This window comes from Calonectris borealis, chromosome 17 (assembly GCF_964195595.1).
Source record: "Calonectris borealis chromosome 17, bCalBor7.hap1.2, whole genome shotgun sequence".
Lineage (NCBI taxonomy): Eukaryota > Metazoa > Chordata > Aves > Procellariiformes > Procellariidae > Calonectris > Calonectris borealis.
The window spans coordinates 11,133,043-11,205,131 of record NC_134328.1 but is presented as its reverse complement, the minus strand read 5'-3'; the positions used below and the strand labels follow the sequence as shown (position 1 = coordinate 11,205,131).

Below are 72,089 nucleotides of genomic sequence, written 5' to 3'. Positions count from 1 at the left end.
GTTTGCACAAAAGACAGCAACATGTTAGGCCTCATTTTCAAAGGGTGTAAGGGGATTTCTCTGCTCAGCATTGGAAAACCTATGTGATCTGAAATTTTGCAATATATTTTGCAATAACATATAATAAGTTGCTCCCCCTCAGCTGTTGGTTCCTGTTTCATTTCCAGAGATGCAGTTAGCGATTGTGTCCGTTGCAGTGCAAAATAGACAGGTTGCTCTAACATTCACCGCAGTGTTGCAGTGGATTTGCGTCCTGGCAATTGCTGCATTACCTCTGAGGAGTGGCAGCTTATTAAAACATACTAAAATGACAGTAGACATTCATATCCTCAATTTCCTAGATAGTGAAGTCCACTTGTCTTGGGTAGGGGAGCACAGCCATGGCAATTGTTGCAACCCAGGGGATATAAAATGAAATAATACTTGGTTTAGGTCCTCCCTCCACTAAAACCTGGTGAAAAGAAGATTGGAAAGTTAGAGATATGAGACTGTGTGTACTTACCAAATTTTGGCTTGTGCATAGCTGTTCCCATCTCTTATACCCAAGGCCTCAAGGGAAAACTTTAAACTGCTGCCTGGGATTCAGGACTGTTGTTCAGAGGAGATCCAGGGTGGAATTCATGCGGGTTGAATGGGACCAGTCAAGGTTTTGGATCTTTGGGCTTTGCTGGGTCATGGTGAGCCAGTAAGCTCACAGTACATCTGAATGTTTCATTGCAACTCTGTTAATACACAGAAAGTGTTATCACCTATTTTAAATCAGTGAGTAAAATACCCTTCTCACCTCTTGTCTTGGGCTCTGCAGTCCATGATTAATGTTACATTTCATAGCCTTGTCTCCAGGTGTTGTGAGAGCATGTTTATTTGACACCCAGGGAGCAGTGTTGTCTTTCTGCTGTGTTCTTATTTATTCCCTGGACTACAAAAACCAAACTCACTGTTGAAATTATTGACATTGTTTTTTAATCTTCTGGTGTGCTGAACAAGAGAAGTCCTTGGTTTCTGTCCCTGTAGTTGCTATGCAACTGTCACCTACTCCCTATGTAGTTCATGATGCCATGTTTAAGTCAGACAGCACCTGGGGCCATAGATCAGAGGAGAATAGGTGCACGGGAAGGGAAAGCATCTCTTGTAGCATTAAGTTCAGTCCCCTGCTGTATCAGTTATCATTGACAATTATATTGCCTCCTTCTCATATTTTATTCTTTCAACTTCCAGCCCCAAATCCCCAAACTGTATTGTTCCTTGTAAATGGAGAGGAATCTGTGTATTTCACCAATTTGGCATGACTTTGATTCAGTTAGACTATCATATTTGTAATGATCAGCTAGGTGGTAAGAAATCTCTGTGGTTTTGGCCTCTAGAATTACCCTTCTCCTTTTCTGATTTTTTTGTTAATATTTCTTATGATGTCTTCACACACCCAGAAGTTTATAGAGGCAAGGGGTGATTTTTATGCTTGTTTTACTATGAGGACTTAACCGCCTATGCTCTGATTTTGAATACAGCAGTGCTCTTCAGCCTCCAGAGTGATTTACTGAAGGTGAATGGTGGAGATGGTCTTCAGGTCTTGCTTAGCTAAGCAATAGAAATCTTTCAAAATGTACCTAGGGTTCAAATCTTGTATTGGTTCTGTATACAAATACCAGCACTTGGGTAGACTGCTACAGTTAAAACCAATTCCTTAAACAAGTGTGACTTAAGTAGGACAATTTTTACTGAGGGAAACACCCTTCTGTGCTTCTATAAACAATAATTTAAAAACCCATAAAAATGAAAAGTTTTAGCAGCTTGAAGGCCAGATTGCAAAAATGAACACTGAATTTCATTATGAAAATACCTCTCTAACCGTGGAGGCATTTGAACTCAATCAGCACCAGCATTTTGACCCTGAAGGCTTCTAGATACTAAAGATTTCTGCGCCTCAGCCTGTGCATGTCTCAGGTTTGGCTGATAGAGCTCCTTGTGCCTAAGCCTGACCGGGATCGGTAAGCCAGCTGGACAGACACCTGCAGGTAGTCTCTCCTCATTACACTCTATACCTGTGACCAGATTTGACAATATTTAGCAGTGGCCACCTCCTCCTTTTAGAATGGGTTCAGAGGAAAATGCATCTTTGCTGTTTTGCATTCTGGGCTACTGATTAGAGCTTTTGCCCGGGATGTGCAAGACCTAACTTCCATTCCTTTCTTTGCCTGAAAAGATGAGACAGTTTAAGTTCATGTTTTCACATATCACCAGCATAAGCCTTGATTTGTCAGGATTTTGCCCTGTATTTTCAGGGCAGCATAGAGCTCAGTGAACTAGCAGACCATTTCTTTAACAGTATCCTCTAATACACACTTGCCATAATCTTTGCTTATCTGCCAGTACCAGGGCTTTCCTTCAGTATCTGAGGCTTCCAAACTTAAAATTATTACCTAGTCCATGAATCTGTAATGTTGGCAGTGAATATTATGTATGCTTCATTTCAAACAGATGGATCCTTAGAAGGATCATGAGTAGCCCTTCTAAAATGTGAGGGCAACCTACCCCAAGCCCACAAAGATGAAATGAGTAAAATGTGGAGATTAGATCTATCAGGATGTCTCTTACCAAGGAGGCTTTCATTCGTGTCCTTTATCTCATCATTTGACCCTAAAATAACTCCCTTTCCAAGAAAAAAGACTGTAAATAAGATAACAGCACAATTAATGAAATACTGGCTGTGTTGAAGTCAAAGAAAAACGTTTAGCTGTTTTAACTACCAGCAGAAACGCACCACTTTCTTTGGTAAAAACCTCAGTCATGTTTTACAAAGCAGTTAATATTGTAAGGTTGTTTTTTTTGTATGTTGTTATTACTCAGTTGTTTCTTCACTAGTTAAACTAATCTTCAGGGAAAGGTAGAGAGAAAGTAACATCTACTGCTAAGTGTGGATAATGGAGTTTTCTAGAGAGAATTCCCTTGTGAGGTTGTGAATGAAAAACCTTGCTTAACACTTGTAAGATTCAGGCTGATAATGGCTGATAAATGCATATAATTTTGCTCTATTTTCAGTCTTTCTTTTTCAACAATAGTTTGTGCCAGACGAAATTGGAAATTTTAAAGGAAGTTAGAGCATAATAAACAGATGGTTGTTCCCATGCAGCAGGTAATTACTACTCTCCTGTGGTTCCAAGTAGCCAAAATAGTGAAATACTCTTGAAAAACCTCTCCTCAGTTTTATTCTTTTTAGGAAAGGACTTAGCAGATAAAATATTTTATCTTAGCAAAGCAAAAGCACAGTACACTGTTTTTGATTTCTGTGCACATTTATTGAGTGCCCATTACTTTTAAGGTATTGATTTGGAAATATCTGTAAACATGTGCTTGAATTCATCACCTGGGCACTTAATGATGGTTACTCAGCTCTCTACTGACATATGGAATTATTCGATGCTGATGAGGTGCCTTAGTAAAGTTTTAGTTTTTGATAATAGAATACTTGACAAATGCAATAAATTAAACTTCTGATCTTATTCACTCACCTCTTGAGTATTAACTTAGTTCAAGAAAAAAGCTGTTTAGTATTTTTATCTGAAATCATGAAGATATCACTAGTTGTATTAAATAGTGGAAATGTGTTTTGGGCTGTTTTTTTACCTGGAGATTGTCAAACACCAACAAAACTGGAAGTAGGAGCCTCACAAGAATCTGGTAAAGAGGACATACAATGACACCGTTTTAAACACTCAGATGATTAAGTGCTGCTTACTAACATGCTGTTTTTCTTGAATGCCTTAGGGTAACAGCTTTCTAAGAGCATTTTTAATACTATCAGATTCACAAACTGCAGAATCACTTGCAATATTAGATATCAGATGCATATTGGAAAGACTTCAATTGTGTTCTTTCAAGAAGTTGTAGTTCATACACTTCAGTCATATCCATAGCTAATAATGTTATTTTATAGTCTGAGGCTCACTATGATCTGAGGCAAGAATGAATCTGGCATCAGCTGAGGTCAGAGGAAGTTGCATATGTGTGTACCAGATTAATGGAAGAGATTTTCAAACTGGAAGAGTAGATCCTCACCTGATACAACCAGTTGAAACCCTGCTGAAGCAGACCACTAGCAGTTTGCATCATTTAAGATCTGACCCACTGAATTTTCTTTCAACCCTGCCTGGAGCAAAAAGCACCAGTACTGCAAATGAAGAGGCGGCCTGCCAACCTTTGTGATTAATGAGGAAAAGGAACATGTAATAGTGATTGCGAAGAGGTGGCTTTCGGATGAGTGTTTCTATAATTTCAGCCAGTTAATAGGTTAATTTAAACAGACGCAACTTTTGGACACTAGATACAATTTTCCTTCTCATCCAAGGGTAAAAGGAGACAAAGCAGACCTGATTGCAAAACACTTACCAGCACCTGCAGGTGCTTTGTCATATTCAAGGGATTTTAAGTGCTTTAGAATAATAATACTCAGTATCAGTTTTGTCCTCTCATTTACAGAGTGAAAGACAAGTAGACGTGATTGAGCCAGCTGCATTCTGCTATTCAGCTTCATCAGTGCCAAGAATCCCTGGAATATCTTCCTCATCTCCCTGGAAGCCCTTGTCTTCATAAATCTCGTTGCCCTGTGGTGCTGGGGCTGAGCAGTGGGTGTATTTGGCCTTTTAAAGCCTAATAACTTAATGCTGCTGACTGACCTCATTCCTGGCACTATAGATAACTGTAAGACTTTGGAGACCTGCAAGCTTTAAAGATGATTTTACTGAGCTGTCAGATGCTGTGGGTGGATGGATTTTGGGAGTGATTTTTCTGCTGATGCTTAGAGCACCTCAATTTGTTGCTGTACTTGGAGTCCAGTGTTCCTTCCTTGCAGACAAAATACTCATACAAGGGCAGAAAAAAGCCCCCACAACCAGAAAATGGAAGCTTTTTTCCCTGATGCTGCACTCCTTACATGCTAGAGAGGGACGGTATGCTGTGCCTGTCACCAGCCACTCCTAGACCTGCAGAAGTACCAGTTTCAGGCTGTTTAAAATGATGTCTACTTGCCTATCTGCTCATTTGTGTGTGGCCCCATGTGAAGACTGCAAAAGAAACATCCTTGGCTGACTAAGCCATCTTGCAAAAAAAAAAAAAAAAGGACGAGGAAAAAGAAAGTGGGGAAAAAAGTCCCACAAGTGTTTACTTGGTTGTCAGTTCACATTTCAGTGAATGGGATTTTCCTGAAACCAGTGGGAAAGGCCATGGGATGGGTGGTTTCCTCTTTCTAGCCCCAGAATAGCGCTCCTGTAAGACTGCTTCTCTCTCAAAGACTGTGATAAGAGCTATCAAAACCTATCCTTTAATTTTAATTACCAGTTAGACCTAACTTTTGCCTTGTTAATTTGGTCCAAGGATTTCCTGTTCTATTCTTTTCGTGTCTGGAAGATACTGTCCTATGGTTGTAAAAAAAATTCAGCTTCAGTGTTTTTATCTGCATTGCTTTTTGCAAATAACTTCTAGAACAGAGTGAAGCAATCTTTACTTACTTCTTATTGTTTAGGGATAACTAGGGATAGCAAAGGCCTGTGTCCATCTATTAAACCAACTGTACATGCACAATCATACTACTGCCCTCGGAGATGTTGCCCTTCAACAGTAAAATGGGGCTTAAATGCTCTTCAGGGTTAGAGAGATTCCCTTTCCTAGATTCTGAAATTTGCAATATGACCAGTGTTTTTGAGTGATGTCTAACTACAGAGTGTGAATATGGAATATTTTCTGTTAGAAACAGAATTGTCTTCATTTGGAAAGCAAAATGTCTTTGGAAAGCAAATATGGTTCATGAAACCTTGTATCCATTTATTATGGAAAACAGAAGTGACAACTCATACAATTTCTTGTTCCTTCTTTTTTTTTTCAGTTCAAGTCCACAAGGTTATTTACACATCTTTCTTTGTATTTAATAATAATGTATAGTTAGGTGTTTCTGAATCCCATTTAACACAAGAAAACAAGCTGATGTTTAAGTTTTTGTTTGTATTGAATATTGTCTTGATGAGAAAAGTGTCGTCATGAAAAGGTTACATCTATCGCTCATCTTACACAACTTCTGATGGCAGAAATAATTAAATTTCAGCTGAATTCACCAAGGACACTTTTGTTGACTGTTTAGAAACGTCTCAAAACGTTTTGTAACTTTGCTTTTCTAGGCCAGTGCCTCAAAGGATGCAGGTGCCAGGACCCTAAACCAATGAACCCTGACCTCAGGAGCTCCCTCATTCATAGTTATCTGAAGGGTATTGTGTCACTGCCCAACAAACTTTTGCAGAGGGGCAGAGTGAACCTTCAAACCCCTCCTGCTTTCCCTGACTCCAGTCACTTTGAATCTGTGCTCTATTATTCCCTTTGTCTTCTGGACTGGTTGTTATTAATTTATATATATATTTATGTATATACACATAAAATATGTGTACAATATATTAGCGATATATAGGCATAATGTTACTAAGATTTTTTGTTGTGAGCCAATGCTGCCTTTCCTCCTCCAAGCAATGCCAACTTGAAAGGCTTGTGTGGACTGTCTGGAGAGACCATGTGCTAGCAGGGTGTCCAGAGATCTGTCACTGCTATAAATACACACCCCTGCCTAGTGGGTTATTGCTCCTGCACTGACTAATTAAATTTCAGAGCAGGAAGGGGAATAAAATACTGCTTTTACTATTTTGCAGTGGTGATATGAGATTCAAAGCCAGGGTACCTCATTCCTGTACCTTAACCACAAGATACTTTTTGCAGATGTAGTTCTCCTTTCCCACCCCATGAGAAGCAGAGAAGCAAGCTCATTCAGTCTGTGAGCCTGAGCTTTCATGTTTTCTCCTCTGTAGCTGGGCAGGTATTTTTCTTGAAATATCTTCCTTCTTTTTCCATATTAAGTGAGAAGCAATGACTGAATATGGCCAAGCATTGCAGACTTCCCCTTGCTCTTTCCATTGCCCGGCAAATAGCCTGATGATGAACAACTCAGTGACACTGAGGTTGGAATTTCAAAAAGCTCTTAGTAATAACCTGCCACTGGCAAACATTGGTGGCTAAGGTTTCTAAATAACAGCTATGGCTAAAAATACAGAAGAGAGTGCAGCTGAGTGCTCCCTGCGTTGTAAAATAGAGGATAATGATGAATGCTTCCTGGAGGGAAAATTGGCAGGGCAGGGTCTCGATTTAGCCCATTTCAGTTTTCTGTTGCTGCTGGCGCCCAGGACTGTGCCCGCAGGCCTGTTTTCTTAGGGATGCTCTTTCAGATTCTGTGCCAAAAGAGGCTGCCCAAAGGCAAGTTTTATTTCAATGTAATTCCCCATTTGAACATCAATTTTGTCTATAATTTTTAAAGCCATCATCTAGGAATCTGCCTTGTGTTTGCTGAGTTTAGTGATGTGTAATAGCCCCCTCTTCAGAAAAGCTGGGCTTGCAACTGTGCTTGCTAAAGTTTTGGTGATTCACTGCCTTGCTTGAGCTTAAAATGTGATTCACTGCCTTGCTTGAGCTTAAAATTATACCACTGCGTGTGTAAAGAAGAGTGAGGATTTTGGTGAACACTTGGTCATTATGTTTGCAACGCTTCTCTCTAAAGCCTGCAATGGGATTAACTGTGTGTACAGTACTGCATGTGTAGCTTCAGCCAACAGTATCACTTACCCGAGACATAGTGGTTGTGTGTGGAAGCCTTTTGCTGTATTCTTACCCTGCCATTTGCTGACCGAGACTGAAAACAGAGGAGGTGACTGTATTAGAGCCGTCCTGGTACATGGTGCAGTGGCCAGAATGAAATGGGGGGAAAGTGGGGAGGCAACTGCAATCTCCTGTTGTCTTTCTTTAATATTTGCTTTTGCCAAAACCAAAATATCTGTTTTGATTGATGAAAGGACTGAAGTTTCAAAAGGAGGTTGCAGGAGAAGAGGCATCCTTTTGTCACAGAGCCAGAGCTCTTTCCAGGATGAAAAGGCCACCCTGGAGTATGGAGGACCCTGACTCTTCTACCCCTCTGCACCTCATTAAAGGGGTGGTGCAGCCAGCTGTTTCACAGCTTTCAGAAGAGTGATCTGACTCTTGCCCTCGGCGGCTTTCAAGAGCCAGGTTTGCTTTAGCTCTCTCTTTGATTCCACAGCCAATTTTTTGCTATTTCAAACCCTTTGGTGTTTACAGCTTGCCCCTACTGTGCCCCAGCCATTCCCACAGGCTGGTGGACGTCCTGGACACAATCACTGGAGAGTCCATCATATTCTGACTCATCTCATTTCAACCTGTATATATGGCTCTTCAATTTTAAACTGCTTTGATGGTCCACTTTTTTGATAGACCGAAATTAAGGTAGTGTCTGGTGCCATCTTGTGTCATAGAGGAGTAAATATATAGTGGTGTCACTTATTTTTTAACTTGGTTTCAGGGTGCATCACTGGATGCAGCATCAGTATTAACAAGGCAAGATCACGGGTGACATTCAGAAGTCTAGAATTTTGCATGAAATGTCTTGTAGGCAGTTGAAAAATGAATTAAAATATGAATCGGTGTACTGTCACCAACGTCAGCAAAGTTTTCTTGACTCTAAAGTGCAAGCTGTGGGGCAAGCAGGTGTGAGCAGTGCTGGCTAAAGGCCATCAAGCTTCAACTTCAGAGGAACTTTTCACAGCAAGCACTGCTTGGTTTTATGTTACTTCATCACAATTTTACAAAGTTGTCCTTGTCAGGGTTAGCTCACCCCTTTCAGGCAAGTGATTTTGCCTCCGTCCCCCCATGGCCCCTCGGGGCTGTGGGAGGCAGAGGGGACGGCGGATGCAGTGGCTGCTGATGGGACAGGGGCAGCTGTGGCTCTCTCTTCTCCTCGGGTGCGGGGTTTGGGGTCGATGTCATCGTCCCATGGAGCTGAGCAGCCAGCTGGGATGGCAGGTCCCCTCTTCCCCATCAAGCAGAGCCTCCAGAAGGACCCGGGCACCCGGTGCAGAGCACTGCTCTGACATTTCCTTTATCAATGTTTGTTGCACGCAGTGGGAAGCTCAAATGAAATTGCTTAAGTAGATTAAGAACTGTTATTTTTAGAAACACGTGGGTTGTTTTTTTTTTCTTGATGGTGACAATGAACCACTATCAAAGGCAGAAGACTGCTGGAAACATTTTGTTGTTCAAAATTCAGCAGCTAAGTAGTTTGTGCATTACCAATTCACAAAGGAACAACTAATAGCTCCGTTGCTAATTACTGATTTGCTTTATTTATGTATCAAACTGCCACTATGCTTTGCAGGATGTATTGTACAAAAAAATGAAGAATGAGAAAAGAATATTTGCTTTTATAAAAGAAGCCAAAAAATGACACCTCCATCAATTAGGCACCATGTACCTACTTCTTCATTTTAATGAATAGATGTATTATCTCTATCTTCTAGTTCCTAGCTTTTTTTCTTTCTTTTCTGGATTCTCCCACTACTCATTGAAAATGTGCACACTGAATTAACTACAAAATTAACCCAAATTACATGAAAAAATTAAAACCCCGCATTTCACAGGAAAATATTTCTTTTACGGTATTCTGGTGAAACATATGGAAAATGTTTAAATTCGCCACATGTCCAGCCAGTGTGGCTGGCATGGGCTTCCACTGCACAACGCCGGTGCCTCCTTGCAGTCTGATGGTCCCTGGGCATCTGAGTGCTGGGTTGGATGATAGTCCTGTCCCAGCCACCTCATCCCTCCCAGCTCTCTTCTCTCTCCTTTAGGCTTTATTTCAAAATCACAGCTAAGAACTAAACAATAAAAATAAGATGGAATTGATACATTCTGGCTCTCTCAGATCTGGAGCGTGCTCTCTTGACGCTAACAGGAAAGGCTGGACCAGGTTTTGGATATGAGAGTCTGATTTCAACAGGAATAGTTGAAACATAAACTGTTCATTTTTCATATTGAAAGATATTATTTCTGCTTACAGTTTAAGAAGAAATTTACAGAGCCATAAAAGAAGCTAAGATGTATGAAGCTGTGTACGTTGGGAAGGATTTATGGGTGAGAATACTGCAAAAACCGGCAGAATTTGTGTGCTTGTTGTGTACTGAGCATCGCTAGATGTCACTCTCGACCTGAATTTAGTTTCACAGACTCAACTGCTTGTCAGAAGTTCTAATTTTAAATTATTCATCTTCTACTTACGCTCTCCTCCCTCCCTCCCCCCCCCGCTTTTTTCCTTGCATTTAATGCACAGGGGATCTTCCAGTTCAGTGTAGCATAATCTGTTGTGCATAAATATTTTTCTTGCTTAAAAACAGAATAAAAATTAGGTCAAACAGAAATACCTAAAATTTGCAATACCATCAATTTCTGTGCTAGAAATTCACTGGGGAAATAGAAAAGGCAAAACCCCTGAAACAGGGTTTTCTTGTAACATGTTTTGTTGGTTTTCCAGTTTTATTCAGAACTTGTTGGCACAGTCACACGATGCATCATGTGAAATGAAGAGGAGGGTGTCCGTTTTAGCCCAAAAGATCTCCTTTGCTTCAAAATACTGGATTTTTGCTTATGTTAAAAGGCAGAGGTGATATTTAGGTGATTTATGTGATTTAATTTAATAATGTTCTCTTTTGAATTGCTAAGGGTTTCTATTTTGATACTTCTTGGCTTCTTCATTGAGCCATATTTCTTCAATGAATTCAAAGAATGTTGAGGGAAATGCTGATTTCAGCTTGTTTTGTTCACCTGTGCCTATGGAGGCAGAATGACTTGGAAAAAAAAATCCCCTCCCTGCACTTCCTCTATTTCTTGCAAGTTCTTGTTTGCCTTTTGGTAAATACCTTTATTTCCTTGTATCCAGTCCAATCCAGTGCTCCTACGTGACTGACCACTTCTGTTTGTATCCCTGCTATGCCTTCGAGGTGCAGCCCCAGAGCCAGGCTGTGGTGCAGAGAGGGGCTCCCGCTGCAGAGCTCCCCGTGCAGGGGGACACATGAATCCTGGCAGCTCTTGTAGTGACTTTTACTTGGCTTTTTACAGAGTCAACTATGATTTCCCAGTCATATCCTGCCTCTTTTGCTTCTCTAACATATCAATCCTGCTCCCTGCAGCGCAGTCCCACTGCAAGCATCTGTAAGGGCAGGAGCAAGTGGTTACCAAACAGGCTCTGAGTCCAGACTGACTCCTTTTCGGTGCTGGCAGAGACAGAAAAAAGTGACCTGCGCCTCCTGGCAGGGAAGCAGCTTCTCTCTGGAGCAGGGCTGAAGCTCACCAATGCAGGCAGCTGGGAACTGGGATACCTGGCTCAGTATTAGGGCTTTCCATACTGTCTTGCTGGGACTTTGAAAGTAAAGGGAGGAAGAATGAGCCATTCATAAATGCAAGGCATAAGGAGCCCTTCATGACTTTCTCTTTTGAGCTGTAAAGATGTGTATGATGTCTATAGGACCTTACACCTTGAAATATTCACGAGTTGCCTTCTGCTGTTCTCAGCAATCATTTGGGGGAGAGGGAAACAAGGGGCTCTATTCATCCTGAAAATCTAAATAATCCCTGCAATATAGCCCCAAATGTTCTCTGTCCCTTTAAAAACAAGGGTGCATGTAAGACAATTATCACTTTCAGGTGTGAGAAGGACCAGGCTGACCACTCCTCCCTTATCCCCTGTCCCATCAGCGATTCCCAGCTCTGCTTGTTGCTATCACTGACTTCAAAGGAGGCACAGAGGATCTGGCTGAGGCTGTCTCAGCCATGAGCTGGAGCACCCTGGCAGGATAGCTCACATAGTAAATGGAAGGTGTCAGTCTTCCTGGGTTGCCAAGCTGGTAGCTTTAAAATAGCAACTAAAATAAAATTATTGAAAGCCCCCAAACCATGAAATTTCCATGGCAGGAGGAGCGAGCAAGTGAGTGCATGGGAGGAAGGATGGCTGGATGGATGGACAGACAGATGGCCGAATGGCCAAATGCCAGCGCTCAGCCAGCTAATGACTGCAAACTTTTAAAGTAAAGCACAAGCCCAGCATCCTACAGGTTAGTTATTTTTCTGTTGGTCTCCTTTGCACCTAGGAGTGTCTCTCAACCTGCCATCTCTTCTCCAGGCTGTGCTGAAGGTATGGTTTTCTCTTTTCTGTTTGCAGTTCAAGGGACAGTCTCTCCTTTGGTCACTGAGCAGTACATGTAAGCCCTTTATTGTGCCAACCCTTAATGTTAGGATTTTTTTAATCCAGTATCTCAGTTAGTTCCTTGATGTACCCATTAACCTAGTCTAATAAATGACACTTACAATTGCAATATGCTTCTTTTGGAGTAGATACTCTACCTCTTCTGGTCCTTTCAGCCTTTTCTTCTTTTCTTCCTCTTTCTACTAGAAAAATGAACTGTTCTCTCTTCAGTTAATCACCTTTTTTCCCCCAATTCTTTTTTCTTGGTTTACCTTCCACGTGTTTCCCCACATCACTTTCTGCTGATTAACACCCTTGATATGCTCGCTGTCATACTAGGACACACATTGCAGGACGGAGTCATTAGGAGCTCTGGCTTCCTCTCTTTTTCAGCACTGTTCCACAGAAAAAAGAAAGACCCTGTTTATAAAACAGGTCTAGGCAGCAATTTTGAAGTGAAACAAGTTTCCAGTGAAAAGCTTTGTTTTTCAACTCTAAAATATTTTGTGAGAGCACTCCAGCTCTGCTGAAACATTCATGGTTGAATGAGAGGCAAAAATGTTTCTATGAAGTTAATGCTTTTTTTTTTTAAAAAAAAAAAAAGAATTATTTAGTTCAAACTCTCATTTTTTAACCTGAAATGACTTATTTAATGATGTCCTTTTCTTGGGTGTGAAAATTTTTAAGAAAATTCTTTAATGAAATGAAAACTGGACATACAAACATTTTTTTTACTTTTGCCTATAAGCAAATATTTCAGGTTGATTAAAAACATACTTGTCACAGGATTTTTTTTTCTTTAACTTCCACAAAAAGCACAAAATCATGAGTTCACACAGGGTTATCCATGATATGCTATTGGAAAACTCCTGGGGATTTAGCATTTTAAAAAGCAGGTAGGGAAATCTCTGATTTCTGGCATGTGAAGTCACTCCCAGGGCTGTGAGGGCCCTGGTGAACAAGAGAAGCGAGATAACGCAAACGAGGAGGCTGACAAGGAGGTTCACACCTTGTGGTTGGATATAGAAGCAAAGGAAGTTTGGAAAAAGCTGTTCAGAATCTCTGTTAGTAAATCTGAGACATCTGAATTGTCTTTTTAGCCTAAAAAGCATAAGGAAAGCATGGCAGATGCACACTGGTGGGAGTGGGACCAGCCTCAGGGATCGTGGCTGGCAAGTGAGATAGGCAGCAGCACTTTCAGAGAGGTCGTGGCAAGGCAGGGCACAGTGCTTCTCCAGGCAAAAGACGCCCCTGCTTGGCAGCAAACACACCTAGTGCAAGTACTAAGGAAGAGGGAAAAGTGGTTACAAAGTCATCTTTGACACTGGCTTTTTTCCCTATTGCCAGAGTTGTTCGTGTTATTCTGAAGTAAAGTATACATTGGTGGTACCACGTTTACCTTGTGCATCAGTCAGACAATGCACAAAGTGTTCTTGTCCTTCCATGTTGGTTCAGAACCCTTTTCCCCATTCCTTTTGTTCTCACTGGAGAGTAGTTTGTTTAAGTACCAAATTTTCCCACGTGTTTGCTGCTGCACATGATTCTGGCATATGTTTGAATCGATTAACTGAGAAGAAAAAAAGAAAATTACACCAGAGCCTTTATTAAGAGAAGGTGTAATTAACGACTTCAGATTAATTGAAAATGTTTGCTCTAAAAGCAGCAAATGAGCTCCATTCTGATTAACTGCTTTCTCACAGGCTTTGTAACTTTGTAGAACGTGCTGTTCAGCGGGTAGTGGAGGGGACCACTAATATCTAATATCTCTGCAGAACCTTTATAAAAGAAACCTGTCATTTTCCCATTCTAAAATGTTCTGTGGTGCTATAATCACATTATAAAAAGAAGTTCCTTGGGATTCTTTAATTTAAAAAGAAAATCATAATTCCTCAAGGGCTGAGGAGTCTAAGGGGGAATAGGCCGATACTAGAGCTTTGATTCTGAGTGAATTAGTTGCTATTTTATTTTAACCGAATGACTTAAGATAACTGTGAAAGAAACATGTTTCCCATAATTTCGTTTTCCAGTTTAGTGAAAAATTTCCATCCTGTCATGCTGGACATAGAATAGTCTGAATTGAGAGCATTGAAAGAAAGACAAACTTTTATTAAATATTTCTTTAGAACACCTGGACTTAGTCAGGCCCTGTTACATTATTGGCCTTCGTTAAGCTAACATTCTTTCAAAGAATAGGACTTATCTTTTAATCAGTTCAAATGATTAAAAACTGTTTATATTAGCATATATTGACCTTCCTTTTCATTCATATTGCCTTAAGTAATTTTGTGAGTATTCATTCCTAATCCTTTCCCTCCCACACTTTTGCTATTATGATCTTTCTTGGGTCCATCCACTGTGTTTAGCAAGTGTGAGCTTAAAGGCTCTTGACTGTGAAGCCGGTGAATCCTGTATGGCTGTCAGAGCCTGCTCTTAGGCACAAGTTTCAGATCTGTTTCTGGCATGTTGAAGACCTGCCTACAAGGTGAATGGGTTGGCCAACTCTGCACCATGTCGCTCTCCACAGCTTGTCTCTGGCTTCCAGGCCAAATTCAGGCTGCCTGCACTTGCCTCTTACTTTTGCAGAGCCGTCTTTTGGCTGAGCTTTGGCAGATAAATCAGCTGAGCTGCTCAGCAAAAGGTCCATAACTACGTCAGCTGGAAGAGCAGATGGGATTTATACATGTGGGTACGTGGGGCTGGGCCAGGGAGCCCTGCCCTTGTGCCCAGAGTGGTCCATTGACACCTTTTCTGCACTGAACTTCTCAACTTCCTCTCCCTGCGTCGCTTCTGTTAAAAAATTACTTCTAGGCTAGTAGAGGAAGGACACCCATCATCAAAACAAAATGTTTCAATTCCTGTCACTTTTTTAAACATTTACTTTGCGGGAGATACTTAATGGCTTTTGATTTTCCCATTTGCCTCTATTTGGAGGAGAAGAAATTTCAAAATATGAAGAGTCCACCTTCCAGCCATGTCTATTCAGAACTTTTAATCTCTGAATTAATTTCAATATGTTTTTGTGTCATAATAGAAGTCACCATATATAGGTGGGGAAACTGAGGTATATTTCCTCTGTAGCAGCTGAACAATTTTTGTCAGGGCTGGGGTTAGATTTCAGGAATACCTTACTGTTAATTCCATCTTCTAATCACTAGACTATCTCCTCCAATACAGATAGCAAAGGTGAAGTTTAAAATGCTGTTTATCTTTACGGGAATCTTGTACATTAACCTGCAGGTACCTTTCTGCTTTCATCCAATATGCATATATTCATGCTGGAGTTTGAAGACATATGTTAAAGATTGCTGCTGTGCATAAAAATATTGCTGTGAAAATTGAGCATTGTATTTGTAATTCCTCAGGCAAAGTTTGTTACATTTAGTATGAAATTTCTTTTGGTAACTAGCATGTTGGGTGTTCAGACAGATCCAATGTACAGTAATAGATCATAATTTCAGCATTCATGGCTCAATGATTTTAGGAAGTCACTAGAACATAAATATCAGTTCAGGAAAAGCAAACAAACAACTTCTACTTTTTTTTGTCTTTTCACAGAGCTGCCATAAGGAAGCAAAGCATCATTATTGTTTCTTTCAGTTCTCAGCATAAAAGGAAGTAACACTTAATAAAAACCATTGGCTGCAAGATTTCATAAGAGAGAGAGAAGCAGAGAGAAAGAAAGAGAGCTGTGCTGTGGAAAAGCAGGTGTGATTCATGAATAAACTGTAGTTTGCAACCCTATGGGATACTGATGAAAATAGAATTTTCACAGACATGGATAATACAAGAACACAAGACACTTTTTCACAGGTAAAGGCAGAAATTGTTATGGCTTGCGTGAAAGTGCTATTTGTTGTGCGTAACTGAAGAGATGGCATATCAGAAACTGAAAATGACTTTGTATTTTATTGGCAAGGAATTTGCAGTAGATTGTTTAATGTAATTTATTATTATGTGGTATGACTTCAGACTGGTCTCATATATCAGAAAGTGTTTGCAGAAGGTGTGTATGAAACAATATTTTTCTGTGCTTTATTCTTAAGAAAGTTAAAATGTGTGAGTTTTTCCTGATACAAAGAAAGGGACAAAGAGAGAAAAATCAGTCTTTCTATTGCCATGTTAGAAAGGATTTATTAATACTATATATTATCTGCACTAAAAATTTCCATAAGGTAATTGGAGTGGAAAAAAAGTGGTTTATATTATAGGCAGATACAGTCTTTTGATAATCATACTGGAATTTGAAGTGATTGATATGCCAGAATTAAATATACATCAGCTTGCAGCACTATTGAATTTGTCTGAGAGTGCCTGCCAGATATATAGTCGTAGCATTCTGCTTGCTTCAATACTTGCATGTTTGGAAGTCTGTTGTCTGGAGAATTAAGCAGTGGAAAACTCCCCTCTAACTAGGATAGCTGATAGCATGTATTGGCGGAGATTCCCTGGTGTGTGACCTGGAGTAAAGAGCAATTAGGAGAAAGAATGATTGTGTTACAAGAAGGTGTGGTGGAGTGGTCTGAGTCAGTCCTGGGCAGCTACCGAGGGTGACTTGGCTAGCAATTAGTGCGTGCTTTGAGCAGAATGTGAGAGCTGGGCAGAATCCAGCCCTGTTTGCATGATTCCCCTTTTTCACCGAGAAGTACGAGATGTTTGTTGAAAAGATTTTTCTAGGCAAGGCTCTAGACAAACCCAGAGCAATTTCATAAATCAGGGTGAAACCTTCTTATTGCTCTTTGGTTTGTCAAAGAGGAAAAAGGGCACTGGACAAATTGCTGCCTTTGGTTACCTCCATACAACATCAACCTCCTCGGCCTTTGCAGATTTTGTGGAGGGCAGTGTAACAGGTGATCCAAAGACAGAGTCATTTAGCTTGACAGATAGTAATAGCTTCACCTGAAGTAATAGCACCTGAAGTGTAATAAAATTGCAGGTCCCGTCTGCCACTATTCAGTATAATGACATGCTGAGGTGCTGGGATCTATTTGGAGAAGCTGTGGATGACAGTGGTGTTGAAAAGGCACAAATCCAGTCTGGAAGCGTTTTCCCTTTTCTTGCTGTCTACAGCCCATGTGTTTTTTGCTTGGCATAAATGCACAGGTCTGAGTTGCAGCTTATGAATCATTGCTCTTATTTCTTACTTCAGGTACCACTGGGGAGGTCAGGGGCAGCACAGATGTGGAAATAACCAAAAGTTTGTTACCAGAAAGGGCTTACATGAAGGAGAATCAGAAAACAGGAAACCATAACCAGATGGTGCCACTTTTCCCTTTCTTTCAATCCCCAAGGCCTGCAATAAAGCATATGCACAAAGCTCAGGTTTTACGATCACCAAAATATTTGCAAAGCTAAACTGCACCTGAGAAAAATGTGCGTCTTAAACTTTTTGTGAACTCCTTTTAAAACTTGACTATATGTTTTCCTGAGGCTTTTCATCTAAGTCTTCTGAGAGCTGATAAGATCACAGTGCAAGGTGGAACCGTTGTAAGCTCTTTTGCTTTTTCACCCTCCTTTACTTTAATCAACGACTTTAAAGTACTTTATCCCCATGGCTTTCCTATACAATTTTCATTAGACTTTTTGTTAAAGGCCACCTCTCTTAGGTGATTGATTTTTTTATTTTTTTTTCTTTCCCCCCTGCCCCATCTTTTCCAAGGTAGCTTAAAGCAGATTTTCACTGTATATTTACCAAGGGATCAAGTCCATTTAAATAAGGCCAAATGATTCCATATCTTCTGATATGTACATTCATGAACATGAATATCAGGAGCAGCTCTGGTAGCCTCTGAGATGGGCTATTTTTTGTTAGACTACAAATCAGAAATCTGATGTTCTGCTGGTCTATCGGGGCTTCTAACGACTTGACTATACATATTGGGTGGTCAGTACAGCACAGATGTGGATTCAGAAGAATCCGGTCCTTGCGGTTAACATCAAAGGTCAACGAGAGCAGAGGACTTGCGAGACGGTTCAGCTTTCTTGGTCTAGCTGGTGTTTTGAACCTGAATGTTTGTAGGTTCTGCAGAACTGCTGGATGAGATATGCTGTATAAGCGCATATTACTTTGAGACTGCACCTATACTTAAAGCCAGAATCACTTGTAGGCAGACTAAAGCATCAATATGGAAACAATGTGGGAATCAGAGTTCACCTTCCCTCGATCCATCTAAAAAACACCTCAAAGCTTGGGAATGTATAAGACAAGATCAAAAGACCCAGGGAGGCTGCACTGAACATTCATGTGTTTGTTACTTAGCGGGAAGTAGCCCATTAAACAAAGAGTATTAGAAATGCCCATAGGACAGGAATGAAGTACATCCTGAGGTATGTCTTCCTCATCACCCATACAAATGTGAAATCCCTCAGTTAAATTTCCTGCTACTGAGCCATTTGGAGCTCCATCTGCCTTGTTTCATTCTCATATTGTCCAAGTTCCTGACACTGGGAGCACAATGAATATTGCCAAGCCTCTTTTTGAAGGGAAATTATTTCCTGAGTTTAAGAAAGGACTTAAAGACCCAGCATAAATAGATGTCCAGCTAACCAGTCCTGAGGAAGTTGACCTTGCTTGGAAAATGTAGTGTACTTTTGTAGGGAAGTATTACGAACATAGCAAAAACATTTATACAGACAAAGATTATATTCTGCTAAATCTGTCAGAGTTTAGGAGGAGAGTGGCAAGGAGAAATAGCCCCTTTTCACCTAAATATTTTGCTAGGATGATTTATTAACAAACCAGAATCCTGGGGGAAAAAAGAAGTTAGGTCAGAAATGATACATCAGCAGATGGACGCTCGTTGGGCTTTTTTCTTAAGCTCTCAGACCTTGTTTTGATTAGAACATAATGAAGAGTTTGTTCATTAAATGTTCCAGCTAATTAATGTAAAATTCATGGAGACCCTAGATTCTCAGTTAAATGTGCATGAAATCAGTGTTGCGTTCTCTGTATTGCGCTTCGCATTTTTTGCTTAGCAGGTGTTAACTAATATGATCTAATAAACCTCAAGTATAATGAAATGAGTCTTGTTCAGCATTTAATAATTTTAGCAGCCCAATTCTTGCTTGAACAAGCAAGACGTTAGGGCACAAGATGAGATTGTAAGCCTGTGAACAGACAGATGCATGCTTTTCTCCAAAATAATTAGATGTCACTGTTAAATAGTCTGGTAATCTTTGTTTCTTTGCAAGATTAATTGGACTATCATGTTAATAAGCAAATATGATAATCCTCAATGGTTCTAATCACTGTGGATTATTTTAATTACTGTAACTAAAGGCATAGAACATTATTATTTTAGTAACAAGCTGAAATACTTCTATATGAACCACCTTCTTTATTCTATTTCAGTCCATTTTGTGGTATAGCATTAAGTTATACCTCAATACACCAAGAAATTACTAGGTAAATTCACACTTAAGTATTGTTTTGAAATCAGGTATCATTTCGTATATTCAGGACACGTACTGCATATTTCTGTGGTGGCAGGGCACTGAAATCAATGGGAGTTTTACTCTTGTACTGAATGTGCTTAGTGTAAAACTCTCCCTGATTGCTTTTGAAAATCTCATAATAGCTACTTCAAAAGCAAACTGCCTTTATTTAGGTAATTCAGATTGCACCCACTTAATTAATTTCAACTGACAACAGTGTTCAGCAAGAAATAAGTCTCTTATCACATAAAAATCTTAATTTTTTAAAAAAAGGATTCACTTTATTTACATTTTTAATGTAGTTTGTCTTTGTGTGGAGGCCAATGTTTGGAGGAAAACAAAGTGACAGTGGAAGAGGATGTAAACCTCATTTAATAATGACACACAAAAAAAGAAAACTGAACGTGTTGGCCGTTCATTACACAAACCATTAGTACAAGCTGGAAACTAGTTCATACTGGGAACTCCTGCATTTTTGTTGTGGTGCCTGCCTCCAGCCTTTGTAATACCAATTGTAATGTAAAGCGTTCCATATATGTTCTCCCTGCCCATTCACTCTAGCATTCTGATCGGGTGTACTTCTAGCATGAATGGGGCAGTTGGCATTTTAATCAATGCAATCTATAGGAGAAATGGAAAGGTTTCATTGTTCATTGTATGGTGCGTACACTGAGGTCTCTCTCTGTAGATACATACATACATATACAGGAATATCTCATGGTGTGTCAGTGTATGACTGTAGCCACACCAGCACTTCAGTCGTGCACTTTTCAGGCATAGACAACTTACTATCATACCTAAAAATTCTGCAATCTCAATTTCTGTTTGGAGTACTACCTGCAAAGATATTTTGGTAGGTATGTGAAGAAAATCACTAGCAGGTAATTGAACCAAAATACCATGTTAAGATTACTTGATTTAATATTGCACCTGCTTAACATGAAGTAAGCGAAGCAGCAAAATCACACAATCCATGAATTTCAGTAATACATCATGCTTTTAAATAGCTGAAGGTTCTCCCCTATATTTGTAAGCAACTGGACTGAGATATAAAGGAAATGTGAGCGGAAAACTCATAAAAATACTATTCTGAGACGGCTGTGAATTTTTATTTGAAGATGTAGAAGTGTACAACAGTGTCTTTATACTCCAAGATTGCCCCTTGGAAACATCCACCTTAACTTTAGTTGTCAGTATACTACATAAACTCAGTAGACAATTAGCACCTAACAGGTGTGGAGTGGAAATCAGAATGATGATTAATGTGCTGATCATATTTGATCTCCATTGGTATTGAAGAACCGAAGCACCATAGGCTTGGCTCTGCACAGCTGAGGACATCCCCTTTTCTGCCTCAGATTGCCCAGGCCCTTGGTACAAGCCAGGCTGAAACAGGACCTAGGATGTGTGAAGTAGAATTTGGAAAGTGTTGTTGTATTGCTTATGCAATGAGGCTTGCTGCAAAAGGTTTCTCTGTAGGTCTTGCTCTTTGGTACTTCATCACGATGGTAATGCTGAGGCTGTGTAGTACCCAACCAAGCACTGTCAGTTCTGGTAAAGTCGCACATGGTCTCCTGAAAGGAGGGGTTTTCAGGGAGCATCTCTGCATTGGGAATAAATTCTCATAGGCTGGATGAAGCTTTCTAAAATGTTTTACATCTCTGACTGCCACTTTCAGGGAAAGTGATGCTTTGAAAAGCAATGAAACCATCTGTTCTTTGCACTCCGGCTTGGACTTAATTAAAATGCAAAACAAATGTGCAAACTATGGGTCAAATAAGGAGGAGGTTAGGTATGGCCCAAACCTAGTAAGGCATCTATCAAACTACCATCCAAGGCTTTTGCATCCCACAGTGTCCATAAAGCTTTTTGTTTAATTCTTCTTAAAGATGCTCAGTAATGGGAGATTCCATAATCTTTCCTAGACAGCTCAGTGGTTACTGTTATCCTTACTGGTTTCCAAACATCTAAGCTGAACCTCTTTTGTTGTAATGTAAATCGTATTTCTTTTTATCCTACCACACAGGCAGCAACCTGCACCTTTCCTTTTTGCAGCAGCTATTTATATACTTGAAGACTTCTCTAGGCTGTGAAATCCCAGTCCTTCCTCTCTTTCCTTGTAAGTTGTGTTTTTCCAAAGCTCTGATTATTCTCATTCTCCTGTTCTGGACTCCTCCAACATGTCCAACACTTTTCTGGAGACATGGAAAGCTTCACACACTATTCCAGCAGAAGCCTTTATCAGTGCTGAGTTCTGGAAAGATTACTTGTGTTTTGCAGACTGTGCTGCTGTCTATAACCTCCCAGTGGGATGTTCGCTTTTATTGCAACAGCATGACGTTGTTCACTTGTGTCAGTTTGTAAGCTGCTACAACTTCTGGGTCTTTTTCTGAAGAAAATATGTTCCTCAGCCAGTCCTTGTGAAGCTAGTAATTCCTGCTGAACTTTTTCAAGATTTTTCTTCCATTTGTTGAATTGTGTATTATTGCTTCTCTCATTTGTCAAGCTTGTTTTGAATTTGAATCCCCTTTGCAACTCGCTTGCAGCTCTTTCCACCTTCGTGTCAAAGTCTGCAAATTGAATAAACAAAATCTCTAGTCCATCATCAGATCATTAATGAAAACACTGAATAGTACAAAAGAAAGTCAGTCTCCTGTGCAACACTACTCCATTTATCCTTTGAGTTTTCACTGTGAAACTCCGGTAATTACTTTCCGAGTGTCGTTTCCTGACAAGTTCCAAGTGCTGTTAGAGAGGAGGGTCCTGCTGAGAACATGCCGGTCTGTTAAGTGGTGATCGAGGGAAACTAAAGAAATTGGTTCATGTGAGACCTATAAATCATCAGTTTTTCCAGGGAACTTCAAGAAATGTTTAGGCATGGAGATTCCTTAATATGGTGATATTTTCAAAACTGAAAGTAGGTAGACTAGTTTGTATTGTATGCTGTACTATATACATGACACTAGGCACCAGTTTATATTTTAGGTTCCTAAATATTTTTGAGACTAGCTCTTTGAGATTTTTTGTTGTTGTTGTACTTAATCACTGTTTACCTTTATACCAATAAAAAAAAAATTATAATAAAATCTCTTTGGGCTCCTCCAGCTCGTATTGAAAGGGGCAGAATTTCCAGTGTTTTCAAGGAAATCAAGCTACTGTTTGATGAATACCTTCTTCTTTGAATAAATGTTGACAGATATTATTCAGCCAGATATAGATCTGAACAAATAATGCAAAACATTATTACAGATGGATAATTTATTTGATGAATAGCAATTCTGTTTGACAAATAATATTAGTCTATCTCTATGACTGGCTACAAAAGATGGTATTGCCACATAAAAATATCACATCAGTCATCTGTATTGATAGTTCATGTAAATTACAAGTGAAGGCTTTTCAGATACCCCAATCATAGAAGACAGCCACTCCCCTGTAAATATATGGGAGCACTCAGTACACTTTGGGCCAAGTTCAAACCTGGTAAAAGCGAATACATTAGGAGATGAAAGTTGATAACACCAGACTGGAACTTTTAAGGCAACCAGATTGTGTTTGTTGTCTTTAAAATCACTTAAATGGCATGTTCAACATGCAGGCAGAGTGCAGTTCAGCATAATATTGTGAGGAAGACAAATATCCATAGTAAACTAAGCCAGTGCCTTTGATTTAAAGAAAGAGGGGGGAATTAAAAAAAAAAATAAGTGTTTTCTTTAAAAGCACAGCTTGGAAAAGGAAGTTGCTACTTGAAATTTCATCACAGGTCAATCACCGCATTATATCCTGGCACTTATTTTTAAGCTTCTGCACTGTACTTACTTTGCAGAAAGTGTTGTGCACTGTAGCTGGAAGGCACTGAGTCAACAGAAAATCCCCAGAAGACTTTACCTCAAAGTCCTTTTATCCCGCTGTTCTGGATAGAAAACAAAATCTTCTATTATTAAAAGCTGTATTTAAAAAATGGGACTCCAAAATGAATGAAAATATGACCCTATGCTGGATAAAAAAAATGTCAGGCATGTATGTTAAAACGGTGTATTTCTTTTTGTGTGGACAACAATAGCATTCAGTCAGATTTATGCCCAGAAATTAATGAGATCTCTGTAAAGCAGTATGTAGCCACTACTTGGCTCTTTCCTCTTGGATTGAGCCCCCTTGTCCCTTGGAGCATCGATCCTAGCAGTGCTAAAAGGGAGATGCTACTGTGGAGTGTAGAGGATGACGAAGAAGCCCTCTTGCTCCAGCCTTCCCTTCTGGGTCCCACAGCAGCCAGGAGCTGGTTTGTCTCTTACTCCTTGCAGCAAGCAGATGAGAATGTTTAACACTGTTAATGTTTAATAAGGACAAGTGTAAGGAATGCTTAACAGTGAAAAGCTTGACTAGGCTTGAATAAAAATTTCTCCTCGTTTGTACGGGGAGCAGGATTTCTGCATGACTTGGTTTTGTTGTCACAGGAAATGATAGAGCTCGGTGCATATTAGCTATGATCTTCGCCTAAGTAAACCTGAAATAATGTCTCACTGAATCGTGCCAGTATTTGTAATAATTGAGATCATATGTATAGCTGACTGACAGCCAGATTTCTTGCTCTACGTCTCCATGGGTGTACATGCACACATTCCAGGAGTCTTTTTGAATTAGATTGCTGTCATATTATTATGATTCAGGTAGGATGGTCCACAGAATAAGAATAAGCTGAGCAAAAGCCACATAGCTCTAATTCCTCTGTAGGTAATGGAGAGAAAGGGTTGTTAGATAATGAGACAGGTCTTACATGAGGTGAATTGCCCAGGTATCTCCACTGACTGCATAGGAGTCACAGCAATCCTGTGGTCGATTGGGGAATGTTGAACCAGTGTGTATTAGAGGAGGAGAGTCAGAAAGAAGAGACGCAGGAAGACATTAGCCTGTCTTATCCTTGAACGGTTACCCGTGTTCTGCATGCCTTTTGCTGCTTTGCTCAATCAACTGTAAATGACTCTGATGACGTGGCTTTAACCCCTCTTTCTTGGTTGATGCTCAGAAGGTCTGGGGACCTTTCTGGAGTCATCAGAGTAATATTTCCACAGCACGGAGACTACATGCAAAACCTTCCACACCTCTTAGGGCCTCTTGTGAGACTCTGCTGGGTAAACGGAGAGTGGCAGGAAGCTCTGGAAAGGGTCATGTAGAGTACTGCGTTGGCAGCTGCCCAAGAATAAGCCAGAAATCTTGCACCTCACCACTAAATGCATTTTATACCATGTCTAGGCCAAAAATATAAAAACCTCACCCTGCAGAGTAATGGATATAAGGAGAATGCCTGGAGCCCCACGCTCTTCCTTCAATTGTGAGCGTTGATTTTTCTTTCAAATCACTTGCGTGGCTATACTGAATTTTGGGTGGAGGACGAAAATTTAATCTGTATTAAACAAGCTTCTTTAACCTGGCAGGTAAATGAATGCATTATTAATGCAATCTCATGTATTTCCTTAATGTGCATGCTTTATAATAGAAACATTTAATTTTTTTTCTAAGTTTTGTTATTGAACCTTGTATAAAAACATTCTGTTTGGTTGCACCAGTCACATTCTATTAGGCAATTTAACACGATCTGACTTAGTGACATTTCAGTGGATAATATGACAAAAATTGTTTCTTTTTAAGAAAAAAATGTAACCAAAACAAACACAAGAATGAGTATTACAAAAATTGTGACGTGCTGAGAGAAAAGCCCCACAGATACAAAATGATAAAGGTCAAGACATGTTACTCAAGTCTTGTTTGCAAGTAAAAATAACATGCTAACATGTGGCTGTCAAAAACCTAAGCGAGCCAGACAGACTTCTGACAAATAATTTTGACAGTTCTCATAAGCTGAAAAGTGCCTTTTTTGCCTCTCTTGTCTTTTGAAATGTTTCCCTCCTGCTTACAGATGTGCAGAGAGAGAGAGAGTTAACAGAGATACTAAAACAACAGGGTGCTGTTAAAAATAACCTGTACCAAGCACTGTCTTTTGTGTGCTCTCTGGGGAATGCATTAACTGTCAGTAGTCTAACTTACTAACTAACCTTCCTGAATTTGCAATATACAAAATGATTTGTTTCTCTTTTACAAACATTTTTCTTCATATATTATTAAGCAAATTAAGAGATGTTCCCTGCTGTTTTAATGTCTTGGGCAGAATTTCATTCTAGTCTAAAGGAGACTTGGGTGAAGGTAAGCGGAATGAAGAGTTGAATACTTCACAGAGCCAAAAATGCATTCCCTTCTGCAATTTTTTTTTTTTTTTTTAAAAAAAAAAGCAAAAGAAAAACACAGAAAATGTCTTGGTTTTGGTAGAGATCTTGTGGCAAGGTTTCTTAGTCCTAGATAGAATATTTGGCCAGAAAGATAGACCTTAAAATACCCAGTGCTTGGGGCGCTGCAGATTATGGAGCCTGCTTGCATGAGAACAGGGATGGTGACCCAAATCACCTATATTGTAGAAAAAAAAAATTCAAAGCCTCATATTTTTCAAGTTGAGATTTTCATTTTCTTGGCCACTCTTAGGAAGCATCACTGCAGATGTGCACGATGTAATGTGTAGCTGGACAATACCATGAGATTCAAATGAGAACTGAGCTCGTTCATTGAATTACTTGTGTACTGAAATGAAGGAAATAAACACTTCTCTTGTTTATGTTAATGAGACTGGGCCTTTGACATAAGGCTATGATGTTATCTTTACGTTCTCATTGTCATCCTGCAGCAAAATCTTTGAACCCTTCTCCATACAAAAGGGCCTAACAGTTGCAAAAATACTATCCAGCTTCCTATTAAGAATTGCTGTCTTGTATAAATAGGATCTTGCACTTTAAAGCTGGCAGAGCTTAGCCTTAAGGAAACTATATTTTTCAATTCAAATATATCCATATTCTTGTTTGCTTACATAGAGTCTGTTCAGTGGGGAATTATCTTGTTAAGATCTAATCGTATACAGTGTATGTGTGGTGTAAATATATGGCCGTTTAAAATTCAAATACAGAATGTGGAGGTCATTGTAGGAACCTTCTGTGCCTCAGCAAGTGTGAATGAATTATCAGACTGCTTTCATTCTTTCCTCACTGTTCACATTACTATTTGCAGCTGGGAGCTATGCCATAAGTTACCTTTACATTAGCATTGAAAATTCCAAGGCTTTAAAACCAAAATATTTCTTCTTCTTTTACTCTGAGTTTTATTTGTAGGCTGTAAAAACATACAATGTGTCCGTTGATCAGAAACTGGTTGAGATGTTAGAAATTTGGTAAGCTAAAGTGCGTTTGGTGTAGTGTGGCTCAGAAAATGAGAGAACCTGTGGATTTACTGGTCCCTGACCTCTGTGGTGTGACTGGTTATTTTTATGTTGCCCATCAAACTTGTGCCAGCTGACTGTGGTGCTTGGATGGGTGGAGAGGACCTTGTTCTGCTGCAAGGCTGTGTTGCTGGGGTTTTTAGCAGAGAAGCTGCTATATCTGTGGAGAGCTGTAGGCGTAGGTAAAGCAGGCGGTGGTTAGGACAGGAAGGTGCTGGGGGTGGCAAAGAAGCTGCAGCCCTGCTGCCTGCGCTGCCTGCGCTGCCTGCCTCAGAGGTCTGGGAAGCAGCTTGGTGGCTGCTGCTGGGGGTAGCAATCACGAGTCTCAGGCGGCAAAACTGGCAGCTCTCGGGAGTCCCAATTTCTACCCACCCTTGCCCTCCTGGGCAGCAGACCTGGCTCTCTGGGGATACCTGTCTTTTTCCTATGGCAGGAACAGCAAAACCCTCTCCAGGTTTTGGTGCCCTGTCCTTGGGGTAGCCAAATTCAGGATTGCTTGCAATGCTGAGATGCTTTGAGCTGTCTTGCTCTGAACATGTTAGTCCCCACAGCGGCTCCGGCAGTAGGGGTGCAGGGGAGGCCCCCTTCCCGATCCCCGAGACATCTCTCCTGCCCCTTCCCCTTGCTCCTGCACAGCCGGGGCAACACTCCTGGGGAGGGCTCTTCACCTGGATGTCCACGAGGAAGAGTTTTAAAACTCCTTCAAAAGATTTGAAAGAAAGACTTTATTGTAGTAACTTATCTCTTGGTGGTGAGGTCATTCTCCAGGGGGGTAGGAAACATTGCATACTGTAGCTAACTGAATATTGTAGCTAAGCTACTGGATAAAAAAATCATGAGTTCCTCAGTTCTGGTGGTAAAATCCACACACTCCTTCCAAATTCCCAATTCTGCTACTGTTGAGGAATGGATGTCACAGAAGGGAACTTACTGGTCTGTCTCAAAGGCAGGTTGTTTATTCCTTCTACAAAGTCTGTGAAAGGCACTTACCAACAGTGTAAGCGGCTGTAGTTCTGCGTCTCTGGTTACTCCACTTGCCTTTTCTCTTTGCTTGATTCCTGTTGGCATTGTAATCCCCACCCGGTTCACTTAAGAGTGACGTAAATTTGTGTGTAAGTTTATTGACAGTGCAACCTCCTTTTTTGCTAAAAGTGTAATGCTGGCTTTTTAATGTGTTTAGATGAGTTCATGTGACAGCTGTACCTACTGGTACCAACATCAATTTTTCCCCCCTTCACCCTGAAAATTTTGAATGGTCCTGATTTTGGCTTTCATGTTGTATGCAGTACTTCAGACTAAGGGTAAGACACAGGCAAGCATGCAAAATTGATGTTTTCACTTCTTGCCAGATTTTCTAACTAGAAAAGATTTCCTCCTGGCAGTTCTATCTCCAGATATTACCACCCCATCTTCTAAAATTGTAAAAGCCCCTGTATATTTGATATCTTGTGGACTCTCACCAGGTTTCAAAGGGAGATTGTATTTGCTGGGCAGGTTGTCGATAGAACATAAAATATGAATGAAATTGTAATTTTATGGCAGATACCGTAGCTGTAACTGTCACAAGCACTCTGTATCCTCAATAGCCAGATGAAAAAACAGTCTCTAAAAATATTTGATTGACTTTTTTTCCAGTTAAGCCAGGAAAAAATCCTCAAAATTATGAACATGGTGAAAAATAAAGAAGTGAGCATTGAAGAAGCTTTGCATTTGGCACAGAAAGAGGTGTACGCTGAAAAGGTAAGGTCAATACTTTGGTCTATTTTGCAAGACATTCAAATGTATAAGCATGTTCTAGAAAGCCTGGTTGAGGATTACGAGCAAGTCTGTATTGCTTTCAAAGATGCAGCCCCAACTTGTGCAAACATATTCACTCCAGTTTATGACCAAATATGTCAGGTTCTAATGGCTAACGCTACCTGTATCCTGTGTAATGGATATCCCGTGTAGATGCTGCAGCTACACTGATGTCATTACCTGGATTAAGCAGTTTAAATCTAGATCAGATATATCCATATGAGTTTCATTATTCCGAGTGCAGCATCAAGTACTGTAACAATAAATGTAAGGCAAAATCCTTAGGCTGATACTGTGAAGCACCTCAGGAAAATGATGGATCTAATCTCTGAGGGGTCTCCTAGTGTTGGGTTGTCTTTGGGGCATGACTGGTCACTATAAGGGTCTAACAACTCAGCGTTATGCATGGCCACAAGAATGGCTGGCTACAAAGTGCAAAGCCCTGGCCAGTGTGACTTCAGTTCTACCATTTCCTATGGTTGGCTCTCAACTCCTACCAGGCAAAAGTAGAATCAGTGTAAAGGTGGCTTAAAACTGTTTTTGGGTCCTACAACAACATAGCTTTGCGGAGCATAGGTCAACGGGACAAAGAGATCTAGTCCAGAGATTTCTTCAGGATAAGATTGAGACACAAAAACTTCATTTTTCTGCTGTTAAAGCCTTCATATCAGAAGTGGATCGTTAGCATCTTTCCATTTTATAGAAAGCATGGAAGTTCTTTCCTGAGCAAAGTAGAAGTTGATAATGGTGAGTGGAAATAGTTTGAGAATGAGGAGTATATTAATTGTGTATATTAGTACATCAGCCTTGTACTCCCCTCTGTAATCCCTGTCCAGTATGTCTCTCATTGCAATCTCTGTCCAACATCACCTCATAAGTACCAGCAGAGAATTCTTTGGAGAATTTTTCACTACCTATTTCCCCTTCTGCTCTGGATTTTTGAACCAGCCTTCCTATGGGAGCATCTCCAGGAAACAGTGAAATCTTATGATGTGCTAATGTCATAATCTGAATTTTTTTTGCACTGCAGGAGCTGACATTGATTTTGAGATAAACCTGGAGCTTTTTGGAATTTTTAAAAATAACTTTCTGAACTGCTTATTAATTTCTTGGCTGGAAAGAAGTAGAAGGAGAAGCAAAAATAAATACCAATAAAAAAGCAGCGCAAATTTTGCAGAAGGGCTGCAGTCAACAAAAATATTAAACTCAGCAGTTTAAGACTACATGGAAATATATTCTCAGAGTAAGAAGAGAAAGGGTTCCTTTTCTACTTCTGCTGCATTAAAGATTTTGTGATAGCTAATTACTAGAACTAAATCAAATTTAATATAGCTGGATCATGACCTTCTCTCCCCTGCATTTTCCTGAGGATTATAAAATTAGTCATTTTCCATACACACACTAAGGGGACCAGATAACAAATTGTATACTTTCATATAATAAGAAGGAACAAAGATCTTCCGTTCTACTGCACCACATTCAAGGGTCTGTAAATATTTTTCTTTAAAGTCACATATGGTTCTTGTTTGCTACTTAGTCCATTTAATAAACCGCTGTACTCATGTGTTTTGAAATGTGTTTAGTACAATTTCATGGGCTCTGCTCTTCCCCTTCCTGTCTTCCTGCTTTCTGCTCTCCCTTTCACCTCCCATCCCAATCTGTGATCCCTTCACTAGTTCAGCAGGAGTTGCGGATATTTTGTTCTTGTGAAAATCAGATCAGGAGGATGCTTCCATGTATCTCCACGTGGAGTTCTTCTGCAAAGCTTCCAGCGCTATTTGAACACTGTTCACTGAGGGAGATTTCACGAACACGACTGGATTTGGGTGGATAAAAAAATAACAGTGTGGACATATTACTGATTTCTGTTCTATTTTTCAGGATTCACAAGATTTGCTAACTGGCTCACAATTTAACTTCAGTATCTACAAATACAAACATTATCGGTGGCAGAAACGAATTTTGCAGGTAACTTTAAAAATTCTCACTTTTGAAGAAATGTATAAAAAATGTAAGATGCTTATGTTGCTCAACAAATGTTATGAGATAGCTTAATACATCCTGTGGTTAAGCAACCTATTAGAGAAGTACAAGACATCAACCAACTTTCTACCTTTTACACCAAAAGTATTCTAGGGGTAATATCTGAAAATCCCTCTACTGAGCCCCTGGCAGGGCTGTAGAATGGACTTGATGATCTAAGAGGTTATTTCACCTCTAAAAAACATGATTCATCACAAAGATGTTTGATTATAATAAGCTCTGCCTGGGAGTTGTTCTTATTAATTAGCAACAGTAAATGCATACAAGTGATGTAGACATACTTAAATACCTGTCCCTTTTGACAGGTCATCACTTCAACTGTGATCTTTAAAACATTGGGAAGCGATGTTCCTGGGGATACGCAGAAGGTTCCTTTGCCAGGCTATGCACTTCATCTCTGGTTACTCTGTCCTGTGAATTCTTTTTTGACATTATGAACCCTTAAGGCTTTATTGACTTGCTGTGTCATAATGGGACAACGCTTGAATGATATTAAAGCAAACTTCTGTCGATAACACCTGATGGTGATTTCCTGATTCCATGAAGTCAGTGACAAAGGTTTCATGTTGTTTCCAAGAACCTGGATTTCACTGAATTTTTCCTGCAGTTCGGACAAAATTTCATAATGAGCAAGTCCAAGTCATATGTGCTAGAGGGTGTTTTTTTGTTTACTACATCTCAATTGTAGAAAGTATAATCTCCTTATTTCCCTCAATATCCACCAGTATTTGGAATTAAAAAATTATTTGTTTAGACATAAAGCTGATGGAAAAATGGAGAAAGCCATATTAGGTGTGGAAGTTATCAGTTTGGCAATCTGGAGTAGTTTAATTCCAGTTGTCTAGTTAACAGCAGCCTTCAAAAGTCAGAGATAATAATGAAAATGGTTCTGCTTTGGAGATTTTCTGCTATAAACAGGACAGAGGGAAAGGCCGTGGTGTTAGCATTTGGTTGGCGTGGTCTTGCACTATAGAAATGAAAGGTGCCAAGAATCATTTACGTCCAAAGGTAAATACCTAAATCGGGCGAGATCTGAGACTCTTCTGAGTTTGTCTTCTCTGTGGGCCGCATTCACTGAAGCTGGGCAGTCAGATAATATTCACATATTATTGTACCAACAAAGCTGTTTCTGCTCAGCAGGGACTGACACGTAGAACAGATACTAGAATCTGTCTGTACTGGTTTTTAACACTGCAAATATAGATTGTGCAGTGGAAGAAGAATAATTTTATTTTGAAGCAAACAATTTTTATTGTTAAAGCTGTGAAACAGGAATAAAATAACTTTATTGGCTATTATCATCACTCACCTTTATGTACACATATATGTGCATATATACATACAGAAAAAAAATCTGTGTTAGATAAGATCTAAACCAAAACTCAGTAATATTTATATCAGAAAGTAATCTCTCAATTGTATACTCTTTTCCTGACACAGAAGCAGCTGTTATAAAAATAACCGCCTTCACTTCATTTTAGTACTGGGGCACAGGTTGAACCAGTTAGTAATTGAATCTCTGCTGAGATGGTCATGCCATTAGTTTGTGCTACCACTACTGCTGAATGGGAAGTTTTTGCACTGGGTTGTATAAGACAAGGAGAATATAAAAAGAAATAATATTTCAGAGTGATAAATTGATGCATATTCATCATAAGAGATAGGGAAACACAGTTACAATGAATATCTGTTTGTTTTGTAACTAAAACAAATATAGTACAGTATCTTGATGATGGAATGTCATTTTTTTATTCTATTCATTGGCAAGATAGATACATACTCTCAGCTGGTCCTTTATCTAAATGCCCTTGCATGGTAATATTGGGGATGTTGTCTTTCCCTTTCAATGAAGAGAAGTGATAGAGTCAAGTAATGAAGAACTTTCTATTCCAGATTGATTTCAACACAAAGACCATTTTTAACATTGAAAAAGGAATTATTAAGAAACAGTTCCCTTTCTCACAAGTCAAAGCCTGTGAAGATACTGAAAGGAGGCGCTTCAGTATTGTGTTTCATGGGCGACAAGATTATGAGCTGGAAGCAGTGTCTCTTGATGATAAAAGGAAGGTAGGTTTTTACAATGTCATAGACAGATTGCTATAAATAACAGCTAATGTTATGGTAGTACCCAGCAGGTCCCAATCATAAATGGGAATTGTTATGCTCTGCATTGTCAAGCAAAGAAGTAGGTATGTCTTTATTCTGTGTATGTTCGTACATAGAACAAAGGGAATGTGAGTTCAGGGTAAAGTTTGGCCTTAGGATTTTGCCACAGTTCACTAGGACTGAAGATGTAAAGCCAGCTCAAAATGTGATATGAAAGTAGATGCATTTCTTCAACTAAACCTTGAAATGTAACTGGTCTGAGACTGTATTAAAACAACGAAAGACAACAGATGACATGCACTGTTGAATCTTAATTGAAATTTTCTAAGCAGTTTTTTTTCCTATATATATTTATTAAAATGCATGCTTTTAAGAAGAACGAATGAGGCCATCCTGATGCGAAAAGAAAAAGACCTAGTAGTTCATCTTTTACCATCAAAATACACTGAAATTATAAAATTATCAGAGGAAGACAACCTAGGTACTAGATTTTTTTTTAATGAAATGATTCAGTGTTGCAAGATTTTGTATGAGTTGTTTCATTTTAAGATCTCAGTTCCTTTCGAGTTCTAGGCTCAATTAAATATTCCAAGTAGGTAGTGTAATCAGACTCTACACTGAAACCTGAGAAACTCAAGTCGTGACATTAGCATTAGCTTTTCACCTGATTGCAGCTATCCCATGTGTTCAGGAGTGATCAAGTCTTGGAGTTTGTGTCATCCCACTGCTGAGGTGCTGAAGCCAGCTGCACAATTTAGGTTGAGATACAAACTCTCAAAAAGCATGGAAGAGTTTGCATCCAAAGTTCTGATGTGAAACATTTTTAAGGGGCTTTTTTGCAGAGGGATTCATCCCTCGTGAAACTTAATGGTTCACTCCATGTGCAGAAACTTTTATTCCAGATGAACAGTACCTCATGGTTGATTAGCTAAATTTTCAAAATTGATTACATTTAGCAGAAGAGCTCAAAAAGGCACATGTATTCTGCAGTAAGAACACTCAAACATGGCTCTGTGTAATAAAGTGCTTTAAATTCAAACCCACCTTAATCCATGCTATTTTCAATGGTAGGCAAGCCTTCATTTTTCTACTGTGTTCATTTGAGATTTCAAGCTAAATCAGTCAATTACCACTTGGGCTGGAACTGAGCTGAACAGAAACTTTATCCTAGATTGCTTTGTGTATGAATTAAAAAAGTAAAATTATGTTTTACAGTAAACCCTCCAGATTAAAATTATATTCTCCTTACACTGACAGGTTTAGAACTGTGGGCATAAAACCAAATTGCAGTTAAGTAGTTTAGCATCCTAGAAAGACCCTATTTATTTTACGTTAATTTATGTTACCTATTTGGCTGCTGCTTATAGTGTTGTCTATCATTTTTATACTTGAAAAATCCACCTATTAATGTCTTATTCAAGGGAATTAACATGGAAAATATACTCTCTCTGCTGCTATTTATTATATAGATAACATACCTTCTGAGCAGAGTTATACAGAGCAATTCATACAAGAGACCAGCAGATTCCTGCTCTGGAAGACCTGCAGAATGTGATGTGATACATGAAGGACTGCTGGATTTGCAGCAAAACACTTTTACATCCAATGAATGGGTGAAGTACGAACTGCACTTTCGTAGACCTCTGGGTTGTAGATTTTGTTAAAATTTATGATAAATACCTTAAGATTTTAATTTGCTGATAATAAGTTAATTATTTAATTGCTTTTTAAAGTTAAAACTTAGATGCCAAATCTGCATGAGATGAAGATGTTGAAAATAACTGTTAGTGCAATAGTGGTACCCAACAAAATGAAGTTCTGATGTGTGCTAGAGACTGCTGTGTGCATTACTAACACAAATATATAATGGTGGTGGTGCTCAGAGTGATTTTAATGGTGGGACTTCTTTATGTTTACCTTTTTACTTTTTACTCCATTTTCATTCATAAGGAAAAGGAGAAAAAGACTGGCAAAGCAGATAAGGAGTATAGGAGTCCTGCTAAAGAATATTGACTCACGCTGGCCAAATGGCTGCCCCAAAATTTGTAATTCATTCTCGTAATGTTCTGAACTTCCCTCCTGTGGGGGTGACCAACCATGGTGGCCTGATGGGGTGGTGGTTTCAGAGACAGGAATCATTATTCAGTGGGAAATGGACTGTCACCACCATTTCATTCAGCCCCTAAACCATCACAGATAAGCATGACTTCTGCTTCTGCTTATTCTGTTACTGAACCAGTGAACCAGCCACAATGATTTTATATAGTTTGCTACCCATCCTATAGACAACCCACCCTTCCCATGAGCCAGCTACTAAAATACTTGGAAATTGCTTATACTATCAAAGGAGAGAAAGAAAGAAAGAAAAAAAAATCTGTCTACCAAAAACTAATGAAAAAAAATTTAACATTGTAATTATCTACACAGGACAATTATCTCAAAAGACTTCACAGTTCACAGAAAATGATTTTAATTGTTTTTAAAAGGCTACAACTGTATGTCTTGTAAACACTATCCTCAAGTGTGTCCCAGGATTTGTTACCTTGCAACATTTAACAAGTTTGTTAACAAACAAAAATTGATTTTTATTTATCTTGTGAAGCAAAGCCCTTGTTGCTTTCTTCCTGATATTAATCCTCTCTTTTTTTTTGGCAAAGTAAATAATGGTGGAAACATCTGGAGATCTGATTAAACTATAAGTCCCTGCTTTAAAGAAAGGAGAGATCAATATAACTGCCAGCTCCATTAAACAATTCTTATCACTTTGACTGTTTATGTGCGAATAGATGCAATTTATATTTTATGTTTAATTCTTCTGGAGGAGCTAAACTTATTTAAATTCCTCATAGAACACCTTAATCAACTAGCCACACCTTGAAGAGAGAGTGGAGGAAAAGAAAGGTCTGATAGAACTGTCAGAATGATAAAGAAATGCAGTAACCCTCAAGAAAAATGAGAATGCAAATGCTTAAATAAGAATAAAAAACTCATACAGTAAAGCCCCACTTGTTGAATGTGGGCCCTTTGTTATAAGCAGCAGAGCAGAATTAGAACATTTTGCTCTAATAGAAGCTGCGTATGGGCAGGCAATTTGTGCCAGTATTAATTTGTCATTTAAATAGGTAATACCCACACTTTGGCACAGTCATTTCTGATGGGAGCCCTTGAGAGCAGAATACTTTGACCCCTTCCTGCCAAGTGACTCAGGGGAATGAGGGGCAATCATGATCAGTCCTCATGGAGTAAGAGCATGTGCAGAGGCATTTCCAAGAGAGGGAGAATTATTGGACTATAAGGTTGGACACTAACTTATATTATGGTGACTTGTTTATAGCTTGGCAGCAGTAAAACCTGGAAGACACAGAAACTCTGAAGCCTCGTCATATTATGTGCTGCTCAGTCACATAGTGAATTCCTTTAAAAGCTCGTAGTCCAAAAGACCCACCATCACAAACAAATGAAAGGAATAAATAGAGTGGGCGGGACAGAGTGTAGCTAACAAATTAACAGGACTTGTGTGATTTTTGGTTGATAGTCAGTTCTTAGTTTTAGCGCTCTCATTAGGCATGGCAGGCTGGAAGTTCATATTTTATGTCACAGTTTACTTGCGTGTCAGATGAGAATAAGAAGCCCTCATCTCAAAGGTTTTATGCTTTAGTATTGATACTTTTTGACTGATCCATGGAAGATGCTATGAAAATGTGGAGACTTATCGACATTAGAATATGCTTTAACAAAGGCAAGGCTTGTGTAAATAAGTAGTCAGTGAAGAATGAACTGTATCTCTATTCCTTGTCCTTCAGGTACTTGGTACAACTACGTGAAGGAGAATTGACTTTATATTGCATAGGTCTGGGAGGAAAAAACAAGACTGCAGACCCTGTAACAAATACAATTAATTTGTCAGGTGGTAATGTGAGTGTCAGCAAGGAGAATGGATGCAGTACCTTTTCAGTTCAGACTAAAGAACACAATTATTTGTAAGTATTGTTGGTAATTAATAATTTGTTAAAGCAGAACTACTGAAAACAAGGTCAAGCAACAGAGAATCTAAATGTCCCAGAACAAAATACAATAGTGGAGAAACGAGGCCATCAGAATTATATAGATTACCCCTCCCATTGCTCTGCAGTGATTTGATGAGTATTTTAAGGAGGAATCAAAAGTACCACAATGTGGGATTGAGAAGATACATTGAAATACTGCCCACAAAAACTTGTCTAGTTGTCATGTCAGGAGCCAGTGAAGAGATATATCATTCAGCTTGATAGGACAGGTGTGTGAACAGGTTCTGACTAGCTTGTGCAACAAGCATAGTAAGACGTAGCACATTGTTCACCTTCCCCCAAGGTGGAGAAGAGGAATTACGAGGTAACTGCACCACAAAGTCAATATATGGCAAAACTTCAGCTCTCTAACCTTAGACACGTAAGCAATTAACTCTGTCTGAAAAGGTCAGAGTCAGCAGCACGGGGCTCCTTTGACAAGTAAAGCTGCTGAACATCATTCTGCTTAAATAAGAAATATCTGTGGCTGTATTAGTCAGCATGTTATTTACACTTCCTTGCGTTTATATATGACATTCTTAAATTTCAGGTTTCGAATACCCTTTACTGTCCAAAATAACAGGACAGAGGATGTTAGCAAGCTCCAGAATGAATGGGTGTCTCTCATAGAAAGGTACTGTCAGCTGTGCAAGAGTGCCTCACTGCCTCAGGGGGGACCTCAGGAATGCACCTCCTCTGAAGCTGATTATGAGGATTTGACTATACCTCTGAATGATCAGAAAGAGGAGGCCCTCCACTTTGGTGTGAGTTCTGCAACAACCAGTCTGAACAAGTCTTCAAGCCCCCAGACAAAGCCTGCAGAGGGGGAAGCAGCCCCAGCATCACCATGTCTTCCACTTCCCATAAGTAAGGCAGAGGTACCGCCAGCCCCACCTGCATTCCCGCAGCCCTGCAGCCTCTCTCCATCGACAAAGAGAACCAAAGCCTTTCACTGGGATGTTGTTCCTTGTGATAAGGTAAGGATGAAACTGATGGTAGCTGTTAAAGAAAAAAGTAATATTGTAGCCTGTATTACATGTATAGTTATCATAAAAGTACAGCTGTGCCACAGAACGACCTGGATGCCCTTCTCTATGTTGGGATGGAACAAAGTGCCTCTGTTCTTTTGGCTTTTTATTTACTCTGTCACTCCTATATTTTCAGATTCAAAAATCTGTCTGGGGATCATGTGACCCATGCAAGAAAAAAATAGATGTATCCAGACTCTGTGATCAGTTCCAGATCCAGGACATGGCAGTATTTTTGGGCAACGAACCTTCAGTGAACCAGCACATCATGTTAGATCGAAAAGTTGCACATAACTTCAGTAAGTGCATTAATAAGAACTGTGTACTCATATCTGGAAGCCTGGGGTGAGCACTGCATGCATTTTCTGTTTGCATTTTTCTGCCATTCAATAGGCGATGAGACAAGCTTGTGTGTAAATCATCTTTTAATTCAGTGCCCCTCTAATAATTTATAAAAATAGACCTCATGGCTCAGTTGCTGTAAATGTGGTCCTTAATGATGTAGAGTAGAAGCACCAAGCTTCTCCTCTTCTTGTACAAAACATGTGGATGTGCCATTGAGCTGTGATGCTGTTGTCTTAGGGCAGACGTGTAAAATCATGTATGACACCTGTGAAATCAATGCTAAGACTCTGACTTCAAGGGCTTTTCAAATTTTGTGGACTGTCCAGGTGAAGCAAGTCAACAGAAACAGCTTGATAGCTAGAACTGTGAGAACTGTGCTCAGTCTCTCTCCTACACTGAGTTCAAGAATATTCATGTAGATGTAGATGGGTTGGCATAAGAAGCCTTTGAGGCAGCTACAAGCCAGGTCGCACGAACTGTCTTGGCCTTTCTCTGGCCGATAGCTTAGACTATGCATGGCTGTCTTGAATGATCATGAACAAGGATCCTTCCCTCTCATATCCCAGGTATGATTCTGCCAAAGGCCTGACCTAGAACAGTCTTTCATAGCTAATGAAGCAGTTCAACACATAGTTCTGGTCTTACTAATAAAATGATGTAAAGGTCTTTCAATTACTTTGATGAGAAGTGGTAGATATTAAAGAAGCAAGAGTAATTGTTCTTCAAAGACTACTCTGATTTCTATTAAAGAGATGGCTTTCCAAAAAAGTTCTGTAACCTAGCGATGTTTTAAAAAATGTTACATGTGTAAAGAATTTGGGACTGTTAATTTTGAAGTTTTAATGATTTCATCTTTATGAATATTGATAAGAAAGAATATATTTTGGAGATTGTGTAAAGTTTTAATTGGGAACTGTAAATGGAGATAACTTGTTGGAATTATTGCATCCATTGACTAACAATTTGAAGTGTTAAAAGGAAGTGAGTGATATGAAAGTGCTGTTGCAGATAAAAAGAATCCTGTAATAGCACTTTTATCTACTAAATTTTTGCGGTTTCTTTTGGTTTGCAAATAGCACCATTCTTCTTTTGATCCTACTCCTCTTACAATTTTTTCATTGAGACATTTTACATCCGTTTCTTAATCTTATCCTTAAAGTCCCATCAGTGAGATTTTTGGCATATACTTACTATAATGGACATTACTTAGATCAAAAGTTAATTTGATCCTGAGAATTCTGACTAATCTTCCTGCAAGTGCTGCAAACCACAGTTTAATGAATAAAAACATGAAGCTCCAAAATATCAGTAGGTTAAAATTTCTTGAGTATTTGAGTGGGTTTCTGAACACAAGAGAAAAATGAGAGTTCTGAGAGAAGATCTACATACTAAATTCAAGCCCAATGTATGAGAAAATGCAAATGAAAGCTAAGTTATCTAGGGGATTCTTGTAGACAAAATAAATTTCTGCCATACAGAGAACAGGTACCAGAAAGAGAGAGACAAGAGAAACATCCCCAGATTTTCAATGAAAAAATTTTGGGAGACACTATAGTGTATATGTTAATCCAATAATGTGGGATCTAGTGGTAAAAACTGATTTAGGAGTCAAAATACCGGCTTCTGTGACTTGATTGGTGCCTGTTTCTCTGTATGAGACCTCGTTTCCCATATGTACAATCCTTATTTTGCCTAGGAAAATACTTTGGCAAAGTCTGATGACTGGAATTCATTCAGTGGCTAATTTAAACTACTGAAAACGTTCAAGAAAATATTAAATGCTTTGTAGACCAGTTATGAAAATTTTAAAATCAACATTTTACTATGAGTTATTCACTCTGTTACGGTCCATAGACATCACCACACCAAAAGAGATACATGCTTTAAAAGGCATAGGGAAGCAAAAGATAAGGCATAAAAAGCAAAAGAAGGGAAAAGGGAAGATTCTGCCAGGCTTAGCACTAAAGCTAGATCTTATAACAAAATTAAAAGGGCGGAAAGTGTGTCAGAGGAAGAATAAATGGTGTATACTCCATTGGCCAATAGTCTCCTGGGAACCATTAACAGCTGATTTGGGCCACAGCAAGTTCCTGTAACCTGAAAACCTCTGTTCGTTTTTAGAATTGGAGAAAAAAAATGGCAAATCATACATATCCTTCCTGAATTCTCCTTCCCAATCCCCTTGAGCTGCTCAGAGGAGTTCTGTTGTAGCAGAGACTCTAGGACAAGTTTCATGCCAACACTGAGAAGCATTTAAATCTTTTTGCTTTCTCTGCTGATGCCCTCTGTTCACTTCCTTGTGCTTCCTTTTTTACCTTCATCCTTTAGTAATGATGATGGAGACAGACAGTAATTAAAGAATAACTGGCAAGACAAAGTAGTCTTTTTGGGAGCAATAGCCTTACAAATGGTTCTTCACCCGTTTGGGGAAAAGACATTTCCATTTTCCTATTATAATGCATCTTATGAGCCAGCCCCATGACAGCACAGAAGTCTTAAACATTACAAAAACTCTTAATCAGATTTTAAATATCAAGCAGTGTGGAAGAAGTGAGCACTTCTGTTTCCCAGGTTGCCTTCATTTTGGGAGTAATTTTTCTTGCATGGACTCTAACTACCTTCTTTTGAACCCTGGAAGAAATTAAACAAAGCAAATGAATAAAACCAAAACAAATGCAAAATTTAATTTCTTTAACCTTCAAAATATTATAATATGCCAATACATTGTATTGTTATTGGAAAAAAATTATTTTGACTGTTGAGCTAAGTACAGGAGAAATATATACGAGCAAGGACTTGAGTACCTTCCGATAACAGTATCTTGATAGTTCTGTCTTAAGCATTGACTATGTTCTGACAGAAATATATTTTTGCTTGACTACTGCTGTGTATGTTTAAAGAAAATATGAAGACTGAGTTTTTGCCTTAGCATTAGCAGCTACTAAGCATTTTGTTTTTTTCTGGTTGTGTTTTTTTTATTTTTCTTTTTTTAAATCTGGAAAGTAAATATGAAATGTTTTGGTGATTTTCCTTCCCTTGAGCATTTTCTCTCAAGTAATCTAAGAATCATTTTCCTCCAGACATTTTTCTTAAAAGTTTCCATATAAAACCAAGTGAGCTGAAAGAAAAACTATATATTATACATGAAGAAAGTGGTGGACTTACAGATGAGCAGATTACAGCACTAAGAAGGTAATCTTTGAGGTTCAATTGTTTGTTTGTAATATATGTTACCTTTTGGAGAAGGCATAGTCTTCTGCAAATAATGCGAAGCTCAGGAAAGATGCTACTGAGACATTGGATCTATCCTGAATCTGAATAGAATATTAGGGTTGCACTCAGAAATCTCAGTCCTTGCAACTGAGATTTTAGAGTACTCCCCCAAAATATCACTTTTCCCCACGTTGTGTAGGAAAGGCGATTGCAAGAAATGACAGCAAATCTGACATGATTTTGTGAACTAGTTACAAGGAGCCGAGTTAGTAAAAGAGTAAGTTGTGGCAGTGAGCAGGTGTAACTTGATGAGGAAACTTTACAACATCTCTTACTACAGCCTTACTGTCTATTGTGGCATCAGAAATGAAAAATTTAAAATTTATTTGGAGAAGAGGAAGGCAGACAAGTGTTAAAGGAGCTTCATGGGATGATGGGATATTGAGAATACCAGTATTTCTGAGTGGCAGAGATTTGTGGGTTTAAAGCAGAATGCAAATTTCTGTATCTTTATAAAAATTGAATTACTATGTTGAGAAAAATAGATTTCAGGAGTGGAAGCAAACTATTGGCATGTGAAATTTATAGGAACTGGATTGTATCTCTTTGAATAGTTTGACATAGAAAGAAAGGAAAGAAGTGGCATCCTAGAGTAGTACCCATCCTAGAGTAGTACTCAGGGGCTGGAAAATTCCTCTCTGTGCAAATTATACCTGTCATACTGTCTAAGCCTGAGCAGGAAGTCTAAATTCTACTACTGTAGAATGAAAAATATTTAAAGCCCAAACCAAGATTACATTTTCAAGACTGTGACCAGTGAGCAAAATGTTCTGCTCATGTATCCAGTGAAGTTTAGTGGAGGTGGTGGAATATTATTAGAAACTTCAGAACTTATTTTGACGCGGAAACCTTTCCATAGTTCTCTGAATGATTCTTTATCCTGATGTCTTAAAATCAATAGCAAAGCACTCTTTGTCTCTATAAACTTAATTTTTCAGAACAGTGGGAGATTTTTCATTGCACAAATTCCATTAGAGTTGCATTCATGTAAAAAGATATTTATGGAATGCATTCACATATTCTTGTGCTTCCTTTTCCATGGCTTCCATTGTTTAATGCTTTAAACTTTAAACCTTCTAGATAATCTGCTAGTTTAATTTCATATACATAATACATTAAAACAATTTGATGGGATATCAGACTTCTGATTAAATGAAGATATTTGCTGTCAGCTTTAAAAAAAAATGTTCTTTGAATTTGCTTAAAAAGTCAAACTATTTTTAACGATAAATAAAAAAACCTTTCATTTGCCAACAGATAACTGTTATTTTTAAATGAGAATTATTATTTTTTCTTCATATTGAATGGTGATGAAGTTAATATTTTGTAATCTGCTTTAATATAGATTTAATAATTCAAAACCCAGCAATTATTCAATTGAAATGTCATTAAATTATTGACAACAGTTAAAAAAAAAATCTTACTGTTTGTCCTATATTTAACATGCTAAAATCTTTGCTTTATTTTTTCCATCTTTGAATACATTTCCTTACTTTTAATGAAAATGTATGTCTATCCCCATGTTTACATGAGTGTTTAATCACACTTGCTAAAAATTTAGTAGATTTTTTGCAGACAAAGAAGATAGTAGACCTGAATATTATTTAAGATTCTTAACACTCCTTCTCGTATGTTAGCTATAACATCGATTTCATTTTTCTTATGATATGCTATGAATTCCCATAGTGTATCAGGCAGACAGGCAGGAAGATCTCCAAAGGAGGGGAACTGTGGTGGTGTGTTTATTTTTCCAAGTGGAGGCATGTTAAAACACATCAGTTTTCTAAAAATCTGCAGCTCTGGAGTACTGTGGGAGAATATTCTGTTACCTTACGCAGAAGAAAGTAAGTTGTGAGTCCGTATTAAGTGCTATCACGACAAAAATGAGAAATGGATCTTGGATGTGATGCAGTGATGCAGAAAGACAGAGATGCCATTGCCCACTCTTGTTTCATGGGGCCCACTGGTTAATCACACCATAGCATGAGTCTGCTCTGCTTTTGTGCTAATTTTTCAAAGAAGTTATTGCTGGAGACAAGCTGAGCCAGCATGGCCATAACTGCTCAAAAAGTGTATATTGTTTCTAGGTGCTTTGGAAAGGTTGTCAGGTATCTTCACCCAATCAATGAAAACAAGGCACGTATGTATCAAGCATAGCATTAATGAACCTCTTTGGAAATTATGGCCTTAACTCCTCTGTCGTGTGGTTTTACCTTTTCCCAAATTGCCCATGCCGCTGCAAATTGTCTGTAGTCTGCAGGTGAACACAACTGACTCTTATTTTCAAGCCTTATGTATATATAAGCATTTCCAGATATGCAGATGTATCTGCAGGTCGTTTTTGCTTTCCGTTGCATAGTTGGCTCAAATGTCTATAAAGTTCCAATGGTTAAAGAATAAATATGCAATATGTAAAACACACTCAACAGTAAGAAATTCCCATGCATGGAATGGAATGATTGTTTCATGTTATAACAATATAGAATGAAGAGGAAGAGGACATCTAATTTTCATTTACTGTTTTACAGATACATGCCAACACCAAAAGACGCAGAAAGGTACCAGTCATTCAAGGGGTCTCCTTCAGAGCTGCATGTGGTTGATCAGTTTATGTTACAGGTAAGAAGGTACAGCGTTAAAAGACACCATATGCTATTTCTGGGACTCTCTCTTCTAGATAAAACCACTACAAGAAGCTGTTGTTTGGAACTTTACAATCTCAGCCAGCATCAGTATAAGAGGATTTATCTGATAAAGAGTTGAGACAGCTAGATATTATGAAGAGAACTGTATGGATCCCTTTGTGCCTCCAAGTCACACGCCGTCCCCTTCCTCCAGAGTAGGAGCTGATTTATTCTGAGCTAGATTTCCAAAATCTATAACATAAAATTGTATGCATTTAACCATTCCTGTTCACAAGAAATGAGTGTCATTGATTTAAATAATGTCTGACCCTACGAGCATATGGTGTCTTCTTGAATTTACATATGCAAATATGCATATTCAGGTATGTGCAATAGTATATCTACAGACTTAAGGCCTAGAATAAAATTAATAAATGAGCACAGAAATTAGGAAAACTAAGGTGCAGATGAATTACTCAATAAATTATGAAATTTATTGTGTAAATAAATGTGCATGTTTTGGTATAAACATGGGTTTTGATTCCTTTTCTGTTCAATTTATGCAGATGTGTAAAATCCCCCACTTAGGCCAGAGGTTGGATCTCCTGCTTACCGTACGTGAGCTCCCTGTGAGCATGAGAGATTTGGAGCCTGTAAGTAATATGACTCCTTAATAGTGTGTTTGTAATAAAAATCTAGCAGTTAGATAGTAGAGGGCCAAGTGGCCTCAATGCAGATTTCAAAGCTGTGTAGTTGGGGAAGTTTGGTTTTGGTTCTTCCCCCCCTTTTTTTTTTTTAATAGCAAAATATCTCACAGTCCATAATGTGAGCAATTCATAGTGTAATAAACCAGGCAGCCTAGTGTATAAAAAAACCACATTTCATGGCACTGTTCAAAAGTAACAAGCAAAAAGGTTAAAAAATTTCATAAAATCTCTATAGGTCATGGCTTTGATAGCCAAGGAATTGTAAATGACATAAAACTGTTAGAGACAGGCTACATTTGAAATACAGTGGCACTATCGGCTGCTGCATTTGGAATGCTTTTGGGAATCCAATTCATTTTATTGTGTTTTGTTAACGATGGTATTCCAGAGTACTGGTTCAAAACAAAACACAGTAAAAAAAAAAAGAGACAAATGTGGGCTATGCTTTGCATGTATATACATGTATGTGCATTTAATATCATCCTTATTCCACTAAGGTTCAAGAAGCAGCTGCTGATGGGCCTGGCAGTGGAATAGACTTCCACAAAGGAGGGAGAAAAGAACAGGAAAGGATTTTCAAATTTTTATTTGACGTTGTTAAACTTTCCTCTTTTTTTGGCCAGTGATAAGACAGCAGTGAATTTCACCATTAAATTCCTTTTGTGGGGAGGGTCTTGCCTCACAAGCTGAAAGAATCAATCTAAAGTCATAGATACTTAGAGCAAGTTTATTAGACCAGCAAATCATAGACATTTACTATTTTCAGAAGACTGAAGGAGGTTGTTCACCCTAGGGATTACGGCACTGAACTGAACTGTTGAAACCAGAGTTCAAGTCCCTCTCTGCCTTTTTCAGGATGACCTAGGGGTGGGGGGATGCAAACAAACAGTGTTCCGGTCTCATGGACTGGATCTTCCTGTTCCAAACCGCTGCCTTACCTGCCAGGGTTTGTATTTGCTTTGATTCAAAACAAAGAATTTCAACACAATCCTGTTTCTATGAAAATGTTTCAAAGGTTTTGCTCTCATTCTGCATGGGAATGAAAACAAAATTTGAAAGTTCTGCAAGTCCAAGTTGTTATCCTTTGTCTGGCTGTGATTAAAACCATAGTAACAGTGAACAAAATCCAGAAGAGGAACAGATGCAAAACATTGGGGAGATGTACAGATTTCTGACCCTGCCTGGTACAATGCTATACTTTTGCTGTCCTCCACTGAAACCAAATATTTGAATATTTGGAAGCTATTATATATACTTTTTGCTTTGACAGATATTTAATGTTCATTGAAGAGCTGATTAGTTGCCTAAGTATTTTCTTATGCACGCTAACACATGTTTGTAAACCATAGAATATACACCTAAAATTCTATGAGACAATCTGAATATTGGCTTTTAGCACCCTCTGGCCCTGTGATGTGCTATAAATGTTTTAACAATGGCTTTCGGCTCTCCCACGTGTTTCATCCTTTCCCAGTTTTTAAATTTGTGTCTTGGTGACTGATGAAGAGAGGCGTGGTGCTAAAAAAATATACATTTCCTAATTTAAACCAAAACCACCTCTTATGTATATAGCCCTGGAAGGGAGGTGGCTTCCCTGGGAAAACAGAAATTGATACTGAGTTTGATTACAGGAAATTATTATTCTTCCTTGTGGGGAAGCTGTGCTAAGAATTTTGATAAGATAACAGTCTTCAGCTGGTATAAATAGAAGGGAGGGAGGTGAAGGATGGAGAACCCTATACTGTGCTTCAGGCTATCTGCTTCCCCTGATGCCTGACATTTGGTGCAATCTGGTGCATTCAAACAGCATACTTTTTCTTCAGAAGGATTTTTAAGAGATGAGGTTGAAGTTGTTTTGGCAGGGCTGGTTTGGCAGCCAGAAAGGATGTGACCTCCATCAGGGGCAGGGTAACTGTGCCAACACCAGCTTTATCTTGGTGGGAGACTTTTCACTGGTCCTTCTTGAAAACCCCTGGCCTGTTCCCACAGGGAAGTCGGACAGGAAGATATCCATCTGCTAAGGTGTGACTTGCTTCAGGTGGGGACAGTGAGACTTTTGGCAAAGGGAAGGTATAGGCACCATTGATTTACTCACATTTTCAATTTGAACTGAAGGAAGATTTGTGTGTTTCAGCTAATAAACCAGAAAATCCGGGCGAGTAAGCAGCTGCAATCCAGCCAGAAATTTGTTGCTGTCTTGGAGTACATTTTAGCCATTGGGAACCATTTAAACGAAAAGGCTGGAAAAGAGAAGGCTAAAGGATTTAGATTGTCGTCTTTGACCAAAGTGAGTAAATATTTTTTTTGTCGTTAAAATCATCATATTCTAAGGTACGTTAACCATTAATATTCAGTTTTGCCCTGAATGTGGAGAAAGGCAATCATTTTTAATGAGTAGCTAACATTTTAACATCTGCTCTTGGTTACACTAGAAACAAAATCCTGTTTAACAATGCATTCTTTAATGTGTGTTATAACAAGATGCATTTCCCCACTTTAGACAGCAGCGCTGGCTAGATGGGGGCATTAGGGTGTTGAACACACTGTGTTTCTAATGAGGTAGAACATCAAAATGCTGACTGCCCTGATGTTAAGATCCCCTGGCTAGAAGAGACGTCTGAGCTGCAGGCCCCTGTTTCGATGCAAGTTTACATAAACTATATTTTGCAGTTTTGTGCAGAGCACTGCTGTATGGATCCTCTTCATTTCACTGTGGTCACAGGCTGTAAATACGGCATTTCTTCCGTGGTAGTGGCACTTTTATGGCACTGGAAACTTCATTTTACTCCAGTGCAAAGGTCTTTTGCAACAAGTAGTACAATGCCGTTTTAAGGTAAAACTTCAAAATTAGAATGTAAATAAGTTAATAAATTCAAAGGGAGTGAAATTTGCCCGCAATAGTTTTAACCCCCCCATCATTGCTCTGCTGGATGATTGAATAGGGGACGAAGGTGGCAATTGTGATCTTTACTCTTTCCTGATAGAGATCTGCTGTACAAGAAGCATCGTCTAGCTCTTAGTTCTTTAATTGTCTCTTCATTGACATACCACTTGTGTGACATTAGGCTAAGCTTCCTATTAGTTTTAAGGAAACTTTCCTCTCTTCATCAGATTTTGCCACCACAAAATGCTGCTACTGAGCGCAGGGTTTTTTTCCCCTGCTCCACCCAACAGCGGCAGAGCATCATACTCTTAGCCTAAAAAGTAAGAAATAGATACAAATTTCCTAAGCTGCCTTGTACCTTTAACACTATTGTAAGATTATGCCTGATCTGTGAATGGAAGAGAGAAGAATTTTTATTTTGGTTTTGTAAGGTATCTTTCCCATCTGAAGACTTTAATATATGAGTGAGTGATTTATAACTCTAGTGACAATTCCGAGACACAGCTTGCATTCTTTTTTTTTTATATATAGTGGCCATAATACCACATCTGTCATAATGAAAAATGCCTACAAAATAATTTTCTGCCACAGAGCATCTTCCCAGATTCAATTAAGGAACTTTACTATCTTTGTGAACACAGCACACTGCTTTTAAGTGGAAAAGAATAATGACTGTGTTTGGAGGTCCAAAATCAGTTGCAATCAATTAGGATACCTTAAGTTAAAAAAGACCCCTGTGAATAAGAAAACACAAAAGAACAAGGAAGGTCAACGGATATGAAAGTGTAAAGCTGATCTTAATCAAGAATGTCTGTGAAATGGCAGATTGAAAAGGAGAAGTTTAATTTCATTGTGTTTTCTATTCTTGTCAAATTTACCTGGGAGCTATCAACATCCCTGCTGTTTCTTTTTTTTTTTTTTTAAAGTATAATAGCTCAGTCTGTCAATTATTGCTCTATTCTATTTGCAGTTACCTCTGTTGCGGGGTAAGGAGAGGACGTTCACCTTGCTTCACGCCCTTGTGGAACAGATCTTCTTACATGAGCCTGATTTGGCTAAATTTTCTCAGGAGTTGACAGAATTTGAAGCTGTTCCTGATGGTAAGAGGAGGGAGGGGGAAAAAAAAATAATCAACAAGTAAAAAAAATGAAGTCCTTCAACTTTTGTGGAAACTCACAATATGAATGATACCTATTAGCATTTTTTCCCCTCTCTCTTCCTTTCCAGCTTCCATGAAGGGCCTCAGTGCTGAAGTTGATGGTATGTAAATGTGCTTTCTAAATTCAGAGAAAGATTTTCATATGTTGTGCAGCAATGCAGCAGGAGAAAACTGCCTACAGTTCAGTCCTGAAGTTCAAGAATTTCTTTGAACCAAACTGGTGTCATTCTGTAGAAGGGAGTCCAACACTAGTGATGTTGACAGGAGGAAACAGACAAGGTTGTTGAAATGTAAGATAGACTTTGGGAGACATTTACAACTTGCCATTGAACAAGGTGACCAGTGAAGTCAATGGATTTTAGATTGAACCCTTTGAGAGCTGACAGAGAAGGTGTATGAGTGGATGAAAATGACTTATATTGTGTTGAAAGTTTATAAAAAATCTATCTTTTGAAAATGTGGCATGGGTGTTGACTGTAACTACAGACCAATATATCCTATTTCAGCCTTTGATAACATACCTGAATGATAGTTGCTCTCAGCTTTCGGTTTGAAAAATCCTTGCACCTATTCCGCTGAGCTTTGGGAGTCAGCCAGGCATGTAGCTTGAGGCTAAATTCCAATCAACTTCTTAGGAGACATATGTAACTAAAAATAACACTATTTACCTTCAGTCATTTGTGTTCTTTGGGGACAACGTTGGGAGCAATTCAAAATCACTAAATATTTCAAAGACAGTTTTGGAAAGTCATGGTTAAAGTGGTACAATAGACATGGTACCAGAAACTGTTGGGAGCTATCGAAGGAGGTGAATTATGAGAACCGGATGAGATTGACTGGCCTCTTCCCCCCATGGATTCCTGATAGGCCCAGCGTAGATCACTCTTATCTTCTGAGTCCCATTCTCCAGGGTAGAGAGGGAAAGAGATGGACCAAATGCCACTGAACCAGCTTTTCCCACCAATGTAGATCAAGGCACATCCTGGGGCTCATCTGCTGCAAGTATTGCACGAGCACAAGGGGAGGAAGATGCTAGACTGCAGCCTGGGTCAGTTCAGGATGGAGCCAAGGCTGTATCCTCTTCTCCCCCCGTTTCACACCATGAGGGGTCCCACGGTAGCAGTCTGATGTAGTGCTTAGTGCCAACTGACAAGATTTTTTACTGTTACATAGAGTAGAATTTTTGTTCTTTTATCTTTAAAGGAACCCTGAACTTTCTACACAAAAATGTAGGTTTGAAGAATGTTATTTTCATTGCTAATCCCAATGCTCAAAGCTAGGAAAGGTCAAATTTACAGCTGCTGCATAACCATACTATCGACCTCTTCATTATTCTGCAGTTGCTTGTGAAGTGATCACATGCTACTTTTTTCCATAAGACCCATGCTTCTTTTAGGATTTCAATTTCAAAACAGAAAGTTAATATTCCTAGATGAACATATTATAGACCCATATTCTCCTAAATTTTCCATATGTCCTAAATTAGACATTTGCAGTCCTTTGGACACAACTGCATGCTAGTGAAATTTCTCATTTTCTTTCTCTTTTGTTAGTTTTAAAAAAAGAATTGGAAAATGTTATTCAATGCAGGCGGCTTATTAAACCCAAGACAATCAAGGCAACACCCCAGGAGTCACAGTTCTGCAAGGAACTAAAGGTAACATCACAACCGTATTGCGGGCTGGAGGTAAAAGATGAGTAATCTGCTTAGTTTTTGCTGAGCCCTGCCCTGGCAAGGGGGTCAGGAGAATTTGAGGGAAAGTGGTCTTTTATTCCCCTCTGATAGTGTCTCATACCATAAGCTGCAGCATGGAAAGGGCTTTTCAGAGTTTCTGCATCTCCTGCTTTTGCTTCACAGGCAAATGGGCTGGAGTGGATGAGGAACAGGTAGCCCCACTGTTGCCCACGATAAGCGCTTTGGAATAATAGCAATTTTAGAGCATATATGAATTTGTAATAACTTCCTCTGCCCTCGGACAGGAGGGAAAATAGCATAGAGAAACATCATCCAACTACGTTGTGAGTATAGGTCGATCTAAGTGATTCTGCCCATGCTAGTGGCAGAACGAGATGGGCTGGACGTCACGATGGAGAGGTGGCTGAGCAGGCTGGAGGGAGCCCAGTTCTGGCCAGGAGTCAGCAGAGCCAAATACAGGGCTTATTAGCTCAGGGGCAAAGAACTTAACTAACTCTCAAGAGCACTGTTGTGCTATTTATGAATGGGGCTACTTCAGTGAGGGCGTTCCCCACTGCCGTGTTGTGGCCATGTTCATCTCTGCTGTCCTGGATGTCTTTGTGCTGTGCTTCACTGAGTAGTGTCGGCATCTGCTAAACCCATACGCTTCCTTCTCCCTTGGAACAGTTCAACGCTATGCTTCTTCAATACATATTAAGTTGTCTTGTATATGTATATATACACAAGGAACTGTGATTGAGAAATTTTGTTTCAAAAGTTAAGTTTCTAAGGCCTTGTTTCTGACTCCTTAAGAACGAGCAACTGGGAGTGTTTACTTCATATGCAAAAAGGCTAGTCTATGCCCAATGTGGGTGGAAATTAGGACCTCATGATGCTTATGTAGTTCTGTCAATTTTAATAGATTTAGGTAGTGTCATTGGATGATACAGTAAAAAATTCTCTAACATTGATGTTTCTTTTTTTTTTTTGTCTTTGGTATCTTAATACTTGCAAGGAAATGTGTGTGCTTGATGTATGCTTATCTTTTGTGAAATGTGAAATTTTTGTGACATGAAAATTTTGACTTGAATTATCTTGTTTTCACTGCTGTTTAATCTCTGCTTTAATATTATGCTCCTATACCAAATTAAGAAGTTTTATTTTATTACAGGATTTAATTCAGAAATATGAAGGGGATCTATCCCAGCTGTCAAAAAGATGTGATGAAATGAAGAAGCTTTATAGCAACATACTGGTACATATCATATTAAAATGCAATGAAAAGACATCTACATTTCTTTAAAAAAAAAAAAAAAAAGTGAGAAAGAAGTGCAAGAAGTTGCCATACTTCTACATGCTCTATAGTTATACTGTCCACAGAAATGGGGGGAAAAAAAAAAAATCTAACAGTGGTGGAATATTTTGAATGAAAATCTGGCTTTTATTTTTCTTGACGACTTACAGCCCACTTTTTAGAGGGTCTACGGCCCAAGTATCAAAAAGAAAAGTAGATGCTCACCAACTTTATAAATTTAATGAGTTTAACTGTTGAATGTTTTCAACATATTAGAGAAAACATGTTATGGAAAACAACATGCTTTTCTGGTGCCTATCAGCAAATGTGTCTTTGGCTGGTAGGCAGCTGCAAATCTTCTGTTACTTGGGCTGAGGGTTTTTTCCTAGTGACAAGCTCATAGTCCAGGGCATTGATTTAGCTACTGTTATTCGAATGTGAGAGAGACAGGGATAGAGATGTTAGTAGTAGCACAGATCTAAAAATGAGCAGAGCAGAAAGGAAGCTCCATGGGCAGAAGATTTCCGATAAAGAAACTGTCTGTTCTTGTTTGTTCCTATTATATTCACCCACACTTGCACCGGAGAAGCACCTAATTTTCTCAATCATTTTTTCCTCTGAACAGAAGTAACCCATCTAGGTCCCATACACTAGAAAATGGTTTTTTTGGGTCAGAGGGTCGCACCAGAAGGAATGATAAAAGCTCCACGCTGCAATTTTTAACAACATAGCATGTAGATTCCTCGTTTAGTACAATGTTCTTGGAGCGTGATAGAAATTCAGGAGGTCTCTGCCATGGTAACAGTATTCTCCGGCAGAATAGTCATACTAGGAGGTTTTAAGGAAAGGGACAGATTTGCTGAAGCGCAGCGCTAACCTCTGAAACTGGAATAACTTCCTGGTCCTGGAATTAGGACACAGCTTTAAGTGGTAGTATTGGTTTGTGGTTTTTTTTTTTTCTTCCTTCCTTTTTTATGAGGGGGAGGGATTAGAAGTAGAGCAGTTTTATGATAGGCAAACATTACACAGAAGATGCAGCCAGGAAGACCTTTGGGGACCTATCTGAACAGACATTGAAGGTCAGTGAGATTACAAGAAAATGTAATTAGTAATGTTTTACTAAAAGTAATATTGTAACAATGTGCAAGGGTTTCTTTGTGTCTCTTGCAGCCTTTCACAAATTGGAAAAATGCCTCAGTGTAGGGTAACAAGCCAAATTTGTATGGTAGCGCATAGACGAAGAACTCTGTCCCAAGCCTTCAAAAAAGGTTGAAGGACTGGGATAAAGCAAGATGGAAAAAAGGTGGGAAAAATAGTGTAAATGAGAAATTAACAATTGAGTTACATGAGCGGAAATTGTTAAAAAGTATTCACCAAATTTAAAAGTGGGGAGATTTGTGCTGTAAAACCTTCGGGGGAACACTTCTTGCATGGGGTATGGAAGAATTTGACTCATTTTACCTAAAAGTCATCTTCAGAAGGAGTTCGTGTCGGGTGGCTGGTCCTGCTTGCAGAGCTGTGTCATACCCAGTGAGTGCTGGATGTGCCCTCCTGCATGTGCATACTCCGTCATACTCCTTCGGCACAAACATTGTTTCTCTCCAGCTGTGTACCTTCAGCCAGGAGGCATTACACATGTGATGCTGCGCTACAGATATATGTGTGAGGCCCTTTGCTTTCCTTTCTTGTATTGGAAACTCTCATCTGAGACTCTTATTTGCATCTGAAGAGGATTTCATTTTCCGTGTAACTGGAAGTTTCCTCAAGTTTTAACCCAGCTGCCTTTTGCCCCCCCTCCCCGTCTCCCTTAATCTCTAAAGTTAGGCATTTGATATATTTCTCTCACTTAGAATGGATTTTTTTCCTCCGAATAATATTATTGCTAGGCAGATCTTTTTGCATATTTATAAAGCAGCAAAAATGTAAAGCAAATATAAAATAGGATGGGTGATCAAAGACCAGGCTATCATCTCAACAGCACTAGGAAGGAATAGTCCAGCTTACCTGGGGGAATAGCTGATCTGGAAATGTGTTGTAGGTAGCCATGGAAATCATGTTGCACATAAAACAAAAATCCACAGGCCTACCTTTATGACTTTATATTCTGCTTATAAAATCAATAATGACCTTGGCATGTGACACTTCTATGGAATGAACAATAAATTGGGGACAAATGCCTGTGGTATAGCTGTGGGCTATCAACTTCTCACAGATGGTCACTAGCTCCAGGAAATGCCTCTCTCATTACTGTTTAACTGATGGTACACCATGGGTGAGTGGCGAGGCGTGCCAAAGATCAAGGGCTTGGAGCACCCAGGAGGTGCAATTAGGAACACAACAGGCAAAACTATTAATCTGGTGTCACTGGTTAATGTTAAAGTTTTTGTGACTAGATTATATGCGAATGGTTTCTTTTACTGTGTTTCTGATTTCCAGGCAGAGGATTTGCTCCTAAGAACATGTTAGATGATGTCCAGGTGAACATGTTTAGCTAATGACAGATACCAGTCCAAAACTTTCCATATATTTCGGTTGCAATCTGAAATACTGAAATACCACTACATTGCTGTTCAGCCTTGGGAAAGCTGTATCCCCAATTACAGAGTAGCTCTCAATTACAGCCAAGATAAAAACCTGTCGCAACACAAGATGCCTTTTTAAACTTTTTGATGAAGCCTTTGGAGCATGTTCTCTAGATTTGCTCTGCTCAATTAGAAAGCCGTTGCAGGCAGAGTTACGTTCTTTAACAAATTGGTCCCATTAAGGAGGAATCTTTGAAAATGATGACAAACCTCTTGAATTAAACCTTAGCAACAGATTTAATATCAAAAATCCTTTCCTATCCTAGAACTGGAGAGCCTATGTGGAAGTGATTTTAATTAATGCAGGAATCCCTCTCCTGGTACTGAACTTTGTAGTATGATTGCCTTTCACCTCTTATTTTATAGCGGAACAGACAGGATGCCGATATTGTTCATGTCTTTTTCAAAAACTTTCCATCTGTTCACTGTTTTCAGGTGAAGGAAAGAAGAGAACAAGGAAAGGTGGCTCTTTGATAAACTACTTTTTCTACCAAAAATGTTTGCTTCCCTATGAGTATTTTTGTTTGTTTGCAAAGCAAAATGGCAGAAAAGGAAAACTTTTTGGCTTGAACATGCTGCTACCACGCCCACCATGGAATATAAACCATTTACGTAATGTACATATTTTCTTTTATGAACGGGTTCATGTAACAAACTGCAGAGCCAGGAAGCTTCATGATTTACTGATTTTTCTCCTCTTCAGCTGCAGATCTATAGTCCAGCCAGAGAGACTGTGTTATACAGAAACCCAGGTCACTGAGGTAATTCAGTGACAACTCCTGGGGCCACTTTCACTTGCGATGTTTTGGATCTCAGCTTGCTGGAGCGTTTAGGCAGCTCTAAGTTTTCTAATTATTTTTATTATTAATGAAGAAAGTATTCAACTTTTCTTTTGCTCTTTTAATTTCATTAAGATCCTGAACATGGTTTAAATTATTCGGATATACTAATGTGAAATATTCTTCTCTTTCAAATTTACAGGTCAAATTTGGGGAGCCGCAAGACCTAGACTCTCAGGAACTATTTGGATGGATATCTTCATTCATTAGTGAGTTTAGGAAGGCCTGTGCTGAAGTCATGACATAAGGACAACACAAATCTTATAAAGAGGTGAGGGAAAGAGAAGTCCAGGAAACAATGTTTAAGTTAATTGGTTTGAAAGTTTCTCTACTAATAAGTAGCACGTAGTCTGTACAGCAGTATACCTTGATTTTAAGAGATATTAAATTTATAATGTGTAATTTGTAAGTGGTATTTGGCCTGTAGGATCACAGATCACTTACGAGCCTCTCCCTCATTTTTTCTGATGTTCGTGCTTTTGTACCTTGAGATGCTTGTACATTTAGAAAGGAGACACTTTTGACATTTTATAATTTCTCTTTTTAATCTTTTCCTTTGATACCCAGTTTTCTGACTGAGTTTTAACTATTACTTTCAATGAATAAGTTCCTGTATGGTGATTTAATTTTTATTTTTGCTGTAGTTTTCTAAATAATACTTTACAAGTTTTATAATGAAATAGAGAGCTGTTACTCAGAGCAGAGAATATTTAGCAAAAATTCATGTTTGTCTTTCTGCTATTAAAGCATTGCAGCCTTGGCATGTAATGGAGAAAGTGTCTGGATGGGTGTTTTGGTTTTTATTCCCCCCCCAAAACAGTGCAATAAAATAGTGCTTTTTATGGCTGATGTCATGTATTCAGGTAAAATACTATAGAATTCAATCAATATGTGAGATTTGCATTGGCAGGAATGCAAAAATATCAGAGAAGCAAAATAAAAATGTGTCATGAGGCATCTAAGTAATGGATACTGGAGGTAATTATCCATGGTTTTCAAAAGGGAAAATACTTCTGTTGCGTTTGTTGGCTTTTACATATTTTTAATTAGAATAATTATCTGGAGTTCAAATATGCGAGAAGAAAAGGAGGCTATAAATGCAAAGACAAAATGGATGTGTTTAACATTGAAAGCAGAAAATAGTTCTAAAAGGTCATTGGTAAAATTTGGCATTTTCTCTACCAATTTTGCAAACAGTGATGTTTGAGAAGAAGTGTATTACCTGACTTATTTTAGGTCTGACTGCCCAGGTCTCTCAGTGTTTGGGCTTTGACAGAAATGCTGAACACTCCCTAACTTCAGTGCTAAAAGGAGTTAGGGCTAACCATCTGAAAGGCTTAGATGCACTTACATCTAAAAATTACATTATCGCAACCCTCTCTCAGCTGGCATATAAAATTTCTCTATATTCAGCATTTCATTTGCTCTTTCTAGGTGTGCCTACTGCTGAACTTCTAGGTATTTAGAGAAAGGTCCGTAAAGAGCCCGAGCACCCACCAGCTAGGTGCTGTAATACCTAGATTTTTAGTGCTGGTCATGTCAGACAGTAAAGGACAATCACCAGGAATACAGAGGCACTTGGACGCTGTCTGGAAAGCGGCGATAAAAGAAGCCCAAGATTTTTTTCTTGTCTTGGCCTCAGTTCTTTAAAGGGCATCATAGGCTGCTGGGAGCTTACAGCTTCTGATGTGCCATGACTGGCAGCACACTCCTATGGGAAAAGGCAGAAAAGTGTTCCTGCAGCTAACGTGTCCATCACCAAAGGCAAGGGCTTCATTTCACATCAACCTCGATAATCTGCTGAGGGAAGGGGATGCAGCCGAACCCCTGCCCTCCACGGGTGCTCCTGTTTGGAAGCTGCATCTGCTCCTAAGGGCAGGTGCACCCAACTCCTGTTTCAAAGAAGTAAGCAGGGATCATAAGTGCCCTTTTGAAATTATAGTTCCCACCTCTATTTTGAGGAGTCACTGAGGAAGTGGAATCTTGCCCTGAAGGATTCAAACCCTTATAATCCTCGTCTTACAGGAGTGCTCTGGCTAAAAGGTGTGCTGAGCAGGCAGCATCTCATTCCTGGCCAGTGAGCAGTAACTCCAGGGAAATGTCTTCAACAGGAGGCATCAGGTGTTAAGCAAAGATGATGAGCAAAGAAGCTACTGCTCTTCCAGCTTTCTGAGAAGCAAACCTGGCACCAGCTGTGAATGCCACTGCTTAACTTCTCTCCTTAAATCCACTCCTCATCTTAGAGGATGTCCAAAAAGATCTTTGAGGAAGAGGCTCAACAGACTGTGTATTTAATATGCTTGATGTCATCTTCCAGGCACCTACCTATCATATATAGAAACTGTCTCGTGTGAGGTAGAGGATGCCTGAACTAGAGCTCTGCATTGCAGCAGCGGAAAAGTACCCAGTGGGTCCCCTCAGCTTTGTACCGCCAGTGTAGCTGCCATCTGTAAGCTCTTGCATTTTTGCACTAACAAAGTGCATCATTTTGGCTTCTCAACAGTCTTGTCAGGACAATGCTTCCAGCTAAGAGCATGCAGTCATGTTTCTCAGAGGCAAAAGGAATAAAACAAAAAACAAATAGCAAAATTAGTACCCCTGTTACTTATTTTACAGAAAATTACAGAAAGCAGATAAAGGGATTTAATTTTACTGAAAACATATTGGCTATATTTCCCTCAAGTCAGCATCAGAGCAGTGACATCTGGTTGACACTGACAGTGGCATCTATCTATGTATCAGGAGCTACAGCTTACATCACTCCTTTCTGATTGAAAGAGAAAAATTAAATTCCTTTTTAATTTCTTGCATCTCTATACCACAATGGCCTATACACTGCATGTATGTGCACTGTAAACAACACTTGCAGTTTTTGATGTGTCTCATTACGCTCCAAAATCTGAACCATCTTCATTTATATGTGAATCGTGTAAGATAATCCTGAATACAAGTGCCATTTCCATGGTATCAAGATCCCTGCATCCCTGAACAGCATTCGTGATGGTCATGACAAGTTTCATGTTTTTCTACCATTACTTTAGCTCAGGAGTCCTGGGAAGTCTCTTTTAACTAAATAGTTTTTTTCCCTTTTTTTTCCATGACTCACTTTTTTTCCCCTAGTCTTTTTTCTCTATTATTATATCTAACAGCTTGTACTTGTTTTATAGCTCAGCTGGCATGGCCTCTTCCAATTAAAAATATATTCTACGCAGTAGTCGATATCTGTGTCTTTGTGTGAATATCCTGGAGCATTAATTTAAAAAATTAATGCCCAAATACCTTCTTGGCAAGAAGTTCTAGCCCGTTCAGAGAGCACAAAGCTTTCCTATGGAGTGAGAGCTTACTTAGGAGACGTTTCAATTTTCTCAAACAAGCTATTTGTTCAGTGCCTGTGAGTTTCAGAGACCTCCTGATTTATATGTAAAAATGAATAAATTACTTTTGTTCCCTACCTCATTCTTTTTCCCCAAGTGTTATTTTGCATAAGACTGGGTTTTTCAAGTCTCTTAGAGTCAACTGTATTACTAAGTTTTAGTGGTATAAAGAATAATAGTTGCTACGCCTCAACATTTATTTGGAATTATATAGACAAGCTCTAAGTCTCCATGTGGATAATGTCTGTGGAACCCTTCCTGAGCAGCTGACACATTTATCCTGCAAACCTGTAGTCATAAAAGTCAAAGCGTTGGGTGAGCCTTCTGCTTGTGGAAACTAATAGAATTGGGAGCACTCCAACAAGTAGCAACCTGCAAGAACTGTAGTATTTTTACATCTGGGTTATTTGTTTCCCTAGAAGAACCACAAAGCTGACACTTGGCATATTATGAAATATGAAAGCTTAATAATGACGTTATATAAATAGTTCTGCTCAGTAAAATTAGTCTCAATATTCAGTTGTGTGAAGTAAGGCTGTGGGTCAAATGCTGTACTGAATTTTTTCTTTCATGACAGCTCAGCTGTGTAAGAACTGCTTGCTCCAGAAGGAAAGAGAGATCTCTTTTCAAAGTTTGTTTCCTTAAAACGCACACTACTGGTAGTATGTGCAGTACTTCAGCAAGAATAGGAAAGATAATTTCTGGATCTTATATTAAACATTAGTTGTCTCCAGCAAAAATGTGACTGAGAGAAGCCCTGCACTCCGGGATTGAAGTTCCCCATAGAAATCTCTGACTTCATCCGCCTGCTCAGTGTCTCTGTCTATTCAAATCTGCCCCGAGAAATGCTGTAAGAAATGGAGCTCATAGAGGCACGGGTCACGGAATTGACTGGAGCTCCCAGAGGGGCCAGTGTTACATGTGTACCAGCACTCCCAAGGGTTTTCCAAGAATTCACAGTTTGAAATACAAATATCTTCCCCCAGAGGCAGAAATTTCCCAGAGTTTCCTCAAACCAAAAATGTAAAGAGCTGAGATTATCCAACACTAGACTCAGTGGAAAAAAATGTAACTTCCATAAATGGATAATTTCTTTCTTTCCTATTTGAACCACCAGAGGACGAGGCAACAGGCAGGGTGTGCCTGCTAATTTGTATGAACGAACAGTAAAGCAAAAATAAAAATTGTGGTCACTTGGAAGGTGTTCTATGCATAAAAGCTTTGAAGTCACTTATGTATGCTGGTCTTCTAGTTTGAATTAATGCTTTTCAAACACAAACACCAATTGTAGGAGAAGGAAAAAATGCGTTAGACAAAGTGAATAAAAACATGGGGTCTCTAAAAAGGAACCTGTTGGGCACTCATTGTACAACGACTGAAGCTTGAAAGTATTCTTAGAAAATACTCACTCCTGTGCTTAAGAAGTTGCTGCTAATGATGACTCAGAAGAACCACAAACAAATTTCAAGCTGCTCGCCTTAAAGAAGAATATACTAAAAAATTCAAACTGAGGGCTACTTTGACGAATGCTGAGGTGCTCTGACTCAAACAGGGTCTTAAAAAGATCTCTTGGTGAGGTCTTTCCCTGCATCACTCTTGGAAGTTTTGCTGTGGATATTCATAGAACCAAGATTTCATTCCCTAACTTGAAAGACTTTTTCAGACTGCCAAAATGCTCAACTATTAAGTTTTCTCACCAAACTAAATGCAAATATTCATTTTTTTACTGTTGCTGCTCACTACCCAAGTAGAATGTACCAAAAGTTGAACCGTCTACTTTATTGCCAGAGTAACAAAGAAAGGGAGAGCCTTTTAATGAAAACTCTAACTCAGACTCATGCAGGTATGAATACTTTGTGCAAATAAGATTTTATTTAGCATTAACTTGAGTATTTCATGTCACAGCATATTACTGCAACTGACGTGATACGTCTAAGAAGCAGACTGCGTTTTTTTGGGTATACATTGAAATGATTGAAGGGATTGCTAAATGTGCTTAAGCCTTACACTTGCTGCCTGTTTATCCAGGGATGAATTTTGCCCCTTGAAAATATTTTAGTCAAGGACAGTCAGCAGTAATTAAACAACAGAAAACTACAAAGTAGGTAAATATTGCTTTAAGCTCATTTTACAAATAAGACATTTGAAACAAAAGGCTTCAGATGCAGATTTTAAGTCTCTGGACGCAATGTAAAAATGCTGCAGTGTGTTTTGAAACATAAAGAACTGACACACTTTTGCTTGCACAAGGATAAATAACTGGTGATGTATGCTATGATAATGTCATTTGCTCATGAGCATTGAACTTAAAAAAGAAAATAACCCCAAAGGTTATTGTCCATAAAGATCAAGTACTGATGAGCATATTTATACCAAGATTATTCTTGTAGCTCCTAGACATTTTCCTGGACAAGCTCTATAGGACTTGTCCTGAAATGATGTAATTATAAATAGAAATTTGCTCAACTCAATTTCAAAACAGGAACTTTTCTTAGGCAGTAAATAATTCCCAGATAATATCCCAAGTTGCTGTCATTAATGCTTAAATGGAAATTTGTTATTTGGAATCCTGCCATTTAAAACAATGTGATGTCTCACTTTGTTGTCAGGAATTAAGCTGATTAGGAAAATGAAAAACAACCAAAATCCTTTTGATTATGGGTTTACTGAACTTGCCCTGCAAAAGGATAACCCAGCTGTGATGACTCTGCTCTCCAAGCTAAAGGACAGCTCTGGCTGCATCTGATGAAACAGCCATGCGGAGCCAGCCTGCAGCGTGCCGAGCTGACGGGAGCTCCTCTGGCTCTCGCAGCTTCTCATTTAGAGGCACTGATTGTACCATATCCGTGCGGGTGTGCTGTGCAAAATAGACATTTCAGGGAACGAAACGTAGAAAACAGTTGTGACTCATTTCAGTTGCTCCCATCTCTTCCCCTTGCAGCTGGGCAAAAACTGTCAAGTGTTATTGAGCTGCGCATAGACTATGATTGCCTAGAGACTGGGACAGTCAGTTGGAAGGAGGAAACCTAAGTGCCAGTCACTATTTCAAGAAATGTCTCTATATTTTTATATTGAAAATTCATTGGTTAAGATAAAGAACCACCATTGGTACAGAGGCCAGAGCTCACATCTATCTCTCTTCAGGACAAGGCTGTGGGCTGTAGACTGAGGAGTTAGAACCCCTAGAGCCTGATTTCTATGAACACTGTGACTACACTTAGCTTTTTGGATCCCGTTCTGGAGAACAAATGCACAAAAGTTATGCAGAGCCTGTGTTTTACGTGTGTAAATACTTTCTATCAACCTGTCTTTCTGTCTTTCTCCTCCAGCAAGCAGGAAGGCTGTTCTGACACCCTCCTCAAAGGGCTGGACTACATGCAAAAAAAATAGCTTCTGTGTTAAAGCTTTTTTATCTGAATCCTTTGAGACTCAGATAATTGCTTATTAGCATTCATCTTGATGAAGTCATCCTGTGGAAAAACTTTGAGCAGCCATAGAGAAAGCTCAATGCAATGCAGTCAGTGAAATTTTGTTACCTGCTGCAAGACAGCTGATGTTTCAAGCTGAAAATCCCATAGATTGGGATTGGCGTAAAGCTGGGAAGCAAGATACTGCATATTAAGAAATGTCTTTTGGGACATTTTTCAGGGAAGGGGATGTCAAATATTCTGACTTCAGAGTGATTACTGAATACTATCATCTCTTCAGAAGTACTCAGTGTTTGGACATTCGTTTTATTTTCTTTCTGTTTTGCCTGGTATTTCTTTTATATATTTTTCTTCACTGGAAATAAAAAAAAAAAGAAAAAGGAGTTTTAGCAGAATCACAGAATGGTGGAGGCTGGAAGGCACCTCTGGAAGTCATCTAGTCCACAACAGGCTGCCCAAGACCATGTCCGGTGTGTTTTTGAGGATCTCTGATGATGGAGAAGATGGAGATTTCACAATTTGTTGGTGAGTTTAACATTTCTAGAAGTTATTAGCTGAGGACAAAAGAAAGAAAAAATGTGAGCTCACGAGCCTTATTTCCTTAAGAAAATGGATTAAAAAAATGACAACGGATTGTCACTTGGGAAAGACATCTACCAGCCAAGGGAGAGAAATCGGTGGGTTTGATGGACTTGATTCCTTAGCTGTGAAATATATATTGTTTTCTTCCCTGCATCTTTTTAAAGCATTCACTACCACAAAGATAGATAATAGATATTTATTGCTCTTGACAGCTTTGCTTGGACAGAATCAGAAGGGTCTGGTTAAAAATTACTCAGTGACATGTCCAGGAAATTATTCAAACTTAATGGAAAAATGCTTTTAAAAGACTTGATCTTTTTCGTCCCAGAGGTGGTTGCAGTTCATCTACAAGGAGTTCTATATTACATATAGTTAATTATACTATGTTGGGGTCCTCTGGGATGAATTTGCTTTCCTTAGAATGTTTAGAGGGGATTTGAAGGAGGACTTCTAACCCAGCTCTTGCAGTGCTGTGTGTTTCCCATGGACTGGCTGATCATCTTCAGTGGTATTGTCTTGTTTGGCCCTGGATAGTAAATGCGTGGTTTCCAGGATATTTTCTGTGGGCACGGTTTGTGAAGTATCACGTATGCTTACAAAAAATAGTGAAAGTGCTATTCATGACCAATTATGAGAATTTACCTTTTGGATTAATGGACAAGCCTTGCAGGACACATAGGGAATGTGTTTTGCCCTTCATGCTGCTGGCACAATTTTCAGATTAAGAAAAGATGGAAGGATGGAAGATGGAAAAAAGAATTTAATGCTGCAGTAGCGATGTATGCACAGCACAGAGGAACACTGCAAATATGGTGTCAAGCTTTATAGAGGGTTGAGAGTGCTGAAAAATAAGCATGTATCTAACGTGATCTTAATATCTTATTCAAACTTCAGGGTTTGGGGATTTTTTGTCCTTATCCATATATGCTACTTTAACAGGCATATTTGGAGGAGTCTAGTATCAACATCTGGGGAATGACTGCTTATGTATGGCTGTGTCTTGCAAAAAACCAAACCAAACAAAAAATAACAAAGTAAAACATTGTAATCCCCACTGTTTTTCTTGCCACGTAATTTCTGTGACAATAGCAATTTTAAACATTTATAGGGACACACAAACAGAAAGCTCAAACTTGAAATCATTTAAACTATGTTTTAAATACCCGGCCAAGGAGAAAAATGCTTTTCTGTTAGGATTCCATTTTAGAGAGATGCAGGAGAAGCACTAGTTAGGCTTGCTGGAGGCAAGTAAACCTTGGAAGAAAGTCTTGCGTTGCTTTGCTTTGATTAAAAATCATCACAATATTTAATCAGATTAATCAATTCCCACCTGCTACAAAGGTTAGGCCACACACACTTTATGTTTATCTCTAGATATGTTGCTAACTTATAGCTGAAAATTATAACACCAACTAATGAAGTCGGAGATAAATTAAAAAAACAAAACCAAGCATCCTTCCTTCTAAAATTGTCTATTAAGCTTTGCTTCCAGACCACTTTAGGTAATGATACAAATGCAAGAAAAAGTGAAATTTGGTCCTGAATCCTTAAGCAGGCAACCAAGAGACACAGGTACAGTAAAAGACTTATTATTCAAGCTGCCTCAATAGTTGGGTAAGTTACGTAGTATTATTTCCTTTCTCTGATTGAAAGACTCATTTACTCATTTTCTAACCCACTACCAATTGTGAACTGCAAATATTAGAACTGAATAGACACTTGATGTTAAATATTTTGCAGATTTAAGTTACAAAAATTACATGCACCCTTTAAGTTAGCCCCACAGTTTGTAGAAGAAAATGTACATTGAGATTATAATATTTGCTATCTAAATGATCTATTAACTGAAATATTAAGTTGAGAAAATTACACATTGGTTTTAAAAGATGTGTGCTTTTGGGAAAACAGCAGAAACAAGATTTGCAATGCTGTGTTCTGCCTCTGAAAGACAAGTAAAATTCAGACACTTTGAGGTACTTTTGCACATTCGCAGTCACAAATAATTTCTGGAAAGGCCAAATTTTTAGAGGAAATTTCTAGAAGAACTGGGGTCAAATTTTCTCTTCTCCCTCTAGTCCTGCTGATCCGTAGCAAAACAAATGAAAAAGAAAGGAAAAAATAAAAGGAAATGGGAGGAAAGAGGAAATGTTGAAACTACCATGACAAAACAAATCTCAAGATTTTTTTTGGAAGTTTGTTCTTCAGAAATTAGCCAGCGTTTAATCATAAAGTCTGTAGACAAAACAAACCTCTCTACTTTTTTCAAAGAAAGGATTAATTTGGCCTAAGACCATTTCTTAGTGGAAATACACTTTTGGGGGTTGATCCCCAAATAGTTTTGTTCCTTTAAACCTTTTCTTTGGTTAATTCACTTTAAAGAAATCATTTATTCACTCAGCTTTGCTCATTTAGGCCTCTCCATACGGAGCTTTCCTGTGGTTGTTGCACTACTATGCCATCCCGTCTTGCTTTGACACCAGGCCCTGCAAGCAGCTTGACCGCTGTGGAAAGATTAAAAAACCTGTTGGAGGAGCGGAAAATAGTTGTTGGAAGCCATATACTGGGGAGAAGAAGTAAAAAAAATGCAATGGCATGTTTCTGTCCCAGTTGCCAAGGTGTTTCTAGGGATTTGGAGGGCTGTGCCCAGCTTTGGAGATTTGCTCTTATGATATTTATTCTAAAATGAGAGGAAAGAAACCAGCTGCTTGAAGGTACCGTACTGTGATTTGTATGTGTTTCCCAATAGCAGGGATAGTATGAATGTAGCAGGACCATCTGATATGACCCATGCTACAAGGAGGCTGGAAACTAGTCTGAGCAGCAAACGGATGCAATAAAAGTTGGTAAGTTAAAACCCGAGACCTACAACATATAAAAAAATCAGGTTTTTTTTCTCCTGTTAAAGTTGGCATGTCTCAACAGATGGCACTGAAAATCCTAATGCAAAGCCATTCCCCATGGCTTCCTCCCTGAATATCACCACAAGTCTTCCAGTCAATCCACTCCGTTTAAATATCAATCAAGCAATACAACCAATGGACAGTCTCTTAATTCACTATCGTAGACACTTCTTTTAATGCAAATTATTCCCTCAGCAATGCTATTTTTAATTTTTCATTGGCCCTTGCTATGAAAACCACTCAGTGAGAAACTTATCTGGGACAAATTCTCCTGAGGGGAGGTAATCTTTGTACCTCGACTGGTGACAAAGAAGGTGCACTAAATTACACCACTTCACAATCTAATTTTTCTGTGATTTTCTTGACACCAAATTAGCAAATTATATCTACAAAATGTATTCAACAGTTTAAGCTAAATTGACTACCAGCAGATTGCTGAAGCCTTTGCAAACTCCATCCTGAGTTCACTGTAACCACCTTACTCAGTGAAACACGCTCTGAAGCTTGGAGCAAGTGACAAACCATGTTCCTTCTCCTTCCCTTCTGCTAAAAGGGAAAGATTTTCCTGCTAGGCTATTTTTCTGGTTTTCTGACTGTGTCATCTGATTTTATTCCATCTGGGCAAAAATCACACTTTTTTTCTCATTAAAATGCAATTGAAAAATCTAAGATTATTGCATAGGTCAGCGCAGCGCTTTGCAAAATTATTTATTTCATGAAACTGCACAAATGTATCAGGTAAATCAGTTGAAAACATGAAAAGAAGACATGAACTGAAATGCAGTAGTAAAAAAAGAATTAAATTTTACTTTATAACAAGTTATATAGCTGCAAGTACGTTCTATAAAGGCAGTTAATATATGTAAGTTGATTTTACGGTCTTAATCCACTAAAGCCCTGTTTTTACAAGAGGGTTAAACATGTAAATTAGAAAGAGATTTACTGGAAATATTTTAAATAAAAGTTAGCATGAGAAATATTAAACTATTTGTGGATAGCCCAGCCAAGATTAATGATGAAATTTACTGGCCTATTGATGTTGCAAACAATTGAACGCCTACCTAGCATCCATGAAGGAGTAAAAAGAACCTACAGGGTCAAATTTTGCTCTCAGTTTTACACTGATGTAAATCCAGACTAAGTCTACTGGACTCAGTGTAACAGTATAACTGTGAACTATTTGCAGACATCCACCAAAGAGTAACTGCAGAAACACGCTGCTGTAAGGAGTAGCAGAATCTGGCCATAGGCATTTCAAACCCTGTGCAAACACTTTGCGCTTGGGCCTGAACTGTGCTCAGGTTTGCAGTATTGGCCAAATAGAAGGTCTAGCTGTGTAAGAAATGCTGAATAAAGACCTCAAACGCCAATTCTGTCAGCATATCTGAACAGTTTTACCTTTACACACATGCAAACATCCTGCTGGCTTCATTTTCTTAATCACCTCCAAATTCACACATAATTTTAAAATTCTGTTTCCGAAGATGGCCAGTCAGGGAAATTAAAGAAGCCCAACAAATACAAGTAGACAATTGTTTTTCATTGGTTTCTCTGTTCTGCTGCAGAAAGTTAAAAAAAATACTTGAAGAAGGAATGGAATGAAGAGAGGTACATTAAAAATAGGCAAACATACAGAAAAAGCTTGCTTAAAAAGCCAAGCAAGGTTGGCTTTTAGATTAAAATAAAGCAAGGAAAATCTAGCCTTGATTCTGCATCTGTCTGAATTAAATAGCAAAAACTTTTATTCGTTTTAGTCATTCCAACCATATGCATATGTACGGCGGAAGATTTTATTATATTCTTATAGAATCTCTTTACATTTTATGCCTAAATAAATGAAGTGAAATTTACTTTATAAAATATTTACGGAAGCTTCTTAAGAACCGTTAAGCTCATTAGCCAGGTGAATTAGTTTTGGATTCGGCCAACAAACTGTGTAACTAGCTGAGAGCCACAGGGCCAGCTGTCTAAAAGACAAGTTAGTCTGTACGGGAGCCAACAACCAGATGGAGACGACAGCCAACTCAGGAAATACAATATTTAGCCTGAAAGAATGTCAAAAGACGGTAAAACGTCTGACCACTGAGCTCCATAAACACAGGTTTGAATCGTCATCAGTATTCTGCCTTTGAATCCAGCTTTTCTGCCTCCCTCTCCCCCCGCCGCTCCCGCACTGGTTCACCTTGCGCGTCCTCGTTGGGATGAGTTCAGCAAAAAGCCAAGCAGAGCAGCACCGGAGCTGGGGGTTTAATGCTAGGAGGAGGCTGATGGGTGCTCAACCATCTCACTACAAAACCGTGTTACACGTTCAGCAAACAGAAAGCTCAGCTTGACAGAGGGAAATGTAATTAGGATAAAGAAAAAAGAAAAGGAGAGGAAGGAGGGCTCCTGTTACCGAAGAGTTAGGAGAATTCATAAGGCCTCTAGACACAGGCAAGAAGCTCAAAAGCAGAAGAGGAAGTCTGAGGCAGATTATTTCTGCCTTTTGTAAGGCAAATGACTAATTATACAAAGCAAGATTTTTTTTTTCCAAAGAGATTTGAAAGGTATCGTGCAATATTGATAAAGAAATTGTATTTAATGCAGGTTTACAAGCCAAGAGGTAAAAGAAAATGTAAATGTAAACATGGTGTTTTCTCCTTATTCTCCCTGCAGCTCTTCCCTTTGTCAGAAAAATGCCTAGCAAGCCTGCCTCAGTGCAGAAAGTTCCCTGTGAAAGGGTAAAATACTTCCGACTAGAGACGGTTTTAGGCTTTCACAGTATGTGTCCAGAAAGGGAAAGAAACAGTGAATTTAATCTAACTGAATTTCCATTCTTGAGCATTGTTGCTATTTATTTTACTAATTTTTCTTTCAAAGGAAAGAGGGAACTGGATCAATACTAAGAAATTCTTTGTCGGATAAAATAAGAACAATCATTAACCTTGCTGCTTATGAATTAAATGCAAACTTCACTTTTCAACTCGTCTTTCCCACAGCATTCCCAGCAAACTTCCCTCATTTTGTTCAGCAGTTAAAACCCAGCCCAACCACCCAAACAAACACTGTTAGTAATAACCTTTAAGCTCTCTTCCCGCTGCGTGGGTGGGAAAAAAAGGAGGAGGTATCTCGTGGTATGGTTCGGGTATTTTGGTGACAGGGGCTCTTCAGTCTGTTTACTTAGGCATGGATTTGAAGCTGGATTATGTATATTATTTATAGATCCAATCTCTCTGGGAGCAACATGTGAACAAAATTCATGGTCGTGCAGGTAGCTCCGCACCGGTCGATGCGTGGGCTCCCCATGGCCAAGATCAGGCCCTGCCTTCTTCATGCAATTGGCTGCAGGATCAGCTCTAACAGCCCAGTTATCAGCTTGGAAATTATTGATAGCAGGCTCTGGTCTCCATATAAGGGCTTGATCCATCGCCTCCAAGAATTTGTTTTAACTGCCACCATTACTCTCTGAACTGTGATTGGGTGCCATGTCTGAGTGGTCAAAAAAGATTTTATCTACAGCATCATTGAGTGTGATGCTTTACTTTTGAATGTCTGAGAATGCTAACTTTATATTAATTTTATTTCCAGGAAGAAGCCAGTTTTTATTTTCAGTTCAGCTCTCCCCCCCTCCAAATGCACTTTCCCTGATGGCCTCTATTTTGCTTTCCTTTTCCCAGAGCAGAGGAAATTTATTAGGATTTCCCCGTGCTTGTAGGACTTGGCTGTTAAATCATGATTGCTGTGTCAAATTTTGCTCGTCCTGTTATTCTGCTGCCTTCTCTCCATCCTGCAAATGGCTTATTGCTAAGGAAAAGTTTTAATAGTCTTATTCATCTCTTGAATTCATATTGTTAATAAATGTCATCTGAAATCTCAATACCGGTTACCCTTCGGGGAAAAGAATACTTTACTGAAACATGGTGCCTTTCAGTTCCAGGCATGGAGTAAAATTTCTGATTGAGCTGCTGCTGGTTTCCACAAGGGAGGGAGCTCCGCCGTCCTCCGGTGGGTACCAGCTGCTGCAGACAAGGGCCAGCGCTGCTGCACAGCCTCTGCTTGGTCCTGTTCCTTCAACTCCATAAAAGTTGCTAATTTTACTGAGCTATAATCAAGCCAGAAAGACGTCAGAGTCAGTAGTACTCCAGAATATGTTTTAGACATGAAAAGAAAATGATGAAATGACGAAAAGGGTTTGTCCATACCCTTTTGTAAATAAGAAAAAATGTCCTAAGTCAAAGGCACCAAGACAGGAGTAGGAGTCCTGTTGTCTGAGATTTTCCCCTCTCCAACACCGCAATTCAAAAGGTCTTTCAAATAAAATAGGAGTTTCAGACTGGAACCACCAACGAGCACGTGTCTAGCATAAATGCGGGCAGAATCTGCTCCCTTCTTCATGTTATCTTTATTAGCAGCCTCATTTAATTGGACTTCCTGCAGATTAGGATACCACGGATGTTAAAATTTAATGCCATCTGCCAAAACATTTTTGGAAATTGTTGACATTTCTGAAAAAGTAATCCATGCTGCAGGACAGAGTCCACTTCAGTCTCCTCTCGTAGATGATGAGAAGTATGATGTTAATCATTAATGTATGTCTTATCTGTGCAGACTGACAGGTAGTTCTAAGAAAATTTTTGTTAAATTTTCTGATTTTTCCAGAATAGACTGTATGAGATGAGGAGCACTTAGCTTTTGCAGACTGTGATCTCAAAAGAAGGTTTATAACTGTATGCAAAATGTGTGTGCAGATTTGTTCCTAACTTGCATTTAACTTCATCGCAACTGAGCTCTGAAATTAAGTAGCTGTGTTCACAAATGGCTGTAATTAGTTAGCTGCATACTTACTTACTAATTTGTTCACACAGCTAAAGTAACCGCGCGCACAGAAACATGTGCACAACTCTGGGAGAAAAGACAGGAGTGAGAGGTGCTTCGCATCTTGACTTTGCCTGCACTTCTGTGTCTGCTCTGTGCAAAACAGGTCCTTAGATATTCAAGTGAGAGAAGTGGAATGAGAAAATGGTGTTGCCAGGCCAGACTTAGCAGGTGCCTGCATCTGCAGACAAGGAAATAGGAAAGTCAACTTTTGAAAAATCTGATTCATCTTATACCTTGTCTTGCTGATCAGTGGGTTTTTGATGTTACTTTCCTTTTTTTTTCAGTTTCTCCATCTGAGTTTTGGCTATTTTCTTGTTTTTCCATTTTTTCCCCACTATAGGGACAGTTGATTGTCCACAACAAAATGAGTAACTTGTTAAAACAACTTGTCTGAAATTATTGTAAAGTTTTTAATCCTGACAAATGATTGATCTTTCAAAATTGTCAGCAGTTTCAAATTTCAATCTAAATTTATGTACATGTTATAAATATATTTGCTGTTATTTGTGCAGTGTTAAAAGGCTACTCAGCAGCATCGGGTATAGAAGAGTTTTTAAGCATGAGATGTTGAAATAGTGTGGAATTATTTATACATTTGTATTTATTTACAAAATATTGTGGCACAAAATCTTTTCCTGTTTTCATACAGCTTTGTTTTGCAAGAGTCCTCCAGACGGGTGTTCCTATGCATTGGCATAAATCTTTCAATCTGCAGATCCAATTTCTACAAAAAGGACAAAGTTGTGCTGCAAGTATTTGCTTTATTTCTTGTTTCCTTGTTTATAGCAAGTGGTACTTCTCAGCTTGACTCTTCTGTCCTTCTTTGTTGGTGTCACTGAATGAGAAGATATTGATGCGTTCCTAGAAAACAGTAAAATTTATTTTTACCTCTTGTCTAACCAATGGGATTCCTTAAAATTTGAGTCTGGCTTTCTGAATTTGAGAGTATTGTATTTGTTGCTAGCTAAGAGGACTTTTGGCTGCTTTATGGCTTCTCATATACTTTGCCGAGTTCTGCAGACTTAATGCTTCACCCTCAGTTCTCCACATCAACTGAAAAACAGTCCCAGCTCACATTTGCCTGCAGAAAGCCTTGGTGTTCAGTAGAGAGTGGGTTTCGGTGCTTTTTATTCCTCCTCTTAGTTTCCTATTGCTTCTTTAATTTCTTTTGTCTATAGTGTCCAGATTTATGGCCAGCATTTGTTAGCACATAGAGCTGAGGTGCTGTGCGCTGTCTGTATTCCAAGCCTCTTCCTCTACAGAATGGGAGGCAGCAAGGTGTGCTGGCATTCACAGCTTCAAGAGAGATCAGCACCTTTCCCAGCTGGGTTTGAAAGGTAGAAAAGTTGCACCCAGATAAAGATGGCTCTGGACAAGAAGTGAATGAAGGCTGCTGCTGGTTAATGGTTGACATGGGACATATTTGTTGCAAAGCTATTATAGGCACAAAAAAAATTGTTGTATTGCAAGATATCTATCTAGAGATCATATGCTCAATTTCTTACAAACTATTGCACTTTGTTGTTGTTTGGATGGAAATCTGTTTAGCCAGTTCTGCTCTGGGAGCACTGTATCATTTCTACCAGTCCTTGAAGAGGGCTTAGGTTTCACCATGAGACTATTTTAATGGCACCAGGAAAGATCTTCTCTAGAAGCCATCAGTAGCACCAAAGCAGTTATGGTTTTAATAA

The 72,089-nt window shown here is 38.9% G+C and overlaps 1 protein-coding gene across 1 annotated transcript; it reads left to right on the top strand.

Annotated features, from left to right (window-relative positions):
- Window positions 1-15,719: 15,719 nt before the first annotated feature.
- LOC142089725 (uncharacterized) lies at window positions 15,720-56,404 on the top strand. The gene is made up of 17 exons (XM_075166560.1): window positions 15,720-15,919; window positions 28,491-28,595; window positions 30,534-30,620; window positions 32,589-32,762; window positions 34,271-34,419; window positions 36,605-36,781; window positions 37,398-37,824; window positions 38,012-38,174; window positions 41,301-41,412; window positions 44,022-44,112; window positions 44,684-44,770; window positions 46,959-47,111; window positions 48,679-48,808; window positions 48,936-48,968; window positions 50,421-50,524; window positions 51,714-51,797; window positions 55,400-56,404. Exons 1-17 carry the CDS (start codon window positions 15,884-15,886, stop codon window positions 55,502-55,504), a joined length of 2,217 nt encoding a protein of 738 aa, XP_075022661.1. The 5' UTR covers window positions 15,720-15,883; the 3' UTR covers window positions 55,505-56,404.
- Window positions 56,405-72,089: the final 15,685 nt, after the last annotated feature.

Bases quoted from the DNA above. Each gene is read 5' to 3' on its own strand.
- LOC142089725 (XM_075166560.1), top strand. From the start codon at position 15,884: ATGGATAATACAAGAACACAAGACACTTTTTCACAG. The intron at 32,763-34,270 runs GTAGGTTTTTAC...TTTATTATATAG, and splicing joins CTCTTGATGATAAAAGGAAG to ATAACATACCTTCTGAGCAG. The intron at 48,969-50,420 runs GTATGTAAATGT...CTCTTTTGTTAG, and splicing joins CCTCAGTGCTGAAGTTGATG to TTTTAAAAAAAGAATTGGAA.